The sequence below is a fragment of the Solanum stenotomum genome, chromosome 3 (genome assembly GCF_019186545.1).
Source record: "Solanum stenotomum isolate F172 chromosome 3, ASM1918654v1, whole genome shotgun sequence".
Lineage (NCBI taxonomy): Eukaryota > Viridiplantae > Streptophyta > Magnoliopsida > Solanales > Solanaceae > Solanum > Solanum stenotomum.
The window spans coordinates 9,377,341-9,445,996 of NC_064284.1; the positions used below are offsets into that span (position 1 = coordinate 9,377,341).

The 68,656-nt window shown below is 33.4% G+C and overlaps 12 protein-coding genes and 1 non-coding gene across 17 annotated transcripts; 6 read left to right on the forward strand and 7 right to left on the reverse strand.

Annotated features, from left to right (window-relative positions):
- Positions 1-1,106: 1,106 nt before the first annotated feature.
- LOC125858488 ((+)-cis,trans-nepetalactol synthase NEPS2-like) lies at positions 1,107-2,196 on the forward strand. The gene has a single exon (XM_049538277.1). It carries the CDS (start codon positions 1,353-1,355, stop codon positions 2,151-2,153), a length of 801 nt encoding a protein of 266 aa, XP_049394234.1. The 5' UTR covers positions 1,107-1,352; the 3' UTR covers positions 2,154-2,196.
- Positions 2,197-7,284: 5,088 nt separating this feature from the next.
- Positions 7,285-13,116, forward strand: LOC125860822 (uncharacterized). The gene is made up of 5 exons (XM_049540848.1): positions 7,285-7,782; positions 7,866-7,999; positions 12,308-12,455; positions 12,560-12,666; positions 12,894-13,116. Exons 1-5 carry the CDS (start codon positions 7,485-7,487, stop codon positions 12,933-12,935), a joined length of 729 nt encoding a protein of 242 aa, XP_049396805.1. The 5' UTR covers positions 7,285-7,484; the 3' UTR covers positions 12,936-13,116.
- Positions 13,117-17,025: 3,909 nt separating this feature from the next.
- On the reverse strand, positions 17,026-19,237 carry LOC125857653 (homeobox-leucine zipper protein HAT5-like). Its single transcript, XM_049537257.1, has 3 exons — positions 18,668-19,237; positions 17,787-18,172; positions 17,026-17,676 (listed from the first exon to the last, which is right to left on the reverse strand). The coding sequence occupies exons 1-3, from the start codon at positions 18,813-18,815 to the stop codon at positions 17,224-17,226; spliced, it is 987 nt and encodes a 328-aa protein (XP_049393214.1). The 5' UTR covers positions 18,816-19,237; the 3' UTR covers positions 17,026-17,223.
- A 10,729-nt stretch (positions 19,238-29,966) lies between these two features.
- Positions 29,967-33,294, forward strand: LOC125857654 (protein NRT1/ PTR FAMILY 4.6-like). Its single transcript, XM_049537259.1, has 4 exons — positions 29,967-30,108; positions 30,252-30,466; positions 31,608-32,048; positions 32,130-33,294. Exons 1-4 carry the CDS (start codon positions 29,985-29,987, stop codon positions 33,132-33,134), a joined length of 1,785 nt encoding a protein of 594 aa, XP_049393216.1. The 5' UTR covers positions 29,967-29,984; the 3' UTR covers positions 33,135-33,294.
- Positions 33,295-33,885: 591 nt separating this feature from the next.
- On the forward strand, positions 33,886-33,958 carry TRNAA-AGC (transfer RNA alanine (anticodon AGC)). Its single transcript has one exon. It is a non-coding gene; the product is annotated as a tRNA-Ala (tRNA).
- Positions 33,959-34,485: 527 nt separating this feature from the next.
- On the reverse strand, positions 34,486-35,958 carry LOC125860466 (uncharacterized). The gene is made up of 2 exons (XM_049540429.1): positions 35,738-35,958; positions 34,486-35,069 (listed from the first exon to the last, which is right to left on the reverse strand). The coding sequence occupies exons 1-2, from the start codon at positions 35,864-35,866 to the stop codon at positions 34,626-34,628; spliced, it is 573 nt and encodes a 190-aa protein (XP_049396386.1). The 5' UTR covers positions 35,867-35,958; the 3' UTR covers positions 34,486-34,625.
- A 238-nt stretch (positions 35,959-36,196) lies between these two features.
- On the forward strand, positions 36,197-39,178 carry LOC125857899 (probable polygalacturonase At3g15720). The gene is made up of 10 exons (XM_049537556.1): positions 36,197-36,217; positions 36,335-36,463; positions 36,554-36,691; positions 37,719-37,874; positions 37,990-38,007; positions 38,116-38,323; positions 38,410-38,491; positions 38,575-38,683; positions 38,762-38,875; positions 38,957-39,178. The coding sequence occupies exons 1-10, from the start codon at positions 36,197-36,199 to the stop codon at positions 39,176-39,178; spliced, it is 1,197 nt and encodes a 398-aa protein (XP_049393513.1).
- A 3,850-nt stretch (positions 39,179-43,028) lies between these two features.
- On the forward strand, positions 43,029-46,002 carry LOC125859339 (hypersensitive-induced reaction 1 protein). 4 transcript variants are annotated; one of them, XM_049539063.1, is made up of 6 exons: positions 43,029-43,179; positions 44,194-44,385; positions 44,537-44,657; positions 44,766-44,857; positions 44,946-45,042; positions 45,417-46,002. In XM_049539063.1, the coding sequence occupies exons 2-6, from the start codon at positions 44,197-44,199 to the stop codon at positions 45,773-45,775; spliced, it is 858 nt and encodes a 285-aa protein (XP_049395020.1). In that variant the 5' UTR covers positions 43,029-43,179; positions 44,194-44,196; the 3' UTR covers positions 45,776-46,002. The 4 variants fall into 4 exon arrangements, with proteins under 4 accessions (XP_049395020.1, XP_049395022.1, XP_049395023.1 ...); XM_049539065.1 differs by lacking the exon at positions 43,029-43,179 and adding an exon at positions 43,374-43,601; XM_049539066.1 differs by lacking the exon at positions 43,029-43,179 and adding an exon at positions 43,591-43,846.
- A 338-nt stretch (positions 46,003-46,340) lies between these two features.
- LOC125859341 (mitochondrial outer membrane protein porin of 36 kDa-like) lies at positions 46,341-47,722 on the reverse strand. The gene is made up of 5 exons (XM_049539067.1): positions 47,619-47,722; positions 47,360-47,446; positions 47,216-47,283; positions 46,932-47,140; positions 46,341-46,842 (listed from the first exon to the last, which is right to left on the reverse strand). The coding sequence occupies exons 1-5, from the start codon at positions 47,665-47,667 to the stop codon at positions 46,536-46,538; spliced, it is 720 nt and encodes a 239-aa protein (XP_049395024.1). The 5' UTR covers positions 47,668-47,722; the 3' UTR covers positions 46,341-46,535.
- A 620-nt stretch (positions 47,723-48,342) lies between these two features.
- On the reverse strand, positions 48,343-48,753 carry LOC125857900 (protein PXR1). Its single transcript, XM_049537557.1, has one exon. The coding sequence runs from the start codon at positions 48,751-48,753 to the stop codon at positions 48,343-48,345; it is 411 nt and encodes a 136-aa protein (XP_049393514.1).
- A 950-nt stretch (positions 48,754-49,703) lies between these two features.
- LOC125858455 (protein QUIRKY) lies at positions 49,704-53,492 on the reverse strand. Its single transcript, XM_049538238.1, has one exon. It carries the CDS (start codon positions 53,222-53,224, stop codon positions 50,081-50,083), a length of 3,144 nt encoding a protein of 1,047 aa, XP_049394195.1. The 5' UTR covers positions 53,225-53,492; the 3' UTR covers positions 49,704-50,080.
- A 4,301-nt stretch (positions 53,493-57,793) lies between these two features.
- Positions 57,794-58,913, reverse strand: LOC125859897 (22.0 kDa heat shock protein-like). Of its 2 annotated transcripts, none has more exons than XM_049539747.1 (2): positions 58,743-58,913; positions 57,794-58,581 (listed from the first exon to the last, which is right to left on the reverse strand). In XM_049539747.1, the coding sequence occupies exons 1-2, from the start codon at positions 58,873-58,875 to the stop codon at positions 58,082-58,084; spliced, it is 633 nt and encodes a 210-aa protein (XP_049395704.1). In that variant the 5' UTR covers positions 58,876-58,913; the 3' UTR covers positions 57,794-58,081. The 2 variants fall into 2 exon arrangements, with proteins under 2 accessions (XP_049395704.1, XP_049395705.1); XM_049539748.1 differs by having other exon boundaries at positions 57,799-58,578; positions 58,743-58,910.
- A 2,920-nt stretch (positions 58,914-61,833) lies between these two features.
- Positions 61,834-67,244, reverse strand: LOC125859895 (ATP-dependent Clp protease proteolytic subunit-related protein 1, chloroplastic-like). Its single transcript, XM_049539745.1, has 9 exons — positions 66,924-67,244; positions 65,444-65,559; positions 65,093-65,299; positions 64,879-64,983; positions 63,939-64,001; positions 63,552-63,663; positions 62,607-62,668; positions 62,244-62,426; positions 61,834-62,162 (listed from the first exon to the last, which is right to left on the reverse strand). The coding sequence occupies exons 1-9, from the start codon at positions 67,174-67,176 to the stop codon at positions 62,076-62,078; spliced, it is 1,188 nt and encodes a 395-aa protein (XP_049395702.1). The 5' UTR covers positions 67,177-67,244; the 3' UTR covers positions 61,834-62,075.
- Between the last annotated feature and the right edge of the window lie 1,412 nt (positions 67,245-68,656).

Here is a 68,656-nt window from a genome sequence, read left to right on the forward strand (position 1 = left end):
CAAATCGGTGTAATAGCTATATATTGATGTGCCTTTTTTCCAGAATCAGCCTTAAAGCCCATTTGGATTAGCTTAAAAAAAATAATTTTTAAGTCAAAAATAAAAAGTCAAACTGAAATGACTTTTAAATCAAAAAATAAAAAGTAGGGGAGACCTACTTTTGATTTCTGATTTATTTTAAGTCATTTTTTTACCTTGCTAACACTTCCGTAACTTATTTTAACTCATTTTTTATTTATTTTAAGTTATTTTTTATATTTGTCAAACACTTTCAAAAGTCAAAAATGGACTTAAAAGTATGTTTGATCAACTTTTAAGTCAATTCAAACACCCTCATCGAAATAGAGCATGACCAGAAGGAAGCATAATCACTTGAATGTCAAACGTCCAATGTAGAAAATTTTGTGGTCATGGTATCCGTCACATCTTTGCTCATTTGTTTATACAACTTCATCATGTGACAGAACACAGATGCACAGTCCTTGTTCTTGATCTCTGACATCGCGGCCATGTTGTCACTCACCATTGATAGAACTTTCCTAAACTGGATCCATCAATTAAGACAAATTGTCAGACATAAATAAAGAAGAAACTTGGTTATTACTTGCATGTAAATCTGCTAGTGATTTGTTGTATGATTGCCACTGACTTTTTAAAAGTTATGTGGGACAACTATCTGCATTAAGTTCGTTTTCTTGGTCGGCCATTTTGTAAATTTGAGGATGCAGGGCTAAGGAGGCATTTGATGCTTTTAGAAGTAAACGAGATTACTTCAAAACACAGCTGTTATTGTTTATTGATTTAAATTACTAGTTTATAGCCGATAACATGTTGAAAAACTAGAGACATCTTCCTTGTGAAGTGGAGATTCCTATTACATGTGAGCCAAAGTTTTTTTCGCCTGAATGGGTGGAATTTGCTGGATTATAACAAGAAAATGAAATATATCTCTGTGGTGGAGTCAAAATTTTCACTTCAAAATATGAAAAGTTAACGCATGAAATGGATGCAATATCTAACTATATATACACACATGATATACGGATTCAGATGAACCTAACCCCTTACTACCTCTTCCCCTGGTCCCCCGGATCCAGGGTTGGCTGGCTACAATAAGCTATGGGATCTACTTTCTGAATGATTCCAACATATGAACTGACAAATTTGAGGGTACTTCTGCTAATTCAATAATTCCCAAAATTCAACTGATGTTGGCATTTACCTAATTATAATCATTAGGTATGCACATGTCTTTTTTTTTCCTATTCCAACAAACAGTTTGTTGAATATAAATACACAAAGTGCCAAAGTGTTTGTTACCTTCAAAGTGCGTCCAAAAAAGTCGAAAGAAAATGGAAAACCCAATTCCGCCATCATTCAATCCAAAATTGAACGGTAAAATTGCCATCATCACCGGAGGAGCAAGCGGAATTGGCGAAGCGACAGCATATCTGTTTGCTCAACATGGCGGTCAGGTAGTAATTGCTGACATCCAAGAAGAAAAAGGTCGATCGGTTGCGGAATCAATCGGGTCCACTCACTGCACTTTCATTAAATGTGACGTTACAGACGAGCAACAAGTCCAATCCCTGGTACAATCAACAGTGGAAATTCACGGTCGAGTCGATATAATGTTCAGCAACGCCGGAATTGCAAGCCACAACGAGCACGCACAAGATATTCTAGGGTTCAATCTGGATGCTTTAGATAACCTATTCGCGGTCAACGTTCGTGGGTCAGTCGCTTGCGTGAAACACGCGGCGAAGGCAATGGTGGAAGGTGGGGTAAAAGGGAAGATAATATGCACGGCGAGCGCGGCGGCAACGATGGGGGTAACGAGGCAAATTGACTACGCAATGTCGAAACACGCAGTACTGGGATTGGTGAGGTCTGCAAGTAAAGGACTGGGTGCGTATGGTATACGAGTGAACTGTGTTTCTCCAGCAGCAGTGGCAACACCATTGTTAGAGAAATCGATGAAAATGGGTGTAGAGGAGCTGGAAAAACTGTTTGAATCCTTCAATTGCTTGAAAGTTGGAGCTCTTAGAGCTTCTCATGTAGCTGATGCCGTCTTGTTTTTGGCGTCGGATGACTCTCAGTTTGTCACCGGCCATAATTTGGTCGTCGATGGAGGTTTTCATCCTCCTATGTGATTGTTATTTGGGCTTAGGTTTGGGCTCTTTTGGGTTTTCTTTCCAGTTAACTTTGGGATTAGGTTTGGTTCTCGTTCCAGATAATTATGGGCTTTGGTTTCCACTTGTAGCTTTGTTGGGTCGTGGACTTGGGTTTGAAAATCTGTTTATATTTCAAAATAATGCCTCGTTTTAAAATTTAATTATTCAGATCTCAATCATTGAATTAGTTTATTTTTTGTTTGAATCTTCATCATTTATAAGTAACCATTTAATGTGGATTTTTTATGTTACAATCACTTGATGGATCATAATAGAATTGAATGATTAAGATACGTAGTGAAGTCTTAATATCGTTAAGATGTTTAGTTCATACATTTAGTACTGTTGTTATCATCCCCCATCATTATCAACTTCGGTTGCCGCCATCCACCTTATCAATTACGACGACATACTCAATTCCATTGTCCTCAACCATAACACCATTCAATCAAACATTATAGACTACAGTCAATCATCACATTTACTAGCTACCATTTGCATTTATTACTAATGACAATCAATCGCTACTAACAATCACCATATTAGCCATTACTCTCTCCGTCCCATTTTATATGTCATCATTTTCTATAAATAATTGGTCTATAATACTTGTTATTTGTTGGGTTTAGCAAGGTGTGAATGGGAAATAAAAAAGAGAAAATGGAAAGTGGAAGAACCAATGAAAGTGGGGGAACCAATTTTGGAGGGAAAATGAAAAGTCATCATTGCAAAAGTGCAAATGAAAGGTCATTTTTACCATATCGGTAGAAGAAAGGAAATTGTTGTCCTTATATTAGGAAACACTTCCTTTAGTTCTTAAAGGGTTAAGAAGAAGGTGCCCCCTCGCGTCGTCGTCGCTCGGCCTGGGCCTCGGCCTCGGCTTCGAATTTGGATTTGGCAAATGATGTGATTGATTGATAATATTTTGGACAAAATTTATTTAATCAATTTTGTTAAATCATTTCCTTTCTCTTATAAATTAATTCAGAATGTTAATTAAATAACATAATTAATTTGGCGCAACTGAATTTATTTGAAATTCAAGTGTAACGGTAATCCTTCCAAAAAGTCGTTACTTTTCCCAAACGGTAATCCTTCCGAAAAGTCGTTACTTTTCCCAAAGGACAGAATGTTCTGGAAAAAAATGGGTCTGAACAGATTTTCTGAACATACGTGTTCCTTGCTGCAAATGGCTATAAATAAGAGGTCTTTTTCATTTTTTCAAACACTGAAAATTTTTCCTCTCTACATACATTTTCTTACATAAATAAAATTGTCGATCGACTGTGTCTGTGTGTGCTCTTGTTGCTGTTCTTGAGTTCGCTGAAGTTATTGAAGTTTGAGGTACCGCTACTTCTTTAACAGGTTAATCCGTTTTATCTTGGGAGGAATTAATCTGCAACCTCGGGTACAGTGAGGGGATTAAATTTCTTAAGGAAACACAGTGGTTTCTGTGGACTCGGATTAAAAATCATTCTGTCAATTTCACCTTTTTTCTGTTTCTGTATTTTTGACTAACCTGAATACAGGAGATAACATTATTTCATAAAATCAATGCATAAATTACCATATTGTTCCTTTTTTATCCTTGTGAGTTATTAGCCTTGAAAATATACATTTCACCAACTTAGAAAAGTTAAGTAAATGATTCATGTTCATTGGTTAAATTAATTAATCAAAATAAATTAATTCATATTCATTGATAGAAAATTTGAGTTCCAAAAAAATTAAATAAGGGTAGAAGGGTAAAATTACGTCATTTCTTAATGCAAGTGAAAAGTAAAAAAGTGACATATAAAATGGGACGGGGGAGTATTACACATCAACAAACATCCATTATTAAATTATGATTCACGACCATTATAAATTACCGGCAACCATCGCCTCTACTAGCTACCATTTACATTTATATCTATTGGCAATCAATCACCATTGACAATCACCACATTAGTCACTATTATACATAGCCAAACATCCATCACCGATTTTGATTTACCATCATCATTAGTTATCACTATCATGCACCAAAACTATAAGCCGCCACCACAAATTACCCTCAAACCCCATCAACCATTAGTGTCAACCATGAACCATCATACCACTAACTACTACCCATAAAATCACTATTACCTAACATCGTAGTTATTACAACCACCACCTGCCATATAATTTTATAAAATATTTTATTGATATACCAATTTAGTATTTTATTATTTTTTAGATTTACTACTTTTTAAATAAAGATAAATTATAATAAAATTTAAATATTTAATATTTGTAACATTTTAATGTTCAGATTTGTATTTAGATTCAGAATTTAAATTTCAATACATCTCTTAATATACAGATTTACACGTTTTGATTTCAATGGAACTAAAGAGGCTCAAAATTCAGCAAGTGAAAGTGGTTTCTCAGCTTTGTAACTGCATGGAGAAAAAAAAAAACTTTATACAAGAGCTGCAGTATATAATTTATGAGTACAATAAACTCCGAGACGATTATACACTAAATAAATTGTAATGTTGGGCTATTCGATAAACTAGGGGTGTTCACGGTTTGAATAAAAACCGATTTAAATAGAAAATTCGAACCAAATCGATAAAATAAAACTAATTTTATTCGGATTTGGTTTGGTTTAGTTTTAGATTTTTAAAAACCGATAGTATTTGATTTGGTTATGGTTTTATTCAAAAAAACCGAACCAAACCAATGAATTATATACATAAATTTTATTAATATACATACTTATTACTTATTTTATTTTTATAAACAGTGATGCTCGAAGCTGGAGCAGCTATCTGTGCACTTGTCTCCAGAGGCGGAGCTAGGTGGGATTCATCGATTCAGATGAACCCATTAGCTTTTTCGTAGATTCAATATTTGCATTAGAAAATTAAATAAATATATGTATGTTAACATCTGAACCCCCAAAGAAAACTGATTTAGAACTCCCAAACTCCTAACATTGTCTCCGCCTCTACGGTTGTCCCCCACACTAATGCAATAATAAATACTTTTTCTTTTTTTTTGTTTTTGTTGGTGTTTTTATGCAAGTGTTGTGAAAAGGAAACAACGTAACAAGACAAGTTTTTTGTGACTGTTCTAAGCATTATTAGTTTGTCAAACATTATCAACTTTTATTTTTTATTATTATTATTGTAAATGGGAGTTAGGAGAATGGGAGAAATGAAGTGGCGAAGAATCGAACTCTCACCAATCATTAACAAGATAAAAAGTTAGGTAGCCAAATAATTGAGCTATTAAGATTTCTCAAATATTATCTTGAAATCATTAGATTTAAGTAATTTATTAAAGTACCTAGTGGTAATTAAAAAAATTATTTTTGCATAGCGGTACATGTCCAAACGTCCAAACACAGAAAACGTTGGCATTTTAGGGAGTGGTGATATGTCCAAGACTCCAAATAATCGATCTATTATAAACTACATTTTTATTTTTATTTTTATTTATGCGCATATATTGGTATAAAAAGACATGAATTTGTGTGAGTTACAGTTAATTAATAATATTATGTGGATTTAACACATTAATTATCTACTCTTAACGGTATTTTTATCTTTTGATATTCAATTCATATTCTATATTTTGTCTTGACAATAAAATAATAATTGTTAGTATTATTGTGAGTTTTAATATTAGAAATAAAAAATATTAAGTGTATCATAATTAGTGTGACACTCCAACTTAGATAAATTGAGTTGCGGGTCTAAGCTCAATTGAGTTTAGATAAATTCCGGTATGGCGGGACAAACCTTAACGTTGAATCTAGATAAATCTCATGCGATGGGGCAAATCTCAACTAAGATATTGAATCCATAGGAAAGCGTGTATGTGACACCCTTGATTAGGATAAGAAGTCTCACATCGACAATCATGAGAGGAGTTGACTAAATTTGAGTTATATAATGTTGTTGAACTGTTTTATCATTGGGAAAAGACAAATCAAAAGTCATAATGTTGAATCGGTAAAAATTATATTACAATAAACTTTAATCTTCTCAAATAAATCGACATATTCACACCTCATAATTATATAATATTTTTTCCAAAAGTAATTTACTCTAATTTGTGGTATATGTAATGTATATTGGGTAAACTCTTATTGGAAAATATCAGTTTGATTAATTAATATATCTACCCATAATAAATTAAATCAAATGTAAAACATTCAGTGACAAGTTGAATAATTAAGGAAACATTCTTTGAGGCTGGCCCGGAAAAGACGGCGGCATTTGTGATAAGAGCATGGCCGCCCATAACCCTTTGCATAATGCATGAATTGAAAATTAATGATACGTTACCTCTACTTATCTTTTTCCCAAACTCCAACGTCATTTTACTCCCCAATTACTTTTAAACAAATTATAAATCATTTTTTTATGGTCACTGACAATTTTAAACGACCATTATTTTTAATGTGTTCACTGTATACTTTTTTTTTATACCTAATTTTATTTTGTTGTTCTTATTCTTGTTCTTGTTCTTATTCTTGTTAATTAAAATGTAAAAATATACTCTTCATTTCATATTAATTCTTCCCTTTTCCTTTACACACTTTATGAGAAATCATAAGTAAAATATAAAACTTATTAAAAAAATTCAAACTTAATTTACTCATACTTTTAAAAAGAATTAAAATTATAAGGATAAAATAGAAAAAAAATATAATGATATCTATTTTGATTTGAAAATTGACAAGTACATTAAAGAAACTATTTATAAATTAGGACAATTAATATCGAACAAAGGGCATGTTACTTTTTACATCAACAACAATAACAAATTCAGTAAATCTCACTAAGTGAAGTCTAAAGAAGGTAGAGTATAAGCAAATTTTATCACTATTTCGTGAAAATAGAAAAACTGTTTTCATCAAATACATCAAATTCAAATGTTTTTTTATTTGTAAAACCTAATTAGATGTCGTTAGGAAAATAATATAATAGGGTACTAATTCAATTGGCCCTTAAAACCACACTCTTGGAGGGGTCTAATAATAAAAAAAGACAATTGGACAAAATTAGCCGAGCTGGATACCCCCACCACTACTTATAAGGGGGTTGATGTGCCCCTTCAATATATTGAAGAGTCTCGTCCCTGGCGCTCATCCCAATTTCCAACTTCCACCCAAAGGGGTATCTTTGTTCTAACTTGAACCGCCCTAATTCACCCAAATCAAAAATTAAATTTAAAAAGTGCAATCCAAAAATTGTTTCATTCTGCCTTGTTGATGGTTGTTCATATGTCACTGCTCTATTTTGCGTAGAACAACAAATCTATCGGAAAAAAATGAATGCGCAGCTTCAGCTCCGTTCTAGTTATCTCCCTAATCATTGCATTTTGCTTCCACCGACGTCTTTTTCGTCCTCGCACACATTTTCTGTACTGAATTCTTCAAATGAAAACAGAATCTTAGGACTTGGGAGATTGGGTTTGAACGAAAGAATACTAGCAAACAGGACAGTAACTAAAAGAAAAAAATCATGTCGTTTGGCCATTAGAGCATCGGCAGGAGTATGGGATGGTTGGATGCCAGAAAAGTCATCAAAAGCTCCTCCACTAAGTGACATTATTTGGCCTTCTGCAGGTAGGGTTCTCTCAGTAATAATACTTACCCTATTTTGATATGAGGTCAAAATTAATAATGCATTTATTTACTATAATATATAGGGGCATTTGCGGCAATGGCGATGCTAGGAAAAATAGACCAAATAATGGCAGCAAAAGGGATATCTATGACTATAGCTCCACTAGGAGCTGTTTGTGCTGTCCTATTTGCCACTCCTGCTTCTCCCGGTGCTAGGGTACGCTTTCTTATTTCTCATTATTTATTGTTCGTTTTAATTTATGTGATATTTATTTTTCGTCTAAAAAATATTACTATAATTTTACTTCAATCAAAACTACTTATATTTTGAATCTCGAAAAATAAAAAGTTAGGACATAAAGAGCATATTCCTTTGCTAAAAGTTTCTCTTGCCTAGTGCTATCGTTTTTTATTTTTGTGGGTAGGGTGAACGGAGAAGGGTACTGGTTGTTTTAGCTGGACGGTTTACAGCTGCTGCATCTTATTTTATTATATAATATAAGTATATATATATATATATATATATATATATATATGCTCCTTCAAATGTGATAAATATGGTCATATATATTAGTTTATATCCAATTGCCAACTGTAGCTTTAATTTTTTTTTAGGTTAATTCTGAGAATTGACCTGAGGTACCTTCGATTAGCATAGAAGTTCAAATCTTTGTGGAGACAGAAAATATGAAGTCATTTTTTCATGTGACCAAGTTTTGGTGGGGATAATTGATAAATATTCTGTAATATTTTTGGTCTAAATCAACAAGTATCAAATTTTAAGGTCACTTCCGCTAATAAGTAATGGAAGTCATTCTCACTATTTTCCTTGAAATCAGTTTTTCTTTACGCATCCGAAAATGATCACTTCCATCGTGTCAACTACATCCGACTGTACCAACATGAGTTGTGGTACATTGGTGGGAGTACTTTACCCTTAACTAGAGGTCTAGGGTTCGAGCCCTGGGTATGGAGAAAATCCTGTTGGGAGCGCCTCCCCCGAATGGGCCCTGCAGAGCGCGATCTGAATTTAATCGGAGCTTTAATGTGGGCTCCGTACACCGAATAAAAACCAAAAAAAAAAAAAAAAGTACATCCGACTGTAATTTACGAATAATCAATTCTAATCACATGTNTTCGATTAGCATAGAAGTTCAAATCTTTGTGGAGACAGAAAATATGAAGTCATTTTTTCATGTGACCAAGTTTTGGTGGGGATAATTGATAAATATTCTGTAATATTTTTGGTCTAAATCAACAAGTATCAAATTTTAAGGTCACTTCCGCTAATAAGTAATGGAAGTCATTCTCACTATTTTCCTTGAAATCAGTTTTTCTTTACGCATCAGAAAATGATCACTTCCATCGTGTCAACTACATCCGACTGTACCAACATGGGTTGTGGTGCACTGGTGGGAGTACTTCATCCTTAACTAGAGGTCCCGGGTTCGATTCCTGGGTATGGAGAAAATCTTGTTGAGAGTGTCTCTCCCGAATGGGCCCTGCAGAGCGCAATCTGAATTTAGTCGGAGCTCCAATGTGGACTCCGCAATTATAATCACATGTATTTTTTAGATAGTAGTACTAAATTCACCACCCAAAACTAACGTTGTAACTTGTAATTATAATTACTAGTACTAAACAATTTCAGTTTTAAATTAAGTCAACTTATATCAAATTTGAAATGAATGGAGTAATAATTGAACTGATGAGTTTCGAAACTAGTTCTTTTTCCTAATATTATACAAAAGTCAACACCCAAAACTAACATGAGAAACCATATTGTTCTCATAATTACCACTAAACAATTTCAGCTTTCAACTACGTGAAGAGGAGTTAGAATCAGAGTTTTTTTCCACTAAGAATAAATGGAAAATTTGTGTTATAAACATAATTTTCTCACTTAATTTACATTGAATCAGCTCAGTGAAAAACTCATAGTGAGAAATAGATTCTTACTGAAACACATAAATTTTTTTAGTTTTTTCTTATGAAAACACTACTTTAATTTATTTTCTTTTCTCAGTGATTCAATAAAAAAATAATTGTGGAAATAGTCACTAAATATTTTTCGATGGGAAATCAATTAGAAAACAGTAATTTTTCATTAGTGAGTCTTGGAGCCACTAATGCTTATATTAATAGACCGTTTATATCACACTTGGGGATATTACCCTTTCCTAAACCTGCTAACACGAGATGCTTTGCCTATGAGAATATAGAACGAGACGTCTTGTGGGAAAGAACCACTTGAACATGTACAATCTTTGGATTCATGAAGTGAAAACAGAAACCACTAGTTGTGGATACTAACTCGTCTTGTTGTCATCTTCCCAAAACAAGAAAGTGTTAAAAGATAAGTAATCAGTGCAAAAGTCCTTAATTTGGTTACCAGTATCAAGTAGCATGTACCTTTTAATTTTTTTTATTTCTCTCTTACAAGTCTTGATTGGATCTTCCATTTTAAAAAGCTTTGGCTCAGGATCCTTTAGTGCCTTTCTCGTGGCTTGTGCATTTTCTAGTTTATAAATTACTACTTGTATGCACAAAATTATAATACAAGTTGTTGATTGCTTGGCTCTGTTTGTTCTGATATGCCAAAAGAAGAAAGAAAATAGTAAAAAATTTTGTCATTAAGTGAACATGTAACTTAATTGGCTCCTTGATATAGAGTATATATAACTTTGTCTCTCAACCAATTGAAAGCCTTAATTGTGCTTATCAACACTCAATTGCATCATTTTGTCGATAAAAGTTAGATCATGGACATGATTACCTAGGATCGGTTTGGTTGGCCTATAGGAAGAATTAGTCATATTTAACATTAATCTATACATTAATTCTTTTTATACATTGTTTGGTGTTACTTTGATTTCCTAATAAATTAACATATATGCGTTATTTTATTTTATATGGGATAAAATATGAGTATTAGCCATATCAAATCAACTAAAAAACAGAATCACCCTCAGGCCTCATGATCTACGAAATTAATTACTTTAATGTACTAAACCAAACATCTAACAACTAATAATCATTGCATTTCAATCTCTACAATAATATTAAACCATGCATAATAATTCCTGCCTTACTAAGTTCTGATTATAGAATAAAATACATATCTAACTCCCCAATAACTTGCATTTGTACCAAACGACCCCTTGGTGTTGGTCTGGCTTCAAGTATTATTAGGAGTGATAATACCTGCATAAAAATTCATCATAAGTGAGATTGACTGTTCACTTTGGACTTTGCAGGTCTCTTAAAAATAGTGATTGGCATGAATATTTTAACTTAATATTCATATTAATATATTGATGTTTAGTTTTGGATTGAAAAATGATTTGGAGAATAAGTAATTAATGTTAAGGATAAAAACATATGTTTTTCTCTTGATATGCTAAAAGTAACAAGAGAAAGTGAGTGTATTTTTAATATAATAGACAAGTAAAAATGAATGGAGGGAATAAAATGTTTTGTTACATTTTTTCTAGAGTTGCATAAAACTCAGCATTACTTATACACTACTTGGTTGTCATTTTTGTTGATAACATAAATAACTCCCTCTAACCTATATTAAGTGAATTGTTGAGCTGTGTATTTTTTAAACTAAGATAAAAAGTAAAATAAAAATACACAGATTATAGTAATTCATGGATTAAAGCAATTAATATGACCAAAATGATCTATTGTATTAACAATCCTTTTTTAAAAGTTAAACTAACACATATTTTATCCTATCCATTTGTACAAGAGATAAGAATAATCATGAATACATTAATACCTGCATTATTAATTCGTAAATTACAACACCTCCATTATTAAATTTTACACTAAAATCTTATATTATTAATCTTTTCATAACTAATTCCTAACCAAACGATTCCTTAGTGTACCTTAACAACCGTGTCAAAAAAAAAAAACAAGAGTGATTCTTTAACGTATTACTCCGGGGAGAATGAGAGCATTAGTAGAAGGGAACATTTTACACATTAAAATAATTACTGTACAAAATGCATACAATATAATTTTGAAAATATTAAGGAAAAATATAAAGAGTTAGGGGAGGCCATTAGATAGGCTTGTTTGCTATGAGTTATGAGTAATCATGCTAATACAACAACAATAACATTAGTATAATTTCATAAGTAGTGTTGGCATAGCCATCAGGCTGGTCAATTGAACATTCTTTTTCTAAAAATTAAACCGTCTATGTAGAAAATTATAGATATAATATCACAAATGGCCACTCAACTATAAACTCTTTTTTTTTTCTCAGAAAGTCACTCAAATTTAATTTTTTAGTCACTGAACTATCAATTTAAACATAAGAATTTGAATAAGCAAGTTCATAAGTCATAACTAAACAAATGAATCCAGATTAAGTCTTCCGAAAAGAGAAATACGGTGTAGGTGAAATGATAATAGTTGGGTGACTTTTCTGTTACACAATAAAATTGAGCGACTATTAGTTGATTGATCGTCTAAGTAATTAACTTTGGAATTATGTGTTGTGAATGTGCAGAAGTACAATATGTTTATGGCACAAATCGGTTGTGCAGCCATTGGTGTTTTGGCATTCACAATATTGGGCCCAGGTTGGCTAGCTCGAAGCACCGCCCTTTCTGCTGCCATGGCTTTCATGATTTATACTCGCTCTGTTCATCCTCCTGGTAAATTAGTTTGCAAATTATCTCTCATTTTTTTTTAAAAAAAAAAGATCTTATGGTAATGTATATTCGAAGTTGTTGTGCTAAATTTGTGTTTTGTTTTGTAGCTGCAAGTTTGCCGCTATTGTTCATTGATGGAGCTAAGTTGCATCAGCTCAACTATTGGTATGCTCTGTTCCCGGGAGCTGCTGGTTGCATTCTTCTCTGTTTAATAGTAAGTTTTGTTTCCTCTCTGCACCTTTTTAACTACTTACCGTTTTATTTGTTTTGTCATTATTTTACTTGAATCGAATTTTTATTTAAGAAAGAAACAATTTGTTGTCTTGACGATGTCATAACATTCGATTCACTATAAGATTTTTGAAACTTGTGGATAAACATTTGCGTGTTATATATAAACACAGACTGTTTATTAATGCTCTCGTTTTCTGATTATTGCAGCAAGAGATTGTGTGTTACCTAAAAGAAAATGTCAAATTCTGATGTACAAAGTCAAGTGGATGCATTTCGGTTTATATTTGTGAATAAGATCATATGATTCTCATTCAACCCAGAAATTGTATTTGTGAATAACATATATCATTCTGGAAATTATCAGCATCATATTATTGTACTATATATTAAATGTTATTAGAAAAATATCACTAATTTGTGATCATCATAAGCTATATATTACATTACTTATTTACTGAAGACTTTATCAATATTGTTTCAGTCAGACGGAAAATCATACCCAAGTACCCTATAAAGGGGTGGAAAAAATAAAGTACCCAATAAAGGGAAAATGCATAAAGTTACCCTTAAGCTAGTCATTAAATTTTTTAGGGCACAACTTTAACAAGATTCCCACAAAGTTTAAGTTGGAGGTGACTTTATCTATTTTTTACTAAACTTAAATTTTTTATATAGCTAGGTCAGCAGTGGCGGAGCTTAAATTTTCAATATAAAGATTTAAAATTTGAAAAACCAAGTGCACGAAGAAGCAAATGAATTGATCAAAATCTATTATATAAATAAAAATAATTTTAATCATATATATACAGTGTAATTTTTTGCGGGACGAAATTCAAATCCTATTGATCTCACGTAGTTCAGCCCATGGTGACCAGGAGCAGCCAGGTGGGAGGAGATGTTACAACAAAATAAATAAATGAAAAGTTTAAATTTGCTTTTTGGCCTTTATAGACTAGTGTGTCGAATGCATGTGAATCAAGAGCCATTTCTTTATAATTAACAATAATAAAGGGTTTTTTTTTTTTTTTATATATAACTAACAAAGAGAACTCAAATCAACATTTATAATTAAAAAAAAGTTGAAAACTTTGCGTCTTTATGCACGACCTTAGCTCAAAGATCGACGGGCAAATTAGCAGTTTGCTTTTTATTTCAATAAATCAAATATATTTAATACCATAATTCAAGCACACATAATACAATAAGGAGTTGTTTGATTGCTTGTTAGAGCTACACAAATATTAATAATATATGAACTAATTATACAAGATTTGATTATTTATATATTAGTTATTTCATCTTTTATCATACATAAAATAATATATAAATTGATTCATGATTTATAATGGAAAAGTTAAAGAATCTCTAAAACATTATTGTTCAAAGCAATTTTAATTTCTAAGTGGGAGTTTCATAATGGAGAAGTTTGGAAATTCTATATAAAAAATTAAAATGTTCACACCAGAAATTTTTTAGAGAAATAATTTTCTAGTCTCTTATAAATTTTTTTTTATAAGATACCTTTATCTATAGAGAGTTTAAAAATTTTCTTATTTTTATTTTATTTTAAGTAAAAGGACAAAAAAATCTTATTTCCTCAATATTTTTAAAATGAAAATTTCAGCATCAAAAGTAAAGAGAAGAAATTTTGGGGCGGGGCCAATGGACTTTTAGACCGTACATGTATTAGCATAATCTTTTAAATTAATGACAATTGCCACATAAAAGGCATAAATACAAATTAGAGGTGGACCACATTAGTATATATTGGAGTTTCTTTGCTTGGTGGGGTTGTCATGATATTTGATTGACGTAGTGGTTTAGTGCTAAGCACGGTTTTAATTACGACCTTCTTGACAACAACGTCTCCTTTTTTTTATATTTTATTTTTAGAGCATAGTGTGACTAGTAGCCAACTAGTGAGACTAATTAAGATTTACCCCATTAATAATCTTCGTATAAAAGAGTTGATTATTTTATTTCACTCTTATTTTTCAAATTATAAAAATCCCTTAAAATTTATGGATTTCAAATACATCACTGGACCTCCGAATATAGTGGCAGAGCCACCTTATTCTCAGGGGTTCATCCGAACCCTCTTCGACGAAAAATTATATTATTTATACATGATTAAAATAATTTTTTAGGTATATATAATAGATGTTGAACCCTCTTCGGCTATTGCGTGTGTCTATTTCTTCAGATTTTGAATCATTTTATTGAAAAGCATGGCTTCGCCACTGTCCGGATACATCAGCAAACATCCAGATACATAGGGGAGGGATGTCTCCCGGGGGAGGAGGTATGTATCAGAGAGAAGATAGGACATCCGGATACGTAAGAGAGGGATGTATCAGAGAGGGAAGGGATATATCAAAGAGGGGAGGGATGTATCCGAGAGAGGAGGGATATATCAGAAGAGGGGAGAGGACATCCGAATACATAGGAGAGGGATGTATCATAGAGGGGAGGGATGTATCATAGAGGGGAGGGATGTATTCGAGAGGGAAGGGATGTATCAAAGAGGAGATAGATGTATCCGAGAGGGAGATACAGATGTATCAGCGAGAGGAGAGTGATGTATCAGAGAGGAATTTTTTTTTAAAAAAAATAATTGTAAGAAATTTAGAGATTATGATACAATAAGATGTGTATTTAGCTAATTTTTTCATAATATTTTCATACTTTGATTCGAAGTCTTCAATTTAGGATGGAGAAATTTCAATCATCGCGATAACAATTAACAACTGTTGGTGACAAGGACATCGATGCCTTGTTATTACACGCGTTACCTTTGATATCAGCAACTTCGTAGTATTTTTTTTTCTAATGCTCTGGGGTGCAAAATAGAAAGACGATTGTGGATATTAATCTTTTAAGTACTTTTGACTAATTTATTTTGGAAAATAGTTTTATTTATTGTTGAGTTTAATTTAATATGAGTTCCGTTCTGCCTCAGAGAAGCAAAAATAGAAATGAGATTTTATTTAATTAATAAAAGCTTCTTCCTTTTTGCTCAATCACCTACGGTAAGTGCTTATTAGCCACTAATTTATTTAATTTATAAGTGATAATCAGTTTACGTGGTTTAACTTGTGTTGATATCCTACTCATGTAAGACATATTTAAGTATAAACATCGTACTTTCAAAATATTAAAATCTACAAAGTAATTTACTTTTCCTTCATGACTTGGTATAGTATTTGTCATAGTTGGTTAGCTTAGCATTCTTTTAAAAGTGCTTGTAATTTTTTAGTGTGAGCATCATCAATTTTTTTTTATTTCAAATTCTCCCAAAAGGAATAGGTCTATGGTTGATGTACATGTTTAAATATTAGATAGGTAAACTGAATCACGGGCCGATTTAAAATTTGAAATTTATAAATTTCTATAATGATCTCAAGTTGATACCAAGTTTAAGCACATCTATAAGATCGGATCATGTGCCTCCACAAGATATGTTTTTAGATGTCGCATTAAATATTCTTGGTTTGTATTGTTTGTTGGTGAAATAGTTTATGACTTTTCGACCAGGTATAGGGCGATTCTGAACCCCCCCAAAACGTCTTTTTGTATTGTTTACCCTTATTTCGAATGTCTGTCCAAAGAAGAATAAGTCAATTTTGTTTGGATAAAAATAAGGTTAAAGCTAGGTATATTAATGTGCTAACATCCAAAAGATAAATGATTCATTTGAGAGACTTCAAGATTTAATTAAGGACCCTACACTTACTGTTTGACAGCTTCTCCATTGATTAATCCTCTCTTATGACTAATATCCACCCAACTCTTGTTTCATTGCACTTATTCCTTCTGACTTATCAATGAAGGTCGACGTTGATATTCGATTCGATATTTTCAAAATTCAGGAATTAATAATTGATAGTAGATAACAAATATCGAATTTCTAAAGTTTGACCTTATATGATAAATTTAATTTTGACCCGATAAATACCGTTCTATTATAGATAAGTTGGTGATTTATGTTTTCAACCTCTTGTTTCCATGAACTGAATAGTTTTTTCTTTATAAGCCATAAACTTAATAGTACATAATATTTTGTGTAATTCATTTCATCTGAGGGCAAGGTTAGACCTTTTCGTAAACCACAAGGTTATATCTAGACCTTTTATCAATAAAAATATGAATGAGCTAAACTTCTAACGGATAGCAAAGTTAAGACATTTTCTCAAATTACAAGTTACAGCGTGAATTTGGACCTTTTCATGGTATAGTTGAATTGTGATCACCAATAGCGACTCCAATGGCGTAATTTCAGAAAAATAAAAAACATGATGTGCTAATTGACAAAAGAAAAGTTAGATTTCACAACATCAAGCACAACAGGTTTGCAAAGCGCAATAGCCATAGTTCCAAACTGTTTTGTGACCAGAACTCATTAGTGTTCTGGACCCATACATTGGACTTTATTTATTACAGAAAAGTGCTTCTATACAATGTCTCCAAATATATGACATATTACTAGGACACATTAAATAGTATTCCGCATTACTACTAATCAAATACAAACATTAACTTAATAAGTCCAGAAACCAAAACCTTGGTCTTCAACTGGAAATCCAAAGTAACTCAAATTTGATGATGTCGCGGGATAATCATCATCCGTGGCTTTGCCAAGTAGGTTGGCAGTTGAAAGCATAGTCTTGCTGAAGTTTTCATCATCATCCTGAGATAAATCCGACTGCTCAGTTTCAAATACGCGAGTAGAATCACCCTGATCTATGACTGAGGAATGCACCCTACCGGCGTAACGTGGGCTCTCTGAGTCAAAAACATCACTCTTAGCAGAGCTTAAATCTTCCTGCTGGTGCTTAACAACCAGAGCTGGTACATTGGACATTTCTACTCTTGAAATTGGATCAGCCACGGTTTCTTTTGCCAATGCATCGGAGTGTTTGTTTTCATCGCGTAAATCCAATTGCCCATTTCCTTTCTCTTTGACAAACAGCTTATCGGTGAGATGGAAAACCTGAATTAAGGATTGAACCATCAAACATAAGCATAGTCCACGAGCTCATGAAAATGAAATTACATTTAATTAAGTACAAAATATGATGCAAATATAATAAAGGTCCTTACTTCAGTTCGAAGATCTTCTTTTTCCTTGAGAAGATTATTGTAATTTGATTTCAGAGCGTCGTATCTATTCCTCAGTTCATCATAATCTTTCTCGAGCTGCTTAGTCTTCCATCGTGCACGACGATTCTGAAACCAAATTGCAATTTGGCGAGGCTGCAGACCAAGTTCTTTAGCAAGCTGAACTTTTCTTTCAGGTTCAAGTTTGTTCTCTTCCCCAAAACTCTTCTCAAGAAACTGAACTTGGTTGTCAGTAAGTCGCCTCTTCTTCTCCGCTTGATGAAAATACTCCCCCAATTCATCAGCTTCATTGTCATCCTGATCGAACGAGTCAAAGAATGACCTTTTCCCTCCATTAACACCGCGAAAACTGACCATAGAACTGGATCCTGATAGATACAAATACCCACAGAACAAATTACTACCAATTTTGACCAAAATTCAGTTCCATTTAAAACTAGCTAAGACTTTCTAGTATTCTTCATATCAAGACATCATCAGTTGCTCTTGTATCTCTACTTTCTATTACAATTTACAACAACATACCCTAGTGAAGTCCCACTAAATGGAATCTCGGGAGTGTAGAGTGTGCATAGACCTTACCACTCCACACAAGATAGAGACCCTGTTTCCGAAAGACCCTCAACTCAATCTCATCAAACCCAACTTTTTCTATTACAATTTGCTATACAAATTCAATTTCATCACTAGATGGATGAGCTTACAACTATCTTAGGCCAATCAACAAAAATGATCATAATAGTAATTCAATTCAATATTTAAGGGGAAAATATCACAAATTCATACAAACAAATAAGATTTCTATCTAAACCAATACTAACCAAATAAAAATATACAAAGTCAACGGTGTAAGAAATATATACCCAAGAAATTAGAAGAACAGGCAGGGGCAAAAAGGGAACCAAGATGCCCTTTTGGCGCAGTAGATGAAGAAAACACATCCCTCTGTTTTTGAGTAAAAACGCCATCGAAATTAGAAGCACCACCGTAGAGAATCCCTGGAGCCATCATAGCTTCGAATTCTACAGATTTTTTTTTTTCAAATTATAAAACAGAGATCTTTTCAAGAAACACCCATATCCACTCGTTTCGTTATGTAATCAAGAATTTTGGGTTCTTGATAAATATCACCTTTTAAATATATATTGCTTTCTTGTATTAAAACTATATACTATATGGAATTAATAGAGATCTATAGCTTGTGGCGAAAGAAGCTTGTGATTATGATTTCAGTGATGTGGGAAGTGTGAGAGCACCTACTCCCGATCACCATAAACATCATCACCCTTGCTTACAAATTCAATACAAGGATATGATTATAAAATCAAAAAAAGAGAGATAGCCAAGTTCCAGAACCAAAAAACAGAAGCTTTTTTTTGGAATAAAACAGAGCAAAGAGGGTGTTGGAGCAGAGAAGAGATGTGGACTAAAGTGTTTTGATTTATTTCTCTTGCCAAGAGACTACTTATAACCAAAGATAATTTTAGTTTTGGTCACCTAGTGAGTGTAATTAATCAAGGGCCCGTTTTAACGTGCTATATGAAATCATGATATCAAATCAAATTGATATAAAGTTGAAATTGTTTAGACATGTTTTTTGCATTTTTCAAATTGTACTTTTTTTTTTCAATAAACACGAATAGTTTTCAAATTATGAAAATTATTAAATTTTATAAAATTGTTATATAATTTTACCAAATGAGTAAATTATAGTACATAAATAAAATATCGGAATATTGTAAGATACTACATTGACGAATTGTGTAGATTCCTTTTTTTTATAAATAAATATTTGTAACTATAAACTTTTCAATACACATAATTTTATAAAACTTTACTTATCAACAATAACAATAACTAACTATTTTTTAACATAAATATTTTGCGAACAATGTTCATACCGAGCATGAGACTTTCTTGCAAAAGTTTAAAAGATTACTCTTTCTTTCATAAACTATATAAACTTATGAGTCTAGTGTTACATTTAAAAAATAAATAAAAAATAATTTGAAATTGCAAATTATACTTTATGGAGAATTTGAATTTTTAAATCATGATTTTCAATTGAATGTGAATGCAAAATTAAAATCGTAACTTCATATCACATATTTGAGTGCAAGTTAAATATACCTTAGAGAAATCACATTTAAAATTATATCCGAATTTCACAATTTTAATGTTAAATATCATACATGCATGTATTTGACATATAAATACATTTGTGTATCGTTGTTTTACACTCCTTTTATATTAACGTGTATCTATTTCATAGTAGTATGCATGCATTAAATTTAAGTATCATAGATCAAACACTTTCTGAAGTTCAAAGCTAATATATATATCTCTATGTTTTCAATGTATTTATGTATAAACATATATTCTTAGAATAAGAAGAAGAAAAATAAATACAAATACACATATATATCCTTAAAGCTGTTAACTCTTCTTAATTTCATATATACATAAATATATAAAGGGAAAAGGGCCTGATATACCCCTCAACTTTGTCATTTGGAGCTGATATGCCCCTCGTTATGAAAGTGGCTCATATATACCCTTACCGTTATACAAACGGCTCACATATACCCCTACAGTTACAAAATGAGCTCACATATACCCTTTATTTAACGGAAGTGAAAAAGTTAGTTTTAAATTTATATTTTTGACTTTTAATTTTCTTAAAAATTATTTAGGGGTATATATGATTCTTCTAGCAAAGTTCAAGGTATATTTTAATCTTTTTTATACATAAATTATTTTTTGACTTCTTTTATTATAATTATTTGAGTTTCTTATTCTTATTTTATTTTTTTCTTTCATTCCTTAGTGTAAAGAAAAAAATTTAAAACTATTTTTTTGTGGCCATATTATAATTTAAAATTTTATTTTTTTGGTCTATATTGTAATTTAATTTTTGTATTTGAAGAAAACAATTTGGTCATCTATAATAAGTTTTATAAGAATATTAGTGAAACATAAATAAATTTGACCATCAAAATAATAAATCTAAATTAGTCATTGAAACCAAAAAAAAAAGTTAAAAAAATATATATGTTTGAGGAGGATTAAATATACTCATATGGGATTATATTTTTTTTTAAAAAATAATAAAAAATTAACCTGAAATTAATTTTTTTCATTTCCGTTAGAGGAAAAGGGTATATGTGAGCCATTTGTATATAAGTAGGGGTATATATGAGCCACTTTCATAACGAGGGGTATATCAGCTCTAAATGACAAAGTTGAGGGGTATATCAGATCCTTTTCCCATATATAAATACACAAATACTGAAATACATATGTATCTCTTCAAAATAGAGATGTATAGAAAATTTATTATTGCAATTTTTCTAGAATTTAGGAATTCAAGTTGGTAAAAATAAAAATAGAGAGATACATACATACACTATACATACATAGAGATGAAAACAAAGTCCCAATCAGTCGGTGGAGTGACGTATATTGTTGCTCTTTCTCTTTGCCTTTTTCAACTTTTTGTGTTTTTTTTTTCCTTCTTTCAAATTTGTCGAAATCTTTTTAAAATTTGAAGGGGCAATTACATGGGCATAATTGTTACTCATTTCACTCCTATTTACTTGACACGTTACGTTTCTACGCTATACAAAAAGAGATGTTGCTACGACAGCGACCTTGTAACTGTAGCATCTCAATTCCACTCACCTTGCTCCACTTGTCATTTCAGGATTTGAAACCACTTTTTAGTTATAACTTGGGCTTACAACAAATCCCTTAAATTTATCAGTATATTTCATTAAAAATATGAATTACGATTTGTTTCTATAAAAATATGACACTTGACCTGACTCATAAAAGTTTGCTCTGTCTCAAGTGGAGGAGCTAGAAATTTTACTAAGGGTGTCCAAATATAATGGTGTGTGGTTGTCAAAATAAATTTTATTAGGTGTCAAAAAATAATTGGGTGTGATTGTCAGAATAAAACAAAATAATATTGTTCTATTTATGGTTTGAACCTAGAACTCCGTCATTCAAATGGACACCCATTACAACTAAGATAAAGACATAACTTTTGTCAAGTGTGTCCAACTTTAAATATATATCCTTTAAATGTAGAATTTGACATATATATACAACGAAAGGATAGTTGTAGCTACGCCACTAGTTTGTCCAAGTCGCCCAGACCTCAACTGGAGCATGAACCCAACATCGGTGAACAACAAATTGTGATGAGCCCGACTGTGATATCATATTGAAGTGTGTTCCAATTTCATTTAAAATATGAGATGTTAAGAGAGAGCGCACCTTTTATTAGCTAATGATAATTCTTTTTCATTGGAAGAGCAGGCGGTGAGATTCGATCCCTGGACCTCTGTCTTCTCTGAAAACATGTTGAAGATATAATACTTGGGCCTACCTCAACCCCAATAGCTAGCTCATGAGAGAAAGTTTGTCCAAGTTCATATAAGAAGATCCATTTTCCATCCCATCATCCGATGTAAAAAACTTCTTAACAGTTTCAATCGATGTAAATATTTAAAATATGTCCTTAACTATATGAACTTGAATTAACATTTTTATGAAATCAACATGATGAGATTTTAATCTACGATACTTATTGTATAATTTTTAAATTTAAAATATTAAATTAGTTTAATTCAATTTAACTTCATAAATTAGTTAAATAAGCTTTTGAGAAGCAAAAATGTTTAGAGACGGAACAAATAATTACTCTCTCTCTCGGAACTACTCCCTTGACATAAAGCCATCTAATTGTAAAATATTTTATATGTTTTTCTTCTCACTGAGCTTGTTCCGTGCGTGATTGATTAACCAACTTTTAGATTATTGAGGTCGAGATTGATAAAATTTCTTTATTAAAAGAGAAAATTTTATTAGAAAACGTCTCTTATATAGATTTTATATATAGTGTAAATTTAAATTAATTGGAATTTCAATAAAAATATCAAATATCGATAGAAAAAATTAGGAAAAAAAACAATCTTTAGACTTTTTAATCTTTGCGTATTAGACAGGTACTAATCTTTTGACTTAAGCGATGTAGAAGTAAAATTATGTTGAAATCAAAGGTGATAGAAACTATTAAAAAAAGATTGATGAAACAACTGGCATGTTCATAAAATATAAGTCAAGAGTTGACTTTCATAAGTAGGTATCCTCCATTTATTGTGATTATCTAGTCGGCCCAGATAAACGAATAACAAGAAAAAGAGAAAATGTGGCACACGGGGAAGCGGGGTGGGGTGGGGTGGGGGGTTAGTTTTGATTACATATATTCACTGTAATCTCACATGTGAAGTTTGGAGAAGATAATATTATATATAGACGTTATTCATATCTTATGAGGATAGATTTGAAGTATATTAGGAACGTATTTATATTTATTGATTTGGTGTAAACATACCACATATATAAATTTTTATCGAGAAAGGAGAGAGAGTTTATATGCTACTATGATGAATTACTAAAAAAAATATATTTTTATTTATCACTTAATTATGATAGACAACTAAAACTTTTGATCATGAGCTGATAAACTTTTCTTTTTATTTTTTGATGGAAAACGAAATTTAATTCCTCACTTCAAAAATAATATTTCCCCTTTTTAAGAATGTAACTAAAGTGAGCAGGAATTTTAGTTGTTGGCACGCACAAATGAAAACATGTTTTATTCTATACGACACTATGAAAGTTGGTGGATAATGAAAACAGAGGCTACTAAATGCTATTCTGTATTTAGAAGAACTCAAATTTAAAACTTCTAAAGATAACGAAGTACTTAATACCTGAGCAGTCACCACAACCCTTGTTGATAACAGTGACTTAATATATCTGTTGAGGATCAATATATATAGGGAATAAAAAAGAATTTACCTAAATGAGAAAGGAACAGAAGACATATATTAAAGGAAGACAGAAAGATATGGTAGAACATAAAATAATGATTCTGGAATTAGTATATGATACACCTTTATTACAATCTTCTTTTAAGGTTACATATATTATGAAGATAGGATCGAGAAAGTGAAAAGAGTATGAAATGGGAGCTGAATATGATCTATTTTTTCACCTTTACTTTATGAAAAACCGAATAATATATATATAGAGATAATTAAGTTGGAGAGTTAACCACTTTTGTCCCTTTTTAGTTACCTTTTGATGTTTGGACATCTATAATTGATATACTTTTAAGTATTGTGTTTTACGTTTTACTTGTGATTTATATTAAAAAGTATATTTAAGAAATTTAATATATATATATATATATATATATTATTTTTTTTCAAATTGCAAATATAACTTTGTTATGTTTCTAATTATTGACATATCCGATTAACTGAATTGAAAAAACCCAAACCAAAAAGAGAAAAATCAAATCAAACCAAACCAAATTTATTTTGGTTCGGATTGAGTTAAACTTCTTCAAAACCAAAAACCGAAAATCCAAACCGAATAGTATAAAACCAAACCGAAAAATCGAATGCACGCTATATATAATATTTTGTATGAGCTGGAGCTTGAATTACTACACTCCCCCCGGTTAAATAACATATTGGGAATTAATATTAATATTTATACATCTCAAAAAGAGGGTTATAAATTCAGTATAAGTTAATTCTCTGTACATCCTTTCGTTTTTTCTTTAAAAAAAAGGTTTTATTTTTCATTTTTATTTAATTACATATGATGTAGTAAAGCCTATGATCTTCTGCTAAGTAATGAGCAAGCTATACGACTGTCCTTTGAAATTAAAAGTGTGGTATAAATTGTAGTTCTTTTTTATTTGGTTGTAATTGTAAAACGTAAGAAGTGTACGGACTTATACACTTTTCTGATCGATTTAAAATAAAAATAAAAACTCGTGTTTGAAAATTGATTGATAAATATGAACTTTTAATGTGAAAACACCATTACAATGTTATGAATTTTCAACTTAAACAAATGAAAATACTATCATGAATTTTGAAATATGTCCGGGGTATTGTGGAGCTTCACTTTTTAAAATTTGTAATCCATAAGAAAAAAATAGTTATTTTTAATGACTATGATAATTTTTCAATTATAAATCCAAAAATGATTATTTTCTAGTTTTAACTTGTAAAATTGTTGCCACATTGATTTCAAAGGCTATGTAATATGACTAAGGAGTGGATATAAGATTAGAATCTTTTCACAAATAGTCAGCCAAATTTACCATTTACTTTTTCTATCAAGCTAAGTAGACATTAACGATTATACATTACTATTTATATGGTTATTCATATATTGTCCATGAATAGATGTATTTATTATAGATTTATCAACTATTTTCTATTTTCAATTTAAACAGTTTGATAAGTGGCTATTTAATATAATAATTCTTCCAAAACATGGTGACCACTGTGATTCCAACTTTCAAGCCCAACTCAGAATTTGTCCAAGAGAACCGAATACAGAAATCAAGCCCAACTCAAAATTTGTCCAAAATTGATCTAGTCAACATTGAAATATGTTTCTCACACTTATACGAGGAATAGTTTAGGTGTGAAACTAAACAAAATAGACAATTTAGATATATTTTTGACACTTCACTCTTTTTTTTAATATCAGAATTAAAACAATAAGAAATTAGTCCAAAACTGAGAGGGGTGGGGGGTATGAGACCCCAAAAATATCCCCTAAGCAGACAGATGTGAATATCATTCAAAGCAAAATTCTTAAATAAAGACCAAATTGGCTAAATTATCAGCTATCAAATTAGCCTCATTGTAAATATGGACAATAGAGACCATCTAGTTCCTAGCCAAAAAGTGAAGAATGCGGTAAAAATTATGCAATTTTGTGACCTTTTGTTTTTCTTTCATCAGTGATGTCACAACCAAGGTAAAAATTAGGCACTACTATGCATCCGAAATGCATTACTGAGGGTCAGTTTCACATTATGATTGTTAAATTTTTTCCAGAGTAACAATAAAGTATTTGTTGGATGGATCATATACCAAACCAAAAGAAGATGAATAAAACACAAGTTAGTTAATACTGTACTACTCTATAGTGCTAGCTTAGTTTGTGGTTGAGACCCCTTAAGTTTGTTGGTACCACTCACAGTCGGTAGGATTAATTAGCACTTTGCGTCTCATAAAGGTCAAAAGGACCTTTAAAACTATCAAAATGAGTGTGTCCTGGAGATATTTTTAGTAAGTTATCTACCATACAGATTCCTTAATTTGGTGTCTTTTCAACTTCAATAAACAGTATGCTCAAATAATGAAAATGCCTGATTTGAACACATTCCTACCAACATTCTCAAGAAAGTGCAACTGTCTTTTCTTCGTTTCCTTAGCCGGTATTCGGTACCTATATTTGAGCCTAGACTAATTCGAATTTACATCGTGTAACACCCATTAAAGTGAGAAGTGTTTCTGAGTAGGACTTTTTCTATATCTGGAGCTTGAACTCAGGATCTCTGATTAAGTGTGGAGGAATCCTATTTATCCCAACATAACCCTTGATGGAAGAGTAAAACAGTCATGACAAATAAATGAGAATTTATACTTTCTATGTCATTAATTATAGGGGTAACATTCAAGCTCTCCCTAGTACCTTATGTTCTTCAGAATGGGACTGTTCCTAATCATTTCTATACCTAAAAAAAACTTTCAAGAAGACTATAACAAATTAATAGTGACCTAGCTGCGCCTCTCGGGCCATAAAGGAAAAAAGAATGAACACAATTGAGCTAAGCATCAAACTTATTCATACAAGGCATGCATATCAATAGAGTGTTTTGGAACTAACTTTGCTGAACAATTTGTTAGTAACTGAATCATTTGCTGACATCTACACCAAGCTACTAATATTTTAGATTGTGGTATAGCTATAAACTGATTTAATTTAGTTTTCATTTTGTTTTAGAAAATGCATCTGACATCTTCCAGATAAGGCATTCAAATGGTCGACTTACATTTCAGGATAGCACCACTAGTCCAGTACAATTCCCTCTTTCAGAAGGAAAAGGGCACATGTGCTGACACCAAGCAACCAATCAGGTAAGCCTTTTCCTCTCCATGTCCTTTTCATAGCAAACACTTCCTCTCTCTGTAATAAAAGAGTACAATTGGATTAACTTCACATCCCACTCCAATTCACCGGCTTTCTATAGAGGACAAATACAGGAACCCTAAGACAAAAATGATTGGCACACGACAGTAGTGTTAAAAACTATGTGGCTAATGGCTTTTTGTCTTGAAATTTCCCAAGATAACGAAGTAAACAATCAAGGAATCAGAAAAAAGTTAAGCCATGCAATACCATGAAGTTTAAACAAAGAAAAAAAGATGCACTTCTGTGAGCCAAAAGTCTGTGAGCCACGGAAAGGAATGAGGAGGAAATTTTAAACCAAATACACCAATTTCTTAACTAGTAGATTTCCTGGCCACAATGAGAGCTTTCAGAAGTGATCACAACATACTCGGGTAAGGTCCCAATAGGAATAGCATCAGGCATCAAACATAGTTATTATTATTACTACTTTTGGCCTAAGGTTAGCCGTTAGTTGCAGAGTTATCAGTTTATCATAATCTGGGCTATGGATAAGATTCCAGACACTTAAAAGATGCATTGTCAACTTGGCATAACCAGACATTCCTTTAATTAAGGCTTTCCAACTCCTTTAGTTGAGCATAAGAAGGATGTTTAACATCTGAAGTCAACCAAAATAAAGGGATGGTGGATGAGAATAGGCATAAAATTTTGAAGTCTTGCAAGATACAGTGCGAACTGACTTCAGACAATGATGAACTTGCGCACATGTTTTATAGGAGATTATTACCAGAAAACAGAAATGAAAAAAGAAAAGACCAAGTAATAAAGGAGGAATTTCCAAAAAACAAGTGAGGGAAACACAGTTGCGAAACTTAACAGTAATTTCACAAACTCCAACCTTTCTAGAAGTTTCAGCATTCCATATATGACTAATAATGCCTTGTAAATTTGCAATCCACTTCATGAAACCAGAACCTAATCGTAATACTTCAATTTGATGGCAAAAAAATAACACCACCTCCATCAATCATTACCTGTTTAGTATCGAACTTCTGCTGTGGTAATGCAAAATAACATTCAGATGTGCTGAAGTTATTAAGTTCTTACGGGTCTGATTTATAAAAGAGCAGCAGCGCTCAAAGCACCCAACACAAGGTTTTGGAAAAGCAGATGCAATAGTGATACAGTGTACCTGAATCTAAAGATGCTCTTTGTGCACATTTTAGGAGGCTGCTTACAGGTTACTGCTCAAGTTTGTGACACTAAGACACTGCAATAGAAAAACTAAAACTGGAACCTAAGCTAAACACTTCTAATAACTGCTTTTTGACATAATTAAATATAGGAAGAAACAGGTACCATGGAATTAGTCAAGGTGCACGCAAGCTTGTCCGGACACCAATATTATTAAAGAAATAGCAATCGATAAAAACATCACCAGAATGACCTGACAAAGTACGTATCTTAAGATTTTCGGAACTTCCACCATCACATATGGAAATGTCTCAGGCATACCCCTGGTCTAAAAATAAAAAAGAACCATCCTGAAAGCGGATAACAACAAATCATTCACGAATCAGAAAAAAAATTCAAAGGAGACATGATGTGTCTTGGTATTTCATCATTCCTTGCAACATGTGTTTAAATCAATGATGGATTTATTCTACTGTCCATTCATATTAACCAAAATATCCAAGAAAAATTTAGAAACTATTGGATCAACAAAGTTCAGATAATTTATCTAATCTTGGCCTATAGACTCCTATGAGATATGCAAATAAAGCTGCTAAAACATGAACTTCAAAATGAGAAATGGAATATCATGTCTTTATTCCAAAAACAAAAAACTTAAATCACATGGTACAAGATTTGGAGAAGGTTAATTTGGTGTGAGGACTATAGAATGTCACATACTAGAATTTCATAAGTTCCAGTTTCCGGGGAACTTAGGAAAAAATCTCATGATTGATCTCAAGCATACATCAATAATTTATAAGGGAAGCATAAAATTACAATCCCTCTGCCTCTGCGCAATTGAAAAGGCTAGTCGCTTCAACTTGATAACACTCAAATGAGTAAAACTGAAAAACATTTACTATTATTTTTACTCTGGACATGCTAATACTTTTACATTTTCTTAATTTTCTGTAGTCTACTTAAAAGTGCTTGCTTACACAGTAGAGTTCGACAGGACATTAGATGGAAGCAAATGCTAACGGCTACGACCTTAAGAACTTCCAGCCACTCAATTTGGAGAATTTTGGAGTATGCTTCCCATAAATAATGAGGGCCCACATGGGAAACTTGCAGACATGAGTTCCACTAGATGATAAGATAAAATTAATAGGTTAACTCAAGTACCAAAAAGAAGGAACTAGAGAGTTGAAAACCCTCCTAAGACACAGCCAAGGACAACAATCACGTGAAGTAGAAACCGACTGATCTATATAGACAAGTGACTATAATGAACAACCTCATTTTACAGAAGAGCATCAAGACAAAGATAGAGCAATTTGTGATAGAAGTAAGAAATTTAACAGAAACATATACAGAAAAAAAATGTTGGCAGTAAAAGAACTAAAATGAACCAAGCAACTAAATTCATTATACAGTAAATTATTCCATGTCAATTATGTAACGAAAACTATTCTGAAAATATTAATGAACAAGCACTCGCCACTTCTTGTTTTTTTTCTCCCCTCATTCAACATTAATCGTCTCCTCCCTAACCTTTAACACACTACACCTCATAGACCCTATCCCCACATTCCTACATCCCACCCCCGCCATCAGTTTTTGTCTAGATTATATAAAATGTTTTTGGCCAATATCTTTTGCTAACCAAATACTAGAAGATAAGTAAGAAACCCACTTATTTTCTAAGAAAACATTTTCCGTCCTACCAAACACACCCTTAATGCAGGGTCACAATCAGAGATCCAGATTTTTCCACACAATTTGAACATCCTCATCCTTCCAGTATTTAAAGGTGACACTGGTGTAGCTTCCTTGTTATACTGGAAAATTTTTAACTTGGGACTTCTATATCAAGATTTCTGAAACTTTACATATATACACACACACACAGAGATGGTGCACATTCCAGCTCTCATTTCCTTTTTAATTTTATGTTCCATCCAGAAAATCTTTACTTAATTTATGTGCACTACACTGCAGGATCATGAGAAGGGTTTCACCATGTGGGAAGGCTATGTGGACTGGAGAAACAGGGCAGCCATTAAAGGATGTCATGGTGGAGCTGTTGCTGCCTCCTTTGTATTGGGTCTGTAAACCACATCTCTTTTCATGAATGCTACAGCTGATATTCATGAATTAGTAATTATAATTTGTCTGAACTTAGTCATTAATAATAAAATATAGTTTGTAACAAACTATCAATCTGATTGTTTTCAATTGTGGATGTAGTGGTGGAGATTTTGGAGAACTTAGCATACCTGGCAAATGCAAGCAATCTAGTCCTTTATCTATCAAAGTTCATGAATTTTTCTCCATCTGCTTCAGCCAACATAGTTACAAACTTTATGGGAACTTCTTTCTTCCTTGCTCTACTTGGCGGGTTCTCATCTGATTTCTTCTCCACCTATTACATCTATATCATAAGTGCAACAATTGAATTTATGGTAAGATATCTGTCTCTTTGGCATTATCTTCGATAACAAGCACTAACCAGATAACATTAGTTTAACCTTTTTGAGATCAATTCCTCCCCCTCCCCCACCCCCCCCCCCCCCCATCCCCCTGCTTTGTACAGTCTGCTATACCAAAAGACACAAGCAGATAGAGTAGAATGTCAATCTGGACCTTAATAACAATCACAGGAAGTTGGACAAAAGGAATAGAATATCAATGGCAGGTGTGTGTCATTAACCATTACAGCAGTTATGAGAAAACAGTCAGTTGTTTTAGGTCTGTACTTGAGAAACAGAATCCGATGGAATTTCCAAGCAGTCCATAAGATATTGTTATAAGGATCTCGGAGGTATTCTGTGGAAGAAGCAACGATGCCACACTCAAATAGTTGTCCTGGACATGTATATTAACAGACATACACTAAAAACTAGCAAGCATGAAATCACTCCATAACTGTATCTACCCCACATCACATATATTTCCATCCAAACCATTTATTAACTTATGGGTTCAGCAGCATAATAGAAATAAAAATTAATTATTAAAAGAACAAATGATATACACCAAATTCCACATGCCTTGAATTTTTCTAGCCAATTAGAGATCAGGAATGCAAAAATGGGTCCCCGGCGCAATCACCTGATTGATGACCAATGGCACAGAAAAACAGTATAGCTCATTTTCAGGTTATTTTTTAATGAAAAAGACACCGATAATAAAATGTTACTTCAGCTTTCATGGAGAAATAATGGAAAGCTCAGTATATAGCAAATACTGTATCAAAAAAGTAAATGAAGACAGGTATTAACCACCTGACCACAGCCCCTTCATCAGACTTCACCAGGTAAAATTATCAAGTGATCAAGGCTTTTATTCAGAATCATCCATTTTTTCCTGTCGCGGAAAAAATACTGTGCATGGGCTTACTAGTTTTTCAGGAACCACTTTAAGGATCTCAAAAGGAAGTGCCTAAGTTTCCTAATACAATGATGAACATTCTGCTTCTTTAGCACTTGGTTAGACTGGGAAACAAATACGGGACACTTAGCCTTCAGAAGATTATAGCATGAGACATACAGTAAGTAGGATGGCATGTCCCATGAACTGTTACTAATCAAAATACTGGAACAGGGACTATTGATGCTGACATTGCAAGCTTGCATACCTTCCCTGAGGCAGCCCATCTGTGCATCAGTAAACAGAAACGCCCCATGCAAAGAAGTTGGTGGTGGCCACATAGCAATGTTATTTTCTGGCCTCTACCTGGTGGCCTTGGGTGTTGGAGGGATAAAAGGTTCCCTTCCGTCACATGGAGCGGAGCAATTCGATGAGAATACGCCACAAGGAAGGAAGCACAGATCTAGCTTTTTCAATTATTACATCTTTTGTCTTGCTTGTGGAGCACTGATTGCAGTGACATTAGTAGTGTGGATAGAAGATAATAAAGGCTGGCAGTGGGGCTTCGGTATCTCAACCGTAGCAATATTGAGCTCAATTGTCATTTTCCTCCTCGGATCTAGGACTTACAGGATCAAAGTTCCCACAGGAAGCCCAATGACAACCATTTTTAAGGTATGGTTCTATTATTAGTAGGTATCCTGTACATACATACTAAATTAAGGTAGAGCAATTCACATTGAATTATTTGAACAGGTTCTTGTGGCAGCATTTTCCAACTCTCTCTTCCCTAAGAATTCTATTGGTAATGTGTTAGACACGAGGGAAACCCCCCAAAACACAACTGAGATTAGTGAGGAAGAAGGACATGGAGAACGAAACACAGAAATTCAAACTGAAATGAAGGACCTCAAATTCATTGGTAAAGCAACAGTGGAGAACACTGCCTACCCATCACTCCACTGCACAGTCAAACAAGTACAAGACGTGAAAATAGTCGTCCAGGTCGTGCCAATATTTATGTCAACCGTTATGCTTAACTGTTGCCTTGCTCAGCTTTCCACATTTTCTGTACAACAAGCAGCCACTATGAACACATATATTGGTGCTCTAAAAGTTCCACCAGCTTCTCTTCCAATATTTCCAGTCATATTCACCATGATACTGGCACCGGTATATAACCATATTATAATCCCCTTTGCCAGGGCAGTGACTAAGAGTGAAATGGGCATTACTCATCTACAACGGATCGGAACCGGGCTATTCCTCTCAGTTGTAGCCATGGCTGTTGCAGCTCTGGTGGAGATGAAGCGGAAGAGAGTTGCCGAACAATCAGGATTAATGAATTCAACTGAACCACTGCCTATCACATTTCTTTGGGTAGCATTGCAATATCTGTTCCTGGGATCAGCTGATCTCTTCAGCTTAGCTGGCCTAATGGAATTCTTCTTCACAGAGGCCCCTTTAAGCATGAGGTCATTGACAACAGCACTCTCTTGGGCATCACTAGCCATGGGTTATTACCTTAGCTCGGTGATTGTATCAATAGTAAACCATATAACTGGCAGGTTTCAGCAAACACCATGGCTCTACGGGAGTAATTTAAATCATTATCACCTTGAAAGGTTCTATTGGCTAATGTGCATATTAAGTGGATTAAATTTCTTCCATTATCTCCTATGGGCCACTCGCTACAAATACAGATCAACAATGCCTGATGACGAGAGAGACCAACTTGATAACACACCATCAGAAGCCTAATTATAGCTGCTCATATATGTGATGTTCAAATGCTAAAAACAAAAAGAAGTAAGAGGCAGGGATCTGAGTAGCTAGCATACATTGTTGGTCATCTACCTAAATTATCAATATTTGAAGTTTCTAAAATCCGGAGCACTCGTTATCCTTAGGTGTTTTGGTAGCTTTATAAATACCAATTATGTACTTTGTATTATTACTAATAGAAAATGCAGGCTATTACACTATATTTTCTATTTGCTCCATGACATCTAGCGCATGTACTTTTCTTCATACACAGTGTAATTATCAATTAATCATATAATTACATCTGAACTAGTAGTAAGCTACTGATGTAAAGGTCATTTGATAGAGACTTGGCAATGTAAAAGTAAAGGGAAGATGTCATGCATTCAAGACTAAGCTACTAATGCTAAGAACAACAGTGAGAAGTACTTCAACAAAATTGGCAGTCGATCAGAGTATTGAGAACTAGAACGATAAGCTATTTGCATATAACCTAACCAAATTAAATGTTCATTAACAACTGTAGTAGGAAATCTCCATCTTTTTCGTCCTTGCTTGGTTCACCTGGCGGTCCTTGCGCTGCACTACTTTCGAGGCCGTCAAATTGATGCTGCTTAAGAACTCCGTCCTTGTGTAGTTGTGTTCTGAATTCGGACTACTTTCACGATGAGAATTACAGAGGCAATGGAATTAGCAATTCAGTAACAGGAATTGATGAATATTAGTACTTTATTATTAGTAACAACAAGGGGATGTAGCTCAGATGGTAGAGCGCTCGCTTAGCATGCGAGAGGTACGGGGATCGATACCCCGCATCTCCAATCGTTTTCCTGTTTTTTTTTTTACTCTTGCTTAATTTTGTGACTTCTGCTAACTTTGCATCACCGGTATCAAAATGATTCCGAATATTATACTGCATCCTGTTGATCCTGGCCTATTTATTATCCTTGGCTAATAAATCTATCACTTGATGTTGCTCACAATAATTATGTTGAATTTCTGGATTTTCCATCATTTGCGGCCATTGTCTGCAGTCGCTAGAAGGATTTGAATAAGATTGATTAATCTGTAGCTTTTTTGTGTGTAAACTTTTTATATTTTGTATACTTGACGAAAATTATAAAATCATAGACGTGTTGAAATAACTTTTCCAAAGTTATTTTGCCCATTGTTGCAATCTACATTTTGGATGTAGCTTAGCTTGGGCTTGGTTTTCCACTTCTCTTTTGTTCATAAAAAATAGCAGGCCAAAATCATTTCTTTGTAACTACTCCATTATCTTCAAAAGTAATTTGACTATATATACTGCTTCACATACAATAACTACATAAAATGAATTCATAACCATAACATTAGGAATTGTTGAGTGTGTACAACAACAATAATTACACTAATAAATTGAGATTGACCATATAAATCCCACTGTGACAACTACAAAAATATCCCCTTATTAGATATTTTTCAAGTGAGGTTGGATGAAACCGATGATCAATCAGCCTCCTGCAACCCATCCAAAACCACTGATCCAACAAACAACCCGACTGCAGTCAACCCGAATGCTCCGGCCAAAACGGCCTGAGCCGCCACAAGACCCACGGAATCATCGGGGATGACCACGATTGTTAAAATAGCTGCCACTAGAATCGGAAGCGCGGCTGACGCCAAAGCAGCAGGCGAGAAACTGGCCGACTTCTCCAGCAAACTGAGCAGCCCTAGTTCTTCGGCCTTTGAAAAAAGGCCTAATTTCTCTATGGATGACAGTGTAAATCCTAGTTCTTCGGCCTTTGATAGAAGGCCAGCTTTCTCCACAGTGCTCAAAACTTTTCGCTTCTCCAATTTTTTGAACACATCCACTTCAACTTGTTCGCTGCCCTCGTAGAATAGTCCCGCTCCGAACCATTGCTTTTTCCAATTGTCATCAAACTTGTTTACCTGCATTAGTGATTTATTAGTAGTTAGTAGTATCATGGTACTCTGTAACTCAACTTATAACAACAACATAGCCAATTTAATCTCACACCGTCTGGATTGTGTAAGATGTAACCTTACCCCTAACTTACTCTATGAGGCTAGAATGATTGTTTCCATGACTCAACTTATGTCAGTGTGAAATACGGTCCCAACTCCTCTAAAAAGAGAATTTATGTTGCTAGAGATTGATATTTTTTTGTATTTTTTGATGAGTGAAGATGGAATTCAACTCAAACTTTTCCATTAATCTCCACCTCAAGAATGTGTTGGAAGTGTATAAAGGAAGATCACAGAATATCGAGTCAAAAGAATTGACATCATTACCAAAATTCAAAAGTCCGAGAAAAAGTTTAATATCAGTTCATGTTTAATTAAGTTAAACATAAATTAGCTCTGCCTCTGTGTTCTACTGTTCTTCCGATTTGCGGCGCCAAAGAGAAATATTCAAATAAAGTAGTTTAAAAATAACAAATCGTGTGCTTAGTATATCCGATATTTAAAATAGATAAAAGAGATACATATAAATTAATCATAATTAGGTCAAGAATCTATGATTTGGGGTAAATATCAAGTGCGAGTAAAAATAGTGATGTAGAATGATATTTGATTGCAAGGAAAGAGTATGATACCTTCTTTTTAGGAGCCATGGCCAATATTCGCGGGGCGGTATTGGAGGGAAATAAGCGGCGGCGAAATCGGGGCTTGGTACTAAAGCCATGCTCCAAGTTACTCAGGTAAGAAGTTGTTGTAGCCGCCATTGAAGAAGAGTTTCACCTTCTCTCAATAATTTCTCTAAGTGCTTCCCATATTATTTTCTTCTCCGCAGAAATCTATGGCTCCAAATTATTCCACCAATCAAAATCCAGCTTATCCTATCTGCAGGACCGGGAAACTTCATATGACGTGGCCTTGCAAAATTATCAAATTCCAAATATACCCTCAGTTTTGCTCATATTTTCCTCAACGTTAACATGTCTTTTAATTTGACCAATTGAACAATTATTCACACGTGTCTAATTGAAGTACGTATGTGTCAACTGAGGTCAAATTAAGGTATTTCTATTTTTTTACATTAGTTCAATTAACTCATGATTTTTAATTGCTTCCTAGTTTGTGTCAAGTTAGAATTAAACTACTACATTAGACTAGTTTTAGTAGGATTAAAACACTTTATAATTCCTAAAATTGTATTATAAAAACTCCTTAATTTTCTGAATTTCCATAAGATCGTCACCATGAAGATGTTAATCTCAATCTTTGTTGCTCTGCTTCTGCCTTCGCTAATATTTTCAGCACCAGTGTTTAATGTTGTTGATTATGGTGCAGTTGGTGATGGCTTAACCGATGCAACCAATGTAATTTAGAGATAAACAATCCATAATAATTACATAATGTTAGATATTAGGTGGTATTTATGGACTTTTTTTGTGTGTGTTCTTTTATAGGCTTTCATCAAAACATGGGAAGCAACATGTACATCATCGTTTACTTCTCCGACAATGTACGTTCCTGCTGAAAATACGTTCTTGCTTCATCCTATAAAATTGGAGGGCCCTTGCGTATCATCAGGCGTCATTGTTGAGGTACTTCATTAACTGCCAATTGTAATTCATTAAGTGTTTGAACATTGCAAGTCATGATTTCAATTCAGCTTTTGAACATGCTTGGTAGGATCATAATTTCAATTTTTAAAAAATATATAAAATTTGATGCATAAGTTTATATTTTGTAAAGAAAAAATGTATGCTTTGCATGAATAAGTTGTTTGTATTATGTGAAAAGATTATATTAAGTAATACTCCAGTAGTTAGTTACTACTATGGTTGATAGGTGTATTTGAAAGTTTGTGAATGCAAACATTTATTTATAAAAGGAACATACAGATTTGTATCAATGCCATTTTGATATCCTGCTTATGAACTATTTGCTCATTTAGTAAAACTCTACATAAGAATAGTTTTTACAATTTCTGGGGTTTTCATATTTATGAGAACAAATACAACTTAAGAAATACAAATGTCATGTCCAAACAAACTTCAACTTCATATCAACTTAGTTTTAAACCATGATTTCATATTCCATATTCTCTAAAAAGCATGATTTGAGATTTCAAATCATGATTTCATTTTTTTTTTAAATGTAAAACTTGATCCATAATTTTATATTTTATAAAAACGAGAAAAAAAGATTCATTTTAAATTTTGTAATAAATGAATTAGACTATTGCTTGACTTGAAGAGATGTGAAAAGGTTATGTTTAAGAATAACTAGTTATAATAGTGGATTTTTATAAAATTATGTATATTTGAAATTTTGTACTTAGCAAACTTTTTATTTATAAAAGAAACATATAGATATGTGATTTATCAATATGATGTTTTATCATATTATGAACTATGGTTTGTCCATTTGGTAATTCTAGATTGTATTAGAGTTGAGAAAATTTATATAGTTTTCCCAGCTTCTGAAATCCCGACTAAAAATATAAATTAAAAAATTCAAATTGCATGTTCAAATAAAACTAACTCTGATCTCAAATCAAGAATTTATATAGTATATGTTCAAACAGGCCTTAAGTAGCTCCCACCTTTTAATTAACTGATTTTGCAGATAAATGGAAATATAACTGCACTAAGAGAACCTTCGAGATGGAGGTGTTACGACAATCGTTGTGATAAGTGGATCCATTTTAAACATGCTAACGGCCTTACAGTACGTGGGAATGGAACAATTAATGGTCGTGGACACAAATGGTGGAATGTAAATGTAAGTCAATTCAGTAAAATTTTTATTTTTGTTTATTAATTAGGTTAATGCAATAAAATCTTTTGAAGTTATTTGTGTTGTAGATTTCTAACATTTTTATTACCTCTATTTCCAGGACCGCCTGAGACCAACTGTAAGTTTGTGATGCTCTCGAAACCTTTCATAAACATGACTTTTTTTGTTGGTAAAAATGACTTATGATAACAAATATTTGGCATTTAATAACAGGATTCTTTTGTAGGCTTTTGAAATTTCACATTCAGAAAACATCAGTCTAACGGGACTGAGCTTTATGGATAGCCCTCGCATGCATATTCATTTTGAGAAATCGAAATCTGCCAGAGTCACAAACATAACCATTGATTCCCCAGGAGAAAGTCCTAACACTGACGGTATTCATGTTTCAGGCAGCAGAGATGTTTTCATTGATTATTGTCGAATTGGAACTGGTAATTTTGGACATACATATATATATATTTATTAGTAGTGATTTTGATTTTTGTAAAGATCGCATTAAATTTTCCTGAAAATGCAGGAGATGATTGTATCTCAATTGTTGATGGATGTTCCCATTTGAATATCAGCAACATAATATGCGGACCAGGGCATGGTATAAGGTTAGTTTTTTATCTCCTCTTGAATTTAATTTTTGTGTGAGAAGATTGAATAGTAATTGAACGTAAACCGGATCTGGATGCAGTATTGGAAGTCTAGGCAAGCATGGATCTAATGACAACGTTGAAAATATTTTTGTTAGTGACGTCCTGTTCGTAAATTCTACAAATGGTGCTCGAATAAAGACGTGGCAGGTAAAGTGTTTACTGTTATCGAGTACATGCTACTTTCAAGCTCTGTTATTTGATAATTTTTTGTTTATATTTGATCAGGGAGGCAAAGGTCATGCCAGTAACATAGTTTTCGAGAGAATATGGACGCAAGATTCATATAACACTATTATTATCGATCAATTCTACTGTGATGGTGAACATTGTACAGAACATGTAAGTAACTTTTATTTACAATGTTCTGCTTCTGGTGATGAAAATCGACTTGTAACGCGTTTAGTTTAATGGTTGTTGCAGGATTCAGCAGTACAGGTTAGTAATGTTACTTTTAGACATGTACATGGAACCTCCCAAGGGGAATTTGCTGTGAAGCTGGGTTGCAGCGCGTCTATTCCCTGTACGGGTATAGTATTGGAGGACATAGATATCCGTTCAGGTTATGAAGATCAGGCTAAATCGTATACGAGTAATGTACAAGGAATCGTTATGGGTCTAAACATTCCTCAAACTCACCTTTGAGAATCAGGAGACATAAATTGGTGACGATTAGCCTTCAAATTTTCCACTACAATTGATTTACGAGTAAATTCATCATGTAGCGTTTGTTAATGAATTGTGGTTCTTATAACGTTAATGTAGTAATTTTTTTTTTGAATGATTCACATCTCCCTATGTTATAAAAAAGATTTACTATAATCTTCTATTATACTACCGACTTATATGTGAGTAATTTTCCTAAACAATCACCATGTTTGAGAAATTACATTGAAATTTCACTTTTATTTCGTTTAGAATTACAATTATCACTTAACTATTCTTATTTTTCTCAAAATAAACAAAAGTAATGTTCCTAAGTAATTTCTCATGGGTGACTGTTCATGGAAATTACTTGTTTATATGCATTTTATGTTATACTTCCGATCCATATGTACGTCTTTTGACGTTACAAATGTGTTGCTCAAATTTGTCTTCCCTCCATTAATGTCTTCCATTTTTAGCGATAATGACATGCCAACTCACTGTATCAACCTTTCTTCTTGGCACAAAAATGAAAATATCAAATGGCCAAGTCAACTAGGATACTAAGATTATCTTATTAAACACATTCATGATTCATACCAGATAATTTTCAATAGATTAATCTCCACTTGTACTAGTCATAATTAATTTGACATAAAGCACCAGGGTGGATCCTTTGACCATTTTTTAAAAATATATTTTCTTGTCTGACAAAACTAATATGCTTTTGGGATTTACCTGTACATAGCTTCTTTCGATTTCGTCTAAGACTTTGTTGATATTCGATTGCGATGCAATTTGGAAGAAATTTAACATTGTTGTCATCACATCCTAAGCTTGTGGTCTCCATTTGGCAGGTACCATTCAATTGAATAAATCAAACATATACCAATCCAATATTTACATTAATTTCTCCTACATTGGTAATACAACTAAATAATACCTTTATTTCAAATTTAATTGAATTCACACACTTTAAGAAAAACAGATTAAAATATAAATTAGGCATAACTTTTTCATTTTTACCCTTATTAATTATTTCAAATTTATGATTAAAATAACAAAATATTAATTAATAACTAATTCCAATACTAACTAATGAAGGGTAAAATTGAAAGAACATTCTAAAAGTAGTCTCGAAAATTGAACAATTAAGTTAATTTGAAAAATGAAAAATATCTCAACAATTCAATTAATTTGAAATGGAGGGAGTATCTATTACACTCTGTTTGGATCATTGTTACCCATTGTATTGTATTGTATCGTTACTATACCTACAATGTTTGTTTTGATTGTTACTTAAAATGTATTGTATTGTATTGTATTGTTAAATTCCGTTGTTACGTAACAATGAAAACCCCCATTTTATGAAACAACCAATTTAGTGTGTTTCCATTGTTACTTAATTTTTTTTTTCAATTATATCTTTATATAATATTTCATAATACTATTTTACCCTTTACCTTATATTATTTAATTCTAGTCGAACCACCTACCCTAGAATAATTAAGGATATTTTAGTATACTTATAAATTACAATACAATACGATACAATCAAACCAAACAATAAAAATATTATTAAACAACAACAAACAATACAGTCTAGTTAAACATTGTATCTACCACGCAATACAATACAATACAATACATTATGATACAATGGATAACAATGATCCAAACAGAGTGTTAATATCAGCAATCACCTGATGTTTAATTGTTAAGTTATATCAAAACTAAATTTTAGCGGTAATTAATTAACGACAATAACTTAATTGTCTCTAAATATATTTTTAGTGACATTAAAATACTCTTTATAAATGTCTCTAAAGCATATAGTGACATTAGATCTATTGTCAATTAATTAGTGTCGATAAAGGCTTTAATGCACTATTTGTTAATGTGCATATTTATTGCTGATATTTTTATTTTATTTTTATAATGGTAATCCGTTTGTTTTACTTTTACGGCAGGTCATTGGATTCACCGATCAGTAATTTTATTGTTATCAAAATAAGTAATTATATATTTATATTGGATTCAACTTTTAAGGTTTTTACCAATTAACCCGTTGCATCAGTAACTTCTGATTTAATATTTGCTACAACTTTAGTGATATTTTTTTTTACGCATATCATTAGAAATACTAGGCTCATATCGCATGTCCAAGGATGCCTAGTTGGGTTTTGATCATGCACAAATCACGAAAATCACTATTGACAAGTAAAATTATCTCCGCCCACTTTTAATTGTCATAGTTTTATTATTTAGAGTCAAACCTTCAAAACTTTGACTAATATTTTACGTTATATCTTTTCATCATATTGATATACAAAAAATTGTAATTTATAGTAGTTTTCGTATAGTTTTTTAATATCTAAATTTTTGTTTAAAATATCGAATAAATGTAATCTAATTTAACTTTAAAAATTAGTTAAATTAACTTTCGAAAAACATATGACAAATAAAAGTAGACGGATAGAGTACATACTATGATTAGTAACTACTCCCTATTTTCTCTCTCCATATTTACTTATCATAACACATTCTTTAAAAAATAATAAATGAAATGATAATTTTGCTCTATTTTTTATTTTATTATTATTAAGTCATTTAATAAGAAGAATAAATGGATTTAAAGTCATTTTCTAAATTGAACAAGTGAAATGGATATTTATTTTTTAAAATACCATTCATATACAATAGGATTTAAGTTATATGTATGCTGTAATTGCGTGGATATTATGGTGACAGTCACGAAGAATTTCATAGCTATAGTATAATTGGCAAAACAATTAATTTTTTGATTCTGTTTACACGTAAATTGTTTTTTCCATTTTATAGAAAAAAACTTTAAAGGTATAGTATGATACACGATACATCGTGGAGACTTTTGACGTCTTTGTGTTCATCTAAAGTCAATGCCATTTTATGCATCAATCAGTTTCCTATTAATATGTAGACCTATAGAATAGCAAGTTTGATAACCACTTTTATTATTTTGCATAATTGTAGCATAAATAAAAGTCTTTATCTGGAATGACCCATAGCTAAGACGTGCTACACAATATTTCATCCAATTAAAGAAAAAAAAATGGAGAAAAGGAAATGGAAATTCACTTTATTACTTTACTAATCATAAAAGAAATATCTATTTATCTAATAATAATGATGGCCATTAACCATAAGGGAGATTGAGTTATGTAGTGCACACTAGTGACTACAATATTTTTATCAAGATATTTTGTACACATCAATAACTTAAGCGTATTGTTGATTAATTATAAAAGGGTACCATGAAAGAATATTTTATTATGCCTAATTAAACTCAAAACCAAAGACTAAAGTGTAAGAAACACACAAAAATAATCATTCGGATTTCAAATAATTCAACAGCTAATGATAATTTTCACGGCCTCAATAGAATTACTCTCTCTTTAAAAAAAAAAACAGACCCAGTCCCTCATCTCTTTAATGATAATTTTCATGGCCTCATAGAGTTCTCTTTAATTTGGACGAAGTTTTAAGAAAATAAAGAAGATTTTTCAAACTTCATTCTAAATTAAAGTTATATTAAAATGTTATTTTATTTTTTGATCTTAAACATATCATGTGAAAAAGTGAAATTAAAATCTTACCAAAAGAGGAAATGAAATTTCTCTTTGAAACAGACTAAAAAGGAAAATAGATCATTGTATACCTCAGTCACTTATTTTTTCTTTTAAAAGTTCATTATCATTAATATAAATAATAAATTAATCCTAAACACCTCCTCCAGTGGATTTACTTAAAAATAATAAAATTAATGTTGGCTTAATTCTTTGGAGTGGAATACTTATATAAAAAAAAACCCTTTCTTATTCTTACCCAAAAAAGAAATAACTGAATTTCCACGCATTTTCTGGCTTGGGATCTTCTTTCGTATATATATATAGAGGCTAAAACCCCAAAGCTGAGTTGTGAATTCTTATTATTCTGCCGTTCTTGATTTTGCTTCATAACTCGTAAGTCTCTTCTCCCCTTTTACCCCACTCTATCCATCTGCATGAATATATAAAAAAAATACAATTTTTTATTTGTATGCGTAGTTCATGGCTTTCTTGATTTGGTGTTATTTTTAAGTTTTTCTGTTGTTTCCCCTTTTCTTTTCTCTGTCATTTTTGTGTGTCATTTTGTGAGAAAAGCTGTATAAAGAAAAGGGTATTTAACTTATGTACTGTTGTGGCTTTTTTGAGTTTCTTGGTTTGAAAGAGACGGTTCTTGGGTTTTGATGAGGTTAATTTTTTTAATTTCTTTTTTGAGATTTGACGGTAAAATAAAACTTTAATGTCGATTTGTGGGATGTGGCTTCAATTCTGCTGGCATATCAGTGATAAAGGAGTAATATTTTTGACATTTTGCGTTGGGTTTATCAAGAGTTTATGAGGTTAGACTTCTCAAACAAACCTTCCTCCTCCTCTGCCACATATTATACAATAATACCCTGAATATTCATTCTCACAAGTGGGGTCTGGGAGGGTGGGTGTATGCAGACTATGCAGACCTTACCGTAACCCTACCTTCGTGGGTTAGAGAGTTTGTTTCTGATAGACCCTTGTACCTGGAGAAAAACGGCCGTCCTTTAGATTGATTGTTTGTACCCGGAGAAAAAACGCTTTTTCTTTTCAAAAGGTTGCCCTCCTATTGACCTGTTATCTTAGGGAAGACAAAGCCAGGGAAAAACTGAATCATTACCTCTAAATTACTCCTTTTTTATACTGAAGTACTGATCTTGTGGTATTCAAATTGAATCTGTAAACTGGTGTTTCTTTTGTGTAATTTTGTGTTTGACAAATTTCTGGAAGGTTAAACTTTTCTACTGGAATCTGAAATTTCCCTATATGGCTGGTTGTGTTATAAAGACAAGTATACTTGATCCAATTGATTTTGATGTTATTTCAGCAGGTTTAGTGGATCAATATGTGGATATCTTCGTGATTAAACACTCTTAATATCTGTTTTTTATGCTGTCCTTTCAGAATATGGGAAATTTGTTCTGTTGTGTTCAAGTTGATCAATCCACTGTTGCGATTAAGGAACAGTTTGGCAAGTATCAGGATGTGCTTGAGCCAGGGTGCCACTGTGTACCTTGGTTCCTCGGAAGCCAGTTGGCTGGTCATCTCTCCCTCAGGGTGCAGCAACTAGATGTGCGCTGTGAAACCAAGACGAAGGTCTACTTTTTTAACTCCTGTCTCTGAATTAGTTTTGCTTGAAATATATGAGGTAGCATCATACACTATTTAATTATAGCATAAACTTAGTAGGTGTAAGTTTGTCCAAATTTATGAGTTATGCTAATACATTGATTGCTATAATATTCAGGATAATGTATTTGTCAATGTTGTCGCATCAATTCAGTATCGTGCCATTGCTGACAAAGCAAATGAAGCTTTCTACAAGCTAAGTAACACTAAGGGTCAGATTCAGGCATATGTTTTTGATGGTCAGTAACTAAATTTTCACTTTATTTCCTGCACTAATGATTGCTCATTTGATACAATTTTTAATAAGATATGACAGATTTTGACTTGTCTGTTCTTTATTTCGTCAGTCATAAGAGCTAGTGTTCCGAAACTCATTCTTGATAATGTCTTTGAGCAAAAAAATGAAATTGCTAAGGCTGTGGAGGAGGAACTTGAGAAAGTAAGTGGATTCTTGATGATTTTTCATTGGAATCATTGATCTTATTCATTAATTTGATCCATAAAAATGGTTTCTTGCTCTCTTACAGGCTATGTCAGCTTATGGATATGAAATTGTTCAGACACTTATCGTTGATATAGTACCAGATGAGCATGTGAAGAGAGCTATGAATGAAATCAATGCTGGTATAAACAATTTTTTTTACTCTGATTAAGCCTTGCCTTACATTCTTGCTGTTTTAATAGAAAGGGAATATACAATCCAGTTGAAGGATTTTCCATTTACCATTATAATGATCTTTTCGTGGATAAAGATATTTAAGCGTGGATGCAAAACGTTGCAGTTTTAGGAATTGTAATTACATCGGTTTCTTCCAGGCACCTTGAAGACCAGTCTGCTTTTTTTTTTTCTACTTAATATTTTGGTGTGTAGAGTAGACAGACACTCAAAGGCTTGAGGGTGGAAATATGAGAATTTTTGGTTGCCAAATTGAAAAATTTGATACTCTTGTTGGGTCTTCCTTAGTATTTTCATGTCCTAACTATCTTCAACTCTACAGCTGCTCGGCTGAGGGTGGCTGCTAATGAAAAGGCAGAGGCCGAGAAGATTTTGCAAATTAAGAGGGCTGAAGGAGAGGCCGAGGCTAAGTATCTCTCAGGATTAGGTATTGCACGACAACGTCAAGCAATTGTGGATGGTCTGAGAGACAGTGTGCTAGGATTTTCAGTCAATGTGCCTGGAACTACGGCAAAGGATGTTATGGACATGGTCCTCGTCACCCAGTACTTCGACACCATGAAAGAAATTGGCGCTTCCAGCAAATCATCTGCTGTCTTCATCCCCCATGGGCCTGGTGCTGTAAAAGATGTGGCACAGCAAATTCGTGATGGACTTCTTCAGGCTTCTGTTGGGCATTAAATCTTTATTGCTCGTGAATGTTAAGGATTTCATATCAAAGCAAGTTTTAGTCTTTCTTCCTTCAGAATCTGAAATTTGTGGTGAATTAACTTTGTTGGAGATTTGTGAATTCCGATACTACCTATGTTTATAATTGGTTTGCTATGGTTTTGAATATTTACAGAAGAATTGTGTAAAGAATTTTCAAGTTCCATAAGATTGTTCTACAGCATTGCGTATTTTTGCTACTACCATGTCCCGATATATTTGGAAGTAACTCATTTTTTATCTGCTATGCTGGCACAATTTATGTTTCGCAAGGTTGTTTTTTAAAGCTTCCATGTCATGGTACTTGAAGGCTCATCTCTAAGAACCTCACATAAGTAGGTATTTTGCTTATCCCGCATTTTGATTGAAATATACAGGTGTGAATTGTGATGTCTAAAGTTGCGATATTGTGGAGGTCTTAAAATGGATGAATGCTCGACAACAGACTGATGATTATGATGACTTTTTCTTAAATAAACTCAGCATAGTCAATTTGTCTGCTAAGCTTGTTTAATGTAGGTGGACAATCTACTAAATATTTGACTGACTGTGAAACCAATTATTATTGTAACATTAACTTTGAGGTCATTGTTGGAACTCATAAACATTAAATTCTGGATCCACCGTTGGACTTCAAAGTAATTCTAGGATATGGACTTAGCTTGCATAAATAGTCATAGGAGATACTCGAGGATAGTACGACTCTAAGAGAGACTACCATTGTTGTTGCAACTCAGGGATTAAAAGCTAGAGTAAGCCCCAGTTTAGCAGTATTCGCTGCATCCATGGCATTCAACTCTGCTCCAATACTCAGAGAGAGTGATGAGAAAATATTGTTCTGGACAAGAGCACCCAAACTGCCATCACTTGTAACTCGAGCTTTAATCAGCATGAAAGGACACAGGCAATGCTGAGCCCCCAGTGCAAGAGTCGTCTGATTGCTGACGAATCTATGCGTTAACTCAGCTGCAACCCCAGTGCTTGTTAAGGGTAGAATTGGCCGGTAACAGTGAGCTCTCAAAGTATCAGCATTATCGCTCCTGCAAATTTTACTTGCATCAGAACATTGAGCGTGAGAAAAATGTGGCATTCAAAGAAGAAATATCGAATCACACTGGAGAAGATTTACAGAGTGAGTGAAGCAGAGAGAATGTCAGTATCGAAGCTCAAACCACCACCGCATTCCGCCAGTGTTTTCGTTGCTGTATCGAAAGAGATTTCAGTTCCAATACTGAAAAATCCAATTCCTGTGACACCAGATAGACTTAACAGTGGGCTTTTTTCCAAACTGATGCCTGTTGCCACTCCAAAATAATTATTCATGTACTGCACTTCCACCTGTTAGTCATTACATGTATAGGCATAAGAAAGGAAAAATAGACTTGTCATATAGAAAGAAGAGAAAATTCTAACCTTATTAGACCTCTGATCTGGTACACTCAACTTCACTAGTGTACTTAATCCAGGTACAATGTCATTAACTACAATGATCATACAGTAATTTTCAGAAAGCAGACTACAAGGAGGAAAAAGAAGGGAAAAAATAACAACAAATACCTTGACATTTGAAGTATAAGCCACAATCAAGCAAACTGGCGCGATTGTGAATTGGTGATTGTCTGATATAATCTCCATACAGAAGATCTAATGTAAACAAGTAACATATAAACATTCGAATCAAGAGATTCTCCAGCATTGAAGCGCGACAGAAATCACAAGTAGAAGGACATCTTTTAAAATTTTCATTAGCAAATATTTTGAATTTGTATGTGCATGACATGAAGAATTAGCAGCTGAAATAAATGACAGCAAGTACCTGTAGCATTTTTGCCAATATCAGAATATATTCCTGGCTGCTTGTTCATCTTTTTTTTTTTAATCCCCAAGATTGAGGTCCTGATCTGTTAGTTTATCCTTTCTTTTTAAAATGATGCTTGAAGTTGATATCTGCAAGCAAGGTAATTACAGGACAAATATGAAGCTTCCTTATGAATCGAGATTTCACGTCTTAGGAAGCTTCCCTTCAGAATATAGTACAAGAGAGATTAACAGATCCATTAATAGGTACCTACAATCACTTGTTTGGTAATGTTGCATTGTTATACAGAAGAACATTTTTCCCTCTTTGCGAACTGATGTATTGCTAGATGACTCAACTTTCTACGGTGAATCACTCATGTATAATACTTAATTATCATTCGAAATGCAGACTTAGGATAATTTGTTCTTCAAACAAGCCAAACGAGAGCTGCAAGTTACAAAGTTCTGGAAACAACTGGAGACCTGATGGAAACTACACCCACGGAAACTTCAATCGTGTTTGAAATATCAGTGCCAAACTGTCATGCACTTAAACAATGAAAGAACAAAAATGTGAATGTAATTCAATTGATTTACAATACTTATTTTCCTATCATTTGTTCATTCATTGTCTGATCCTCTTTACAATCTTGTTATCTGAAAAATGCGCTCTGCTTTAGGCAGGGTTCTATAGACACTATGTGTAATTTACATACAAAATTACAAAAAACAGAGAAGCATCACTTTGCTTTTTTCTTTTTCTTTGTCAAGTGGCTCGATAAGGGATCGAATGGAAGGCGAGCAGCATTTGCATTAGCTGCAATCTTCCCAGCTTCATTAAACAACTCTAGAATAACCTCTCTCTGGTCTTCCAAATCCTGCATTTTAGCATCAATTTTCTCCACTTTAAGTTTGAGTTTTTCTAAGTCCTTTTCATCATTGGGATTCTTCTCTTTTTTATCCTTCTTCTTGTCATCTTTTTCATCCTTGTCTTTCTTTTTCTTCTTATTATCTTTACCTTCCTTCTCATCTTTATCGTCTTTATCATCTTCATCCGAATGCTTATCTTCTTTCTCCTCCTTATCATAAATTTCCTCATTTTTAGTTTTCGTTGAATCGTCATGTTTTCCTGTATCATCCGTCTCTGGCATTTGTTACCTTTGCTAGTTTAATTTACCACTCGAGTTCTATTTGATGATGGATTAACAGCCTGAAATAGTTTCAACAATGGTCAATTTCTGTTGAAAATATATAAGGCAACAAGATTTGAGAAGCTCCATCCATGGCCCTATTATTTCTCTGGCATGGATACAAAAGAAGTAACATAATTGAATGGTGTATGGATTTTCAGAATTGGCTGATCATATAACCAACAAATCATGCTACATTTAATCCGAACGGCCTGTAGGCTATGATTCTGAATCATGTGATAAAGTGATAGATACGCAGATTTTCATTTTTAATCCGTCTAAAATAGAATATAGTCTTTATATAATTAGAAATGATTTAACTTTAAATTTCTTCTTTTATCCCTAAGAAGAAAGAAAGTTTATAGCTAATTTTGTGTCAAGTCAAACGGTGTCACATAAATTGAAACGAATGAGAGAATAGTATTAAACATATTTTAGACTAATAATACTAAATTAGAAATCTAATTTAAAGTTAATTGTTGATTGGATAAAAAAATTAATAAGACAAGTATTTCTATAGGGTAGGCAGGAAAATCTTTTTGGTTTCAACTCTCAAAGGATAACCACAAAACTGTCTCTTTTTTTTCTTTTTCACCCAAACACTCGTAGAAATTTTGGAACATCAGTTTTGTGAGTCTTTGTAACTAAAAAAAATTCTCATTCTTTCACCTGTTCTTCAAACAAATGCCACGTAAAATGACTTATTTATACGTATCAAGTTGCCTTGAATGCTGTGCACCTAACGGTCATGACATAAAAACAACAATAACATACTCAATATAAGCTCAGTAAAAGCAACAAGCAAATGTGTGTCTATAACATATGTGTATATCTCATTTGTTTCAATTAAAAGTTGAGTCAGAAAACGCTTGTCAAAGTTGGAACAGAATTGAGTCTTAAAGCTTGAAATGCAGTAAAAGAAAGATATCATTATCTTTCATTTTTATATTCGTGGAATAGAAATCAATGCCAATACTTTTAACGACAAAATTACATCAAAAAATAATCTTGTCCTATCAAAAATCTCACCCCTTCAATCTCGCCCCCATGGCTCCTCTCCTTTTTTTTTACTTATTCCAACAGTTAAAAAGTCAATCATCCCAACTTGCCCCTTTCACCCTACACTTTTCACCTCTTCCCATGTTTGTAATGAAAACCCCCACCTTTTCAACCATTGTGGAAAAAAAGGGAGTTTTTCACACACAAGCTCTCTTTTCTTCACAATTTTTCAAAAGAATTGTTGACTAATTTTTATTTAATCAGCAGCAGAGTGTAGTGACTGTGTCTACTACATCAAACGGTCAGATAAACTTGGAAGTCTTCTAAAGAAATTCAAAGTGGCAGGTGGCATTGGGTCCCTGAACATGGGATGGCGCAGGAAGTAGAATCCAAGGGCTACTGCTACCATTTTTGGTGGCACTGCATATAACACTATTGTTATAATTAGGCACACGATTATGAACAATTTCGTCGCTCTTGGATCCCTCCAGCTTACCAATGCTTGGACCCTTTCTCCCTGGGTTGCAAAATCACCTAAAACTGTTTGGACCCTTGCTGCTAATATTCTCAACCTGTCATACCGCATCCGAATTATTTCGGGTGGTTTTGAACTTGGTATTGTGTCGAATTCCTCATCCAGTTCATCCGGGTCTACTGTTTCTGATTGGGAGATATGGGTATCCATACCTGCAGGTATTTTAGGCCTGAACCGATAGTACCATACACCGATCAAGAAGACGTAGAGAAACCCGGTGGGGACGATTAAATCTGGATACCAAACTAGCACCAAGTAGAGAACATGGACTAGTATGGTTGTTACTGGGTTTCTCCACCTTCTAATGTCATCCAACCATTTTGCTAATCCAACAGCCCAAGCTAACACGGCTACTATGCGAAACCAATTGGCCTTACTCTTCCTCATGCTCCATGTGTGAGAATCTGCATCCAACATGTACCGAACTACCTCTGGACCCAAAGGTGGCTCAGATCGAGCTAACCATGCTGCAACCATTTTGATAGCTGCTCCTCTCAATGCCTCTTGTTGAGCCACCCCAAGTGGGCGTAGATAATGCATCTTTGGTAACACTGGCTGCCCATAAACAGCACATGTTTCTGGTAACAGTGATGGACAAACAAATCGGATTGCAACTTCAATTTCGCCCATTTTCTTCAACCCAGACCGCAACAGAACTAATAACGGATAGGAATTTGTGTACACTTTGTTATTCTCCAATGTAGAGACTCGTATACGTACTTTTCCTATACGGTAATCAGGCTTATCTTCACCACTATCAGCAAACATACGCCAATTGTCGAATACTCCAATTGTAAGAACTGTACAAGGATCGTATACTTGCCATGTGTACTGCTCGTTCCAACGCGGGTCAAAGGTATCGGTTATGGTCCGAGTCCGGACCCATTTCTTCCCGTATTTGGCAACACAGTAAGCATCCGTGGATCCTTTTCCCGGACCCTTGGATTTCAAGGGTAACAACCCGCGAGCTCCAAGAATACCCAGCTCCAAAATACCAACAGCCGGCTTCCATAGCTGCTTAGCCGTGGGCCTGAAATCACTACACACGTGCGCTGCTTCATCCAGCACGTGATATCCTCCTTCTAAGCACATCCTCAAGTGTAGCCTCCCGCAGTAGGCCCCACCTGGTCCACCTTCCAATCCGAACCACTTGGCTGGCACGAGTCGCTCATCGAGCCGTTGCTCAATCGAGCTCACAGGAATTATTATGTGCCCTAGAAGGGCTGGATCCTTCGTCGTACGGTCCTCTACAAGCAAGATGAGGCTATCTTCAAGTGGCTCACCGGCGACGAAGATTAAATCTTCGCTCCAGTGGAACACTGAACTGTGATGATTCATTGTCCCTCTCCGAGTTCTCACGGATTGAAACCCTAGCTGAGCTTTGACTCTTACCTCCGGTGCCGTCAACGGCGGTAGATTTGGAGCTATATGAAGGTCCTGAGCTTCAATCACTGTGATTCTAAGATACCATAGCTTGGGAGATTGATAGACTTTTGAGCGAGTATGAGCCACGCACGGTGCGTCTGAGCTGCACGATTCAGGAAATGCATCGTCTGCTTGAGTTCCAATCCAGACGGAGAGTTGAATGTCGCCGGAAACTTTGTGTTGGTCATCGGCGCCACCTTCGAGATGATACCACTGAGGAGCAAGAGGACTATCCGGTGGATCTCTGACTGGCACATCGGAGAGGTCGAAACAGACTCCACCAAGGAAATGATCCGACGCGCTATCCCAAACTGAAATTTCAAGTGTTGAATTGGTAGACTCTTGTTTGTTGTGGCCTAGGGAGAAGACCTGCTGCCACTCTGGATTCGACAACAGTTCGCCAGGCCGGATAATGGCTGGTTTCGATCGGAGAAAATGGTTAGATGTACGGATCTTCACGAATGGGCTTTCACTCGGAGCAAGACCTCTAGCTTTCACAATTTTAACAAATAGATAGTGCATTGGTTCAACGAGGTCGAACGCCGAGATTCTTTCTGACTCTCCGCCGACTTTACCGGATATCACCCTAGGTGAATAGTCTCCGTTTGGCCGTCTCATCACTCTCACTCTTTCTCCAGCTCTCCCTGCCTGCATCCTCTTCACCTCCTGTGGTGGGTACTCAGGTGGTGGAACAGGAACACTCATCATCGGTGGACCACTCATCATTGGTGGACCCTCCTCATGCCGGTGACTACACTGCTGCTGTTGTTCCGGCGGCATATTCATCGGTGGAGGAGATTCCTCTATCGTTACGATGGGCGGAGATTGTTCCTGCGCTTCCATAGCAACCTCCGTGGGCATAGGAATTTCTAGCATCCTCTGGCGGGGGTCTTCCGTGACAACGAAAACAGGGGTCTTCTTCATTTCTTCCTGCGGAGGAGGCTGCTGCTGCTGTTGCTCCAGCTGCGGCGGTGGCGGCTCCTCTTCCTGCACCATTTCATCATAGTAATAAATCTTCAAACCCAGCTCACCTCTAATCCAACTAAAAACACTCTTTTTCTCCAAAGGGAAGTATATCAAACCCTCTTCTCCCCTCCTCGCAAACTGGCTTCCATACAACTTCACTCTCCCTAAAAAATGATTCTTCCTCGCATTCCCATTACTCAGCTTCTTGTCATTGAAAACCTCAATATCTAGCTCCTCAAACTCCATCGTTCTGGGATCCGAAATGATGAATTCCAGACCCTCGTTCCATTCTGGGTTAAGATTTCTACACACAGTCGAAGTCCGCTTCTTCTGACCATCAAAATCCACAACAACATACGGACTGGAACTCCCTTGCCCATCCTTTGGTAGTAGATTCCGAGCGTCAAGAATTTCCACCACAAGTTTCCGAACTAGCTGTGGTGGTCTTGACGGCGGTTCTTGCTGTTGCGGTTGCTGCTCCGGCGGTGGCCCAGATGACATATTCATTGTTTCATAGTGTAGAAATAGCCATTAATGGCGGTGAGCATGGGCCGCGAGAGTAAAAAAGAAACTGAAGAGATTTGTTTGTTTTTTCTGAAAAAATTTCTGCTTCTTTTGTCTGTTATTTGCCCTTTTCTTTTCAGGTTTTTTGTTTTGGGTTTTTTCAATTTTTGGTCTTTTTCTTGTTTGGTGATGGTAAAATGGTAATTTTGAAGAATGTTTATGGAGGTGTACGACAGTGACAGCAAATGCCGTAGTTGATGCGATCTCCACGGTTGAAAAAATAGAGATAAGAATTGTATTCCAATCTCTCTCGTGAAGTTTCCTTTATTTTAATTTTTTCACTTTTCGGCTCCTCTCCTTTATTGTTCTTCATTATAATAATTAATTAATAATCCTAGTTTTTTCAGTTTTTTTAAATGAGAAAAACATCCAATAATTATATATTTTAATAATATCAAAAGGTACTATGGATTATTAAACTAATTAAGTTTAGTTTTTAAAAAAAATTGAGATTAGCTTTATGCTTTGTGGAGAGCTAAGGTGAGGCAGACATGGAGTTTGTCTCAAGTTATCCTCCCTTGTATATTATTTATAACCTATAACTAACTATTTTGGCAAATTATTATTATAATCAAGGGTGAAGTCACGTAAAATCAAATTATACTGTTTATATATAATTAAAAATAATTTTTGTTTGTATATAATTAATATTAAATTTTATTTGACTTCTTCGTATGTTTACTACTCGACTTAATTTGGTATTTATACTTCAGGGATAATCCATCATCTAAATCTAATGCAACTCATGACAGGTATATATGTGATTAAAAGGGGGGGGAAAGTGATACTTAGTGATGGTACAATCAGATGAGCATCATTTCAAATATTTATATGCAAGTCATCTGACATTAATAGATAAAGAAAATGAATAAGGGTAGTATCATATCTCTTCCAATATCTTCTTGTTTCTGTCAATATAGTGTTTGTCATGGCTCTGTTGTCAAAAAGTGTTGGGCTTAGCAACACCTAATTAGCTCGGTTTGCTTACCAATGTTTTATTATCATTCAATATTTCACTTTTTAAGATCCCTTCTAGAGTATATATTCTTTTTTAGTGGTAGCTACAAAAAAAATCCATCTAAAGCCGACTATTTGAGTTAATTGCAATTCTAAACTCGAAAATGATGAAATTGTCTTTCAATTTCCTCTACTTAAATACTTAACTTAATTGGTCTGACATATGACTTGAACTCATGTAAACGTATCTTTTAATTTGGTCCTATTTGACATCTACTCTCCCAACTTTAGATATGTACAATGGACACTAACTTGTATGAAAATGAACAAGCAGATATATTTATTCTTTCATCTTTGTAGCATAATACATATAAGACATCATGTTACATGATCTGAATTGTCACGTAGGACGCTACATAGAATATGTATTTTAATTTTTTTTTAAATTTAAGTGCTTATTTGTATACATCCAATATTAAAGGACATAAATATCAGATAAAATCAAGTTAATGATCACGTTTACATATTACTTCCTCCGTCCTTATTTAGTTGTCCACTTTAGAAATGATACACAAATTAAGGCAACAATAATTAGCATAGTGAAGTTACAATTTTACCCTTATAGTATAATTTACTTCCAAAATAAATTCAAGAAGTTCATAAGTTTATATACTTTATTTATGACAACTTTTCACTTTAAATAAGGGTATAATAGGAAAAAAATTGTTGTCCTTTCTTGATTTGTCAAAATGGACAACTAAATAGGGATAACTAAAAGAGAAAATATGGATAATTAAATAGGGACGGAAGGAGTATGTCAATACAAATCCATCAACCTTTGACAATTGAACTAATCCAAAGACATGTTTTCTCCCAATGATAGTGTGGAAGGCTTGACCATGACTAAAAATTGTTATCCTTTCTTGATTTGTCAAAATTGACAACTAAATAGAGATAACTAAAAGAGAAAATATGGATAATTAAATAGGGACGGAAGGAGTATGTCAATACAAATCCATCAACCTTTGACAATTCAACTAATCCAAAGACATGTTTTCTCCCAATGATAGTGTGGAAGGCTCAAATATGCTATCGAACTTTCAGAAAAGGTTCATTTATGTCATCCGTTAAAAGTTTGGCTCATCTATGTCATTACCGTTTAAGAAAAGACTCATTCATGCCATTATTTTTTAACTGTGGTTTTGCAAAACCATTTTTGCCACGTGGCCAATTATAATTCGGCCACGTCATTATTTTTTTTATAATAAAAAATCAAAATTTTGNNCAATTGAACTAATCCAAAGACATGTTTTCTCCCAATGATAGTGTGGAAGGCTTGAGCATGACTAAACCGGTGAGTGATGCAATCAAGAAAATGGTTGATATAGCGCACGATTCCACTGCCCAACAATTGGATGGGCCGGCCTTCCTTTTTGCCAAAATAATTTGAAACAAAGGTAAGTGAAAAAGAATCCACTTTTTCTCTCTTCTGGGCCCCGTTTTCTTCACCACCTATTGTCAACAAATGTAGCTGTCAAATAGATTGTCTCAATTCTCATTTATATTACATGCCCATATTCTCAAATTCTTCTGACTATTAATTATTTGGGGTCGTTTGATTTGATTATAAGTTATATTGAGATTAATTATGATAGAATAAGTTTAATCTGAATATAAGTTATATTGAGATTAGTTAAGTATGACACATAATATGTAAGTTTTAGAGGTGTGGGGTGTATGCCTAAATCCTAATGGATATTTAGTTTTAATATTTCATAAATTAATAAAATTAAAAAATTTATGTTAAAATTGTAGAAAATTCAAGTGATTATAAAACAGGTAGGGAAATGTATATTTTGTATATAAACTGACATGTGCGCCAACATTACCAAAAAAAAGAAAATTATTTTCTAATGAAAGAGTTAAAAATGTGTTACCCCAGTAACGTGATTATGATGGAACATACCAAGTAAGCCTTTGGAGTTTGGACATAAATTTGGAATTATTGATTTGGGTTGAAGTTAATTCAACAGTTGAAGTTTTGCTTGAACATGTAATTCGAATTTCACAAGTTTTTTTCTTTTTTACATAAACAATCTTTATACAACCTTACGAAATGAAACAAGGTAGCAACATATATATCTTAAGTCATAGTATTAATAAATCACATGTGTCTTTTATAAATATTTTTTATTATTACAAACTTTCAAATATACCTAATTTTACAAAGACCCACTGATTCAATAAATCAATAATAATAGTAACTAATTATTATTTATCTTTGGGAAAAAAGTCTGAAAAATACTCTAACTTTAGCTGAAATTGATGTTACGATACCAAACTTTATGGAGAACATTTTACCCCCGAACTATTTAATAATATATTTTAAAGGTATATATGTGCCGACGTGGACACGTTACTATTTATAATTATGCAATATTTATGATGTCCACGTAGACACATATATATACCTTTAAAATACACTATTAAATAGTGCAGGGGTAAAAGGTCCTTTCCAAAGTTTGATATCGTTACAACAATTTTGATCAAAGTTCGGATATATTTCGGACTTTTTTCCCTTTATCTTTAATAAAAGAATATAATTGTTACACATTGTAAGTCTCTTTAGCTCGAGCATGAATCTTTTTTATGTAACTTAAAATTACGGATTTTTTTTTTACAAAATACAAACTTATAAATAGAGTTCTAAGAAAATGAAATCACAAATATGAAAATTAAAATCCTAACTCTTAGGTGAATTAAGGATTTGAAATTAATATTTCAAATTGAAGTCAAAGTTTTGATCAAATGTCATAAACAAACACAGAATTTAGATCCAAATTACATGGTTAAATGAGCCATATATAATATATAACAGGGACGTTGCTCTATGTTGTCCTTAGCCTACTTCATAGCTTAGAAAAGATAATTTTGAGTTCCACTAATTATATCCTCAAACTTCGAATTTCATCCCACTTTATGAGTAATGTTTCCACCATAGACTAATGTATTAATAATTATACCTGTAATAGTTGTGTTTAACTAGACTAAAGTTTAGAAAATTGCCCTAATTTCACCATAATGTTGGAACTAACCAACAAAACTTCCAGAATTAGTGCTCCTAAATTGTCTCTTGAAAACTGAAAAGTAGTAAATAAGAACATGCTTATGGGGATTACACACATTATTACATTATGTTCACATTATACAAAAATGGGAATCTGTCCCCTTTATAGCTTTGTGGGTTCTTCAACCTACTGTTCTAGCACACGAGCCGATGATAGTGCTAAAACAGTTAAAAATATTCTTAATATGGTGTAATATTATTCATATTAGATACAGTCTGCACGATTTTCTACAATAGGCGCACTTTTTATGTATCATTTTTTTAACTATCAATATGAGACGTTGTTTACTTACCCAACAATTTTTCCTTCAACGAATCGGGATAAAGTAATAAGTATAAACAGTTTGTGCCTTTTCTGTATTGATGGATAGATTTCACGAGGAATCAGGTCCCTTTAAGATAAAATTCAACTTTGAACTTATGCTTATTCTAGTGTATTTTTCTCTTGTTACAATCAGAATCAAATAAGTCCCAAGTTACCTCCAATTGACTTGGATATTTATGCTTTGTCCTATAAAGCTGTTATGCCAATATATCTGGTTACTTTTGTAAAGTGCACCACATTTTAGAAATGTAATTTTTTGAAATCATTTTGCAAAATTAAATGATAGTTTTGAACAACAAACTTATTTGTAGGTTCACTTGATGTTCATTGCACGTTGAATATGTTATGTACATAAGTAATTGGATTATTGGAGAATGACTAGTCATGAAGCTTAATCGATTTTACTTGACTGATATTTTTGAGAAACGTAAACCCCGAAAGAAAATGCTAGCAATGCTGTAATTACAATTGTTTTGTTGTTCTTCAGAATTTCTTTTCCTGCTGCAACTAGATAAACCTCGTGCCACTTTTTCGCCATTTTTGCATCATGAAATTCTTCGTCCCTACTCAATCCCTCTTTATCATTTTCTTTTTCCTCTGTTTCATGACCTTTCGAACTTTCAATTTCCTCTTGTTGATTCTCTTCATGACCAGAGCTAGCAATTGCTGCCTCGTCGCGTTCATTGTTTACTGGTAATTCTTTTGGGATGATCACAAACAAAATCCCGTCTTCAAGCCTTGCACTGGTATCCTCAGATTTCGATTTTTCAGGTGCTTTCGTTGATTTTTGAAAGCGAATAAATTTATATTCGCCTACCTTCCTTTCTCCACTTACCTTTATATTGTCAAATGTGTCAACTTGAAGCTTCACCTCCTCCCTTTTGAATCCTTCTAACAAAATAAATTAACCTCATAACTGGTAAGTTCATAATGATTGAATAACAAATTTATGTTAAAACACATTACCCTGACTCGAAAATTTGCAAATTACAATCGAAATGATAACTGAAAAGCAGATTTTTATCGAAAGCGAAATAATGAAGTATGAATACCAGGAAGATCAATGAGAAGATAATGATTTTCCGCATCCTCTATCCAACCGGAGGAAGGTTCAATATCTTCATATACTGAATTGGCTGAACTTGTCAAATTAGTCCCTCCTCTGTGATCCCCGTAATGTGACATTAATTAGACTTGTTGGATGAACTTATTGTGTAATAATGTGTTCTGTTGCAATTGAAATTGTTACATATATATAATTGCCAGAAATAAGAAAATTTAGCCTGAATGGTGTTATATTGTTTATTTTATTATGAGCATATTCAGATAGCTTTTCTTGCAAGATCCTGCAAATTTTTGTTCTGTTATTTTACCCTGCAACACACAAAACCTATATTTCTTCTTGAGAAAGGCAATGTTCTTATTCTATACTTTGCTTCAATTCAATTGAGAAAGGCAATGTTTTTATTTTGTGCTTTGCTTAATTCCGGCCTCCCTATCATCACTGTCTGTCACTACCTGTATAACTAGAGGGATTGAGTTTAATGGAGACTGAAGCAATGAGATGGTGAAGTGAAGAGGCTGAAAGCGAGTTGGAACCTTATGTCATTTGGCTTCTAAAACAGTCAAGAATTATAGCGAAAGAAAAGCTGATACCATGAGAAATCTGTATTGCGCAATGCTTTGTAGTAGCTAATGAAATTTACAGCGCATCATAGTGTGTGTTTATACATTTACAAGTGGTACAGAACGTAGAGAGTAGGCAAATCGCAGTTTGATTGACATAATGTTCTTCAATCATATCATGTATTATAATAAATAGAATTTGAAGTCATCAGAATTCAGAAGCATACATAATGTTCTGTCAAGCATCAATCTTACCAGAAAAGGCAATACAAAAGTTCATTTCATAGTAGATTTCCAAAGTCTTAACAAGAACGTATTCAAAAATTTAAATCGTTTAAATGCATACGAAGAGTTAAAAAGAGTATAGAGATGCAATTCTCCAGCTTTGTAAGACACGGAACCAAAATGATTAAAAAGATTAATGTCATATAAGATTCAAATAACCATCAAGAGAATCCAGAATAAGAACTTTTGAGTTTGTCAACACATGGTCATACTAATCTTTGACAAATCAAAATCAAGCTGGTTCCTAGACTTCACTAACTAGGAAATAATTTACTATTTTATACTCCCTCCTTACCATATTAATTTAATTTTTGAAGTGTTTCACACCCTTTAAGAAAAGTAGATTTAAGACATAAATTGAACCTAATTTTCCATTTTTACCCTTATTAATTATTGTCAAATGTATGATTAAAATAATCACTAATTCCAATACTAACTAATGAAGGGTAAAATTGGAAAAACACTCTAAAAGTAGTCTTGAAAACTGAACAATTAAGTTAATTTGAAAAATAAAAAATATCTCAAAAATTAAATTAGTATGAAATGGAGGGAGTACATATTTTGCCCTTTATCATTAAGTACTTCAAATTACTTCCAACATTAATCACTTAAATTACAAGTGCTATATTATAATTATACTTATATTTATTATTTTTTAAGAATTTGTCTAGTCAAACATGGATAAATAAATATAAACAGAGGAAGTACTAATTACATGGTATCACCTTTCCAAACTGCATGGATATATTTTATTTTAATTCGAAAATATATTAAAAATAGTTTCTCTATTTCCACGAGGTAAGGTTTTCAATGTTTCACCTTCAATCCTTCCCCATATCCCACTTGTGAAACTTTACAAATATAAAAAAATTTAAAAAAAAGAATTAAACAAAAATTGTTACAATAATATAGAAAAAGAAATATTCACATTTATAACTTTTTGTAGATGCAAAACTATAAAGTTATCTCCAAAAGATTAACTCATTTTTTTTCGTGGATTAAAAAATAAAAATAAAATAAAAAAATTAATTGATTCAGAAAAAATATATTAAGATGGTACATAAAACCAAAAAGAGCAGAAACATAAATAAATGGAGACCAAATATACGATAAAAATCAGTATTAACAAGTTAGTTATATGTACTAATTAATGAAATATACAAACTTAACTTGATTTCTAATTAATAATCAGTATTAACGAGTTATCCTCCCTTGTATAATTAATAACTAATGACAGATTAACCAAAAAATTAATACTAACGACGGTACAACCAAATTAGTTACCACTCTGGATTTCTGATTGAAATGCCAACTATTTTAACAAAATTGTTGTTATAATCAAGGATGGAGTCAGGCAAGATCGAGTTTCACTATTTATATATGATTAGAATTATTTTCTATGTATATGTAATTGATGTTGAATTTTATTTGACTTTCTATGTATATGTAATTGATGTTGATTTTATTTGACTTTTTCATATGTTTATGGTTCGATAGAACGTTTTATACTTTCATATAATTTGTGTACTTAATTTGGTATTTTTACTTCATGGATAAGCCACCATCTAAGAGGATGTTTGGATTCGCTTAAAAATTTGTCAAATCTATTTTTAAGTCAGTTTTTGACTTCTATAAGTGTTTGATAAATATAAAAATAACTTAAAATAAGTCAAAAAAATGACTTAAAATAAGTTAAGAAATGTTTGACAAGATTAAAAATAACTGAAAATAATTAGTTAAAAACCAAAAGTAAGTCTCCCTTTTATTTTTTAACTTAAAAGTCATTTAAGTTTTATTTTTTATTTTTAACTTAAAAACTATAGTATTTTTTTTTAAGTCAATCAAAACGGTAATTTAATGCAACTTAAAATGAAATAAGTAGAGAAAAATAAATAAAAATATGAAATTAAATGAATTTAACACATGGCAGATAACGATTGGTGAGCAATTTTTCCTCCTTATAGTTGAGGTTGAATTAGAGAGATTGTATTTACCCTCGTTTTTTTTTTTTTTAATTAAAGAATGCTACACCGTACATGCTTGAAAAACTTGAAAGTCGGGTTTATGCAATGACCAAAAATTGGTATGATTTGTCCACAATAGATAAACCATAAGACACTCAGCTTGTAAGTTACAATTCAATAGTAGGTAAAATTTACCAGATACCATTGGCAACTTTCAAGCTACGAATACGATAATCGACCATGAAGTGACAAATGGTCCGATACAAGGTAAAGAAAAATGACACAACTTTAAATTCATTTATACCATCCACTATCACTATCTGATTCTATACTGGTACACACAATTGGCATTGTAAGAACTTTTCACAAACCTGTGCACAATAGTCGTAAAATCATATACCCAGTTTTATTCCATGGGTGCACAGAAAAATAACCAGCCACTTTGTTCCTCAGAACTAGACAGGAACATCAGTTGTTTCTGAAAGTTCAGGACCATTATCACTCTTTCATTCACCTGAACCCGGAGGGAGCAGCTTGAGCACCTGGTCCACCTGGTCTCGACATAGCTCTAGATTGGAGGAGCATCTCTTCATAGTTCTGATTACAAAAAATCAATGTGAACAGCATGAAACAAGAAAGCCAGCATGGTAATTGGAAAATATCTCAAAGTAAATTTACCCGTTTGTCAAATGCATCGTCACTTGAACTAATAATCTTATCTGCGAGGCCATAGTCAATGGCCTCTAGTGCCCTGAAATATTTAGGGCGTAGGATATCTTTCTTAATTTCTTCCTTTGGTTTTCCAGTTCCTTGTGATAATAGTTCAAGGTAATACTCTGAGTTTGATTCTAGTTCTTTGGCCTGTGGAGGCAAAGTAGCAGAATACTTTAGTGACAAATGACAGACCTGGATAGGCAGATGTCACCATACACATTGTATACCTTATGTGATCCATATGTGCAAATTATACTTCAACGAGCAATTTCGTAAGTGCTTATGATGCACATATACACATGGACATAGCTAGAGAGAAAGAACAACCTTTATCCACATCTCTATCGGTGCTCCACTGGATTTGCTGACCTTAGGTAAATACAATTTTGCTGCAATCCATCAATAGTGTGAATATCGAAAGCAGTAAAAACTGAAAACTAGAATAAATTTGGCAGGCATGAGAGTGTGGAGGCCTTTGAATGTACATAAATGATAGTTATCATGAGTCACCAAAAAAAATTGTTCTGCTTCTAACCTAAACCCCTCCCACCAACACAAAAATAAAAAAGGAAATCAAATATAAGGAGGATGGAGGAAATGAAGGAAGTAGTATAGAATAGATGAACTACGGAAAGTTATTATAAAATGAAGAGATAAGGCACAAGTACCCCCTAAACTATGATCGAACTTCCAGAGACACACCTTAACTAAACTAAAGGCCCTATTAACCCCCCACCCCCCACCCCCACAAAACCCATTTTCCTTTTTTGTAATTTTGGACACCTTTTTGTCCTACGTGGTCTCCAAATATCTCCCACGTGCCTCAACAGAGTGGAGACACGGAGTGTACCATGTAAGCCAAAAGGTGTACAAAATTACAAAAAAAAATGAGTTCATGGGGTAATAGAACCTTAGTTTAGTTAAGGCGTGTCTCTGAAATTTCGATCATAGTCTAGGGGGTACTTCTGTCTTATCCCTAAAGTGAGTGAAGTATAGCAACTTCTGTCTACGCTCAAAAACCCTTGATAAACAGCACTTGTGTGAAAGTACAGTTGAGAAGAATTTTTTAGAAACCATCCTCACACCATGGACGTGTCAAGTTAAATAGTGATTCAGTTCGTCGTGCTGTTATAGATACACACCCTTAAGCAAATATATGTGGCTCCCGTCTATCGTTGGTACCAATTATGAATTAGAAACAGAGAAGATCATATGATCATACAGTTGCCAATTTGAGAATCAAGATACTGAGGGTGAAAAGTTGAGCCTTACTAGATGAATGTGGCTGCATAGCACGGAACCCTTTCTTTCCTTGTGACAGAAGCATTGCTGCTTGACCAAAAGCCATGCCACAGTTTACTGTATATACATCTGATTTGCAGTACTAGTGACAATTAAAAACACACAAGTAATAAGTCAGATGAATAAAGATCTCAGTCTTGGGAAACATATAGATAGATAAGATCCATCAAATTGTTCACCCATTGATGTTTTACTGTTATGGAGACTAAGGGTGGCTTTGTTCAATTTCTCATTATTTGTTCTAAAACTCAACTGCGATACTTACTCAATATCATGAAAAACATAAAACATAAGTTCAAACATTAAACTCAATATCACGACAAACATAAGTAAACATAAAAGTCTAGAGATACTTACTCCTATCATGTCAGCAATGGCATATGCCTCTGTTTCAGAACCGACAGTCTCCATTTCCTCATTCTGGGAAAAGCAAGAGTACATCAGCAGCAGCAGGGAAATATTAACTAAGTATATGTTCGGTCAACAAATGGGATGACGTGGATTTTTTATGATTCTTGGATGACTTCAGCCCAGGGAACACATCCTCTATTGCATTTGGCTAGTGTGAGATAATTCTCTGGAGTAGCAAATCAGTGATCCCATTTTATGTTTGGAATTTGAAAGCCAGATAAATCATAATGAGCAAAACCAATTATGTTATCCTTACTTCAGGAAGAATGTACCGTCTTGTGCAGACATATGATGCAGCAAGTACATATCTAGTACAGAAATGTGGATTATGCAATACATAACTTCTTCAGAAAGAAAAAATATTATGTATTGCATGTAGACCACGTCTCAAAAATGTGTAGATGCATACAACATTTATACATAGTAATAAATTATTTGTGTATATGAATACTGTATTAATGCATATACATATGCATGGTAACAATATCTGAAGTTTTCACTGGCACGACTCGTACAACATATATCTTCCTCTGAGATTAATATTATGATGCATGGACATCTTTGAGTATAAAATGTATGCAAGAATGCAGATGGATACAAACATTTTCAAGGTTATTATTCATAATTCATTTGCATGTGAGGTTATTATTATTTGGTAGACAAATAAGACTCCCAGATCCCTACGTGCAATTGCCACCATGTGTCATCCTAAGATCAATCATCCAACCCTCCCTATCACTGTCTTTGATAACTCATCTTATCCTCCAATTATATACGCTACCAAAATGAAAGAATAGCTTGATGAATCATTCTACACTTCTCATCTTACCTTGTTCCAGAAACTAAATTTATTCGGAGAAATTAAATTGGAGGCAAACTGTCTTACCTGGGTACCAGATGAATTTATATATAGGTATACGGGCTTTGTTGGATTGTCGAAATCCAACCACATAAACTGTGCAACAATAAGCTCTGTAACAGCTTCTACAATCTGTGGCAATCCAACGCTAAACCAATATGAGAATCAGAATAAGAACAGTGCAAATGTAAAATGCATGCAACCACTTAAAGGGAGGCAAGATCTAGGAAAAGGTTAATACAGGCATGCCCAGATAGACAATTCTAGCATCTAAAAGCAAAGATGGCAAATCAGGAGGCGCAGTTGGGGGTCTATCAGATCTTGCTCCTCCTCCTCCTCCGTACATGCTGACGCTCATGCTGCATGTTGAAGGGCCCCGTTTATTCATGTCTGACATACTCCACATTCCACCATTTTTCAGATAGTTATGGGATGAAGCTATACTCTCCTGTAATCAAAATATATTAAATGTCTTTTTTGTAAGAAGGCAGACTTGGCAATGGGATATTTAAACAAATTTAACACACCTGACATCATAAAGCCATTAAAATACATGGAAACCAATTAAGAAATGGTATAAAAAAGAACTTACTTCAGTGACACTTCCTGACTGTCGCCGGGCTGGGTTATCTTCTGTCATGAACATATCCATCTGTGACGGAGAAAGGCCGTAAAGATACTGAGGGGCATTCTTATAGTTGTTCAGTACTACAAAAAGATAGTATACATGATTAAGAGCAGAATCTTCACAAATAATAGTAAAAAAGAAGATATAAACATAATGAACACAGTAAATTGAAAAATTGGAGTAGAGAAGAACAAGGAAACTGCAGTAAGAGTGCAAAGAACCATTCCACAAATACCATTCACTTGAATGACGACCATAGAGTTCTGAAATATACATTCTTTTCCCACTTGAAAACACATAGGGCGTGTTCAATATGAAGGAGAACACTTTACAGAAATGTTTGGATCACTTAAAATGTTTAGAGAATGTTTTCCAAATGGACTTATTTTCCTCCAATTTAAGGAAAATGAATTCCCTACATAAAGGAAAAGATTTTCCAAAACTCTCTTTCAACCTTACCACCCGACCCGACTTCCAACCTTGACGACTTGATTCCCAGCCCGAACTCAAAACTCTACCCAACCCCGACTTGGTGTCAAGGTCGGGTCCTGGCTTGGGGTTGAATCTTAGATCTTGATTTGGGGTCAAGGTCGTGGTTGGGGTTGGTTGTCGGGGCAAGGTTAGGCCAGGGTGGGGTCAAAGATCAAGTTCTAAGTCGGGGTCGATGTTAGGATCGGATCCCGAGCTTGGGTCATGTTTCGGGTCGGTGTTGGGTTCAGTTTGGGTCGGGTCCAAGTTCGTGTTAAATAGTGAGGGTCCAGGTTCGGTGTCATAGTATTTGACTAAATTATATTCAAATGCTCTTCGAACAATATTTTCTTCTTACTAACCGAACAACAAGAAATAAGTAAGAAAATCACTTGTTTTGTAGGAGCACATTTTCCTTCCTACCAAAGACACCAATAAAGTAATTCTCTCGTTCTCTTCCCCTTTATCTTTGTGATTACTATGCTGCTCAAACTTTTCCAAAATGTTGCCTTTCTATTCTTCACTGACATTCTTCCTTTCCATTACTACTTTGTTTTTCTTCACTAGAGCCGAGGGTTTTCCGGAAACGACCTCTCTACAGGTAGGAGTAAGGTTAGCATACACTCTATCCTCACCAAACCACGTGGTATATATACCACTTGGTATATTATTGTTGTAGATTAAAACATTTAACTTTTAATTCACTTCAAAATATTCATATTGAGATTTTCTTAACTTGATAAAAATGATTATAAAACAAATGAGGCCTAGGAAGATTTACAAGATGGAAAATATAAATTCTAAACCTTCAAAAAAAAAAAGTGTTCCCGAGATAAATAATCTCAATTAACAAAATCTCAATCCCCAAGCTAGTTGGGGTCAGGTAAATAATCAGAAGCATTTCATTTCAATACAAACTGATGTGCGAAGTTAGGGTTGCGTAATGGAATTTTGAGAATTGGATAAGGGCACTTACGTCCATCTTTGAGATTTTCTTGTCTGAACTGTGTGGGTATATGGTCGAAAGACTGGGCTACTGGAGACCTGTAAGAATAGCCTCGAACGCCGGCGTTCGGTCTGCTGCGACTATGAAGATGAAGAGATGCTGAAAAGAAGAAATTGGGGATGGGAAGGAAAGTTGATTTATGGAGTACAATACGAGAGCCCAGTTCGCGATTATTAGCAAGAGTCTGGCAAGAAAGAGGAGAGAGAAGCAAGGAAGAAGCCATGGACACTTTTTCCTCTTTAAAACTCACTTCTGGTGTTTATACTTTCCTTATGAGGATGAGGAACAAATGTAAAGTGTGGCTGGGAATTGAAAAAATGGCACAGCATCTACTCTCTTTTAACTAATTGGCAACATATAGACCCTTTTTATTTTTATAACAAAAAAAAGGTTTTTTAAAATTAAAATTGGCATATTTTGGCCCTTTTGGCCCACGTTAATATATGGGAAGTAATTTATATTTAAATTAATTATTTTTTAAGTTGGTGACAGCATGTTGCAGTTTTATTAGGAAGTGAGACTTTGTTTTCTTTTTTTTTTCTCCTCTTTTCTCATATACACGTTTTCTTTGATTGATGAATATTTATTGATAATGTAAACATTTATATCATTCTTCTTCAATCCTTTTAAACAAAAGTGTTAGAAGTTGATGTTATATCTTCTCTAGAAGATTTGCATGTCTTCACTTTTTATATTGTTGTTAGTTTTTTTCTTGGTTTTTTAATTTTTCAAGTTGAAAGTTTTTATATTTGGGCGAAAATTAAGGAGATAGTAATTGATTGTGGGTATCAATTGCCACGGTTCAGAAAAAAAATCCTAGAATTATTCCTAAAAAAGGAGATTTTGATTCTGGTTTTATTGAATCTCCACCCAAACCTTCAAATTTTAGTCATGCTTTGAATATTTTTGACTTGTGTAATGCTGAGCATTTTAATTTCCAAGTGCAATCCTCATTTACACACTGAAGGAAGAATTATACAAATTTTTAGTGAATGAATACACGGATATGTATACATGAATTTTTGTATACATGATTGTTCATTCAAATGATAAAAACTCATTCATGTGATAAAAGATTATTCGATTCAGTGTTTACATTTTTAGTGAATGAATACACGGATATGTATACATGCATGCATTGTATACATGATTGTTCATTCACGTGATAAAAATTCAATCATGTGATAAAAGATAATTTAGTTAACTGTTTACCCATGTTCAGTTTTTAATGTTGTGTGGCGGTTAGTTTCATAAGAAAAATTATAAAAAAAAAAAAAAAAAAAAACCCTATTAGTATGCCGCCTGTTAATATGGGCTAATTTGTGCTCTTTTTTTTTTGTCTATTAAATGCTATTTAATTATGGACTATTTGTTGCTAACTTTCCATAACAGTTGTGTATATATGTCATTTACTCCTGAGTGTTGAACTGCATCACTTCACGCTAATGGGCCGGATTGGATGACATGAAGCCCAATTCATCTGGTGTTGTAGTGTCCAATTTATTAGGTAAAAAAGTTCATATATAAGCATTTTTCGATTCATATACCTATAGTTTAAACTAAAATTATCCAATTTACAATGGTTTGCCATTTGCAATTTCTATTAGCCCATAAAGCTTAATTAAAAAGGGTGTTTGGATTCGCTTAAAAATTGGTCAAATCTATTTTTAAGTCAGTTTTTGACTTCTACAAGTGTTTGACAA

Bases quoted from the DNA above. Each gene is read 5' to 3' on its own strand.
- LOC125858488 (XM_049538277.1), top strand. From the start codon at position 1,353: ATGGAAAACCCAATTCCGCCATCATTCAATCCAAAATTGAACGGTAAA.
- LOC125859339 (XM_049539063.1), top strand. From the start codon at position 44,197: ATGGGAAATTTGTTCTGTTGTGTTCAAGTTGATCAATCCACTGTTGCG. The intron at 44,386-44,536 runs GTCTACTTTTTT...TATAATATTCAG, and splicing joins GCTGTGAAACCAAGACGAAG to GATAATGTATTTGTCAATGT. The intron at 44,658-44,765 runs GTCAGTAACTAA...TTATTTCGTCAG, and splicing joins TCAGGCATATGTTTTTGATG to TCATAAGAGCTAGTGTTCCG.
- LOC125859897 (XM_049539747.1), bottom strand. From the start codon at position 58,875: ATGTCACATTACGGGGATCACAGAGGAGGGACTAATTTGACAAGTTCA. The intron at 58,582-58,742 runs GTATTCATACTT...TTATTTTGTTAG, and splicing joins TCTTCTCATTGATCTTCCTG to AAGGATTCAAAAGGGAGGAG.
- LOC125857899 (XM_049537556.1), top strand. From the start codon at position 36,197: ATGATTTTTAATTGCTTCCTA. The intron at 36,218-36,334 runs GTTTGTGTCAAG...AATTTCCATAAG, and splicing joins TGATTTTTAATTGCTTCCTA to ATCGTCACCATGAAGATGTT. The intron at 38,684-38,761 runs GTAAAGTGTTTA...ATATTTGATCAG, and splicing joins CTCGAATAAAGACGTGGCAG to GGAGGCAAAGGTCATGCCAG.
- LOC125860466 (XM_049540429.1), bottom strand. From the start codon at position 35,866: ATGGCGGCTACAACAACTTCTTACCTGAGTAACTTGGAGCATGGCTTT. The intron at 35,070-35,737 runs GTATCATACTCT...TCACTAATGCAG, and splicing joins CCATGGCTCCTAAAAAGAAG to GTAAACAAGTTTGATGACAA.
- LOC125857654 (XM_049537259.1), top strand. From the start codon at position 29,985: ATGTGCACTACACTGCAGGATCATGAGAAGGGTTTCACCATGTGGGAA. The intron at 30,467-31,607 runs GTAAGATATCTG...ATACTGGAACAG, and splicing joins GTGCAACAATTGAATTTATG to GGACTATTGATGCTGACATT. The intron at 32,049-32,129 runs GTATGGTTCTAT...TTATTTGAACAG, and splicing joins CAATGACAACCATTTTTAAG to GTTCTTGTGGCAGCATTTTC.
- LOC125857900 (XM_049537557.1), bottom strand. From the start codon at position 48,753: ATGCCAGAGACGGATGATACAGGAAAACATGACGATTCAACGAAAACT.
- LOC125858455 (XM_049538238.1), bottom strand. From the start codon at position 53,224: ATGAATATGTCATCTGGGCCACCGCCGGAGCAGCAACCGCAACAGCAA.
- LOC125859895 (XM_049539745.1), bottom strand. From the start codon at position 67,176: ATGGCTTCTTCCTTGCTTCTCTCTCCTCTTTCTTGCCAGACTCTTGCT. The intron at 65,560-66,923 runs GTAAGTGCCCTT...ATCTTTTTGTAG, and splicing joins AGAAAATCTCAAAGATGGAC to TACTGAACAACTATAAGAAT. The intron at 65,300-65,443 runs GTAAGTTCTTTT...TTTTGATTACAG, and splicing joins AGTCAGGAAGTGTCACTGAA to GAGAGTATAGCTTCATCCCA.
- LOC125860822 (XM_049540848.1), top strand. From the start codon at position 7,485: ATGAATGCGCAGCTTCAGCTCCGTTCTAGTTATCTCCCTAATCATTGC. The intron at 7,783-7,865 runs GTAGGGTTCTCT...TATAATATATAG, and splicing joins CATTATTTGGCCTTCTGCAG to GGGCATTTGCGGCAATGGCG. The intron at 12,667-12,893 runs GTAAGTTTTGTT...TGATTATTGCAG, and splicing joins GCATTCTTCTCTGTTTAATA to CAAGAGATTGTGTGTTACCT.
- LOC125859341 (XM_049539067.1), bottom strand. From the start codon at position 47,667: ATGAACAAGCAGCCAGGAATATATTCTGATATTGGCAAAAATGCTACA. The intron at 47,284-47,359 runs GTATTTGTTGTT...TGATCATTGTAG, and splicing joins CTTATACTTCAAATGTCAAG to TTAATGACATTGTACCTGGA. The intron at 47,141-47,215 runs GTTAGAATTTTC...AATGACTAACAG, and splicing joins CAGATCAGAGGTCTAATAAG to GTGGAAGTGCAGTACATGAA.
- LOC125857653 (XM_049537257.1), bottom strand. From the start codon at position 18,815: ATGATGGCTCCAGGGATTCTCTACGGTGGTGCTTCTAATTTCGATGGC. The intron at 18,173-18,667 runs GTATATATTTCT...TGTATCTATCAG, and splicing joins CTGTTCTTCTAATTTCTTGG to GATCCAGTTCTATGGTCAGT. The intron at 17,677-17,786 runs GTAAGGACCTTT...TCCTTAATTCAG, and splicing joins AAGAAGATCTTCGAACTGAA to GTTTTCCATCTCACCGATAA.